General features: G+C 34.5%; 7 protein-coding genes across 14 annotated transcripts; 5 read left to right on the top strand and 2 right to left on the bottom strand.

Annotated features, from left to right (window-relative positions):
- The first annotated feature begins 319 nt into the window (after positions 1 to 319).
- On the top strand, positions 320 to 3,939 carry LOC137822850 (protein transport protein SEC23 D-like). Of its 2 annotated transcripts, none has more exons than XR_016515331.1 (7): positions 320 to 677; positions 781 to 846; positions 1,664 to 1,902; positions 2,022 to 2,151; positions 2,247 to 2,379; positions 3,597 to 3,640; positions 3,728 to 3,939. XR_016515331.1 is itself a non-coding variant. In XM_068627856.2 (7 exons), the coding sequence occupies exons 1-3, from the start codon at positions 644 to 646 to the stop codon at positions 1,819 to 1,821; spliced, it is 258 nt and encodes an 85-aa protein (XP_068483957.1). In that variant the 5' UTR covers positions 320 to 643; the 3' UTR covers positions 1,822 to 1,902; positions 2,022 to 2,151; positions 2,225 to 2,379; positions 3,597 to 3,640; positions 3,728 to 3,939. The 2 variants fall into 2 exon arrangements, 1 of the variants encoding a protein (XP_068483957.1); XM_068627856.2 differs by having other exon boundaries at positions 2,225 to 2,379.
- A 4,430-nt stretch (positions 3,940 to 8,369) lies between these two features.
- On the top strand, positions 8,370 to 11,484 carry LOC137822652 (putative magnesium transporter NIPA6). 3 transcript variants are annotated; one of them, XM_068627596.2, is made up of 9 exons: positions 8,370 to 8,653; positions 8,760 to 8,816; positions 8,928 to 9,018; positions 9,105 to 9,265; positions 9,366 to 9,493; positions 9,582 to 9,719; positions 10,193 to 10,285; positions 10,392 to 10,509; positions 11,179 to 11,484. In XM_068627596.2, the coding sequence occupies exons 1-9, from the start codon at positions 8,416 to 8,418 to the stop codon at positions 11,271 to 11,273; spliced, it is 1,119 nt and encodes a 372-aa protein (XP_068483697.1). In that variant the 5' UTR covers positions 8,370 to 8,415; the 3' UTR covers positions 11,274 to 11,484. The 3 variants fall into 3 exon arrangements, with proteins under 3 accessions (XP_068483697.1, XP_090151017.1, XP_068483696.2); XM_068627595.2 differs by having other exon boundaries at positions 8,418 to 8,653; positions 10,392 to 10,515; XM_090294891.1 differs by lacking the exons at positions 10,193 to 10,285; positions 10,392 to 10,509; positions 11,179 to 11,484 and having other exon boundaries at positions 8,414 to 8,653; positions 9,582 to 9,749.
- A 3,646-nt stretch (positions 11,485 to 15,130) lies between these two features.
- LOC137823207 (Pollen Ole e 1 allergen and extensin family protein) lies at positions 15,131 to 17,299 on the top strand. Its single transcript, XM_068628377.1, has 3 exons — positions 15,131 to 15,376; positions 15,861 to 16,311; positions 16,745 to 17,299. The coding sequence occupies exons 1-3, from the start codon at positions 15,226 to 15,228 to the stop codon at positions 17,094 to 17,096; spliced, it is 954 nt and encodes a 317-aa protein (XP_068484478.1). The 5' UTR covers positions 15,131 to 15,225; the 3' UTR covers positions 17,097 to 17,299.
- On the bottom strand, positions 15,696 to 23,538 carry LOC137823205 (uncharacterized). 5 transcript variants are annotated; one of them, XM_090294887.1, is made up of 7 exons: positions 22,723 to 23,538; positions 22,168 to 22,475; positions 21,794 to 21,981; positions 21,513 to 21,579; positions 21,348 to 21,432; positions 20,016 to 20,102; positions 15,696 to 16,384 (listed from the first exon to the last, which is right to left on the bottom strand). In XM_090294887.1, exons 1-5 carry the CDS (start codon positions 23,456 to 23,458, stop codon positions 21,382 to 21,384), a joined length of 1,350 nt encoding a protein of 449 aa, XP_090151013.1. In that variant the 5' UTR covers positions 23,459 to 23,538; the 3' UTR covers positions 15,696 to 16,384; positions 20,016 to 20,102; positions 21,348 to 21,381. The 5 variants fall into 5 exon arrangements, with proteins under 5 accessions (XP_090151013.1, XP_090151012.1, XP_090151014.1 ...); XM_090294886.1 differs by having other exon boundaries at positions 15,696 to 17,511; positions 19,990 to 20,102; positions 22,723 to 23,512; XM_090294888.1 differs by having other exon boundaries at positions 15,696 to 17,071; positions 22,723 to 23,512.
- Positions 23,539 to 31,268: 7,730 nt separating this feature from the next.
- Positions 31,269 to 32,869, top strand: LOC137820484 (uncharacterized). The gene has a single exon (XM_068624601.2). It carries the CDS (start codon positions 31,648 to 31,650, stop codon positions 32,599 to 32,601), a length of 954 nt encoding a protein of 317 aa, XP_068480702.1. The 5' UTR covers positions 31,269 to 31,647; the 3' UTR covers positions 32,602 to 32,869.
- Positions 32,870 to 50,293: 17,424 nt separating this feature from the next.
- On the bottom strand, positions 50,294 to 51,208 carry LOC137822164 (secreted RxLR effector protein 161-like). Its single transcript, XM_068627067.2, has 2 exons — positions 50,625 to 51,208; positions 50,294 to 50,399 (listed from the first exon to the last, which is right to left on the bottom strand). Exons 1-2 carry the CDS (start codon positions 51,206 to 51,208, stop codon positions 50,294 to 50,296), a joined length of 690 nt encoding a protein of 229 aa, XP_068483168.2.
- Positions 51,209 to 56,774: 5,566 nt separating this feature from the next.
- On the top strand, positions 56,775 to 59,143 carry LOC137821341 (uncharacterized). The gene has a single exon (XM_068625889.2). It carries the CDS (start codon positions 57,018 to 57,020, stop codon positions 58,953 to 58,955), a length of 1,938 nt encoding a protein of 645 aa, XP_068481990.1. The 5' UTR covers positions 56,775 to 57,017; the 3' UTR covers positions 58,956 to 59,143.
- Positions 59,144 to 60,948: the final 1,805 nt, after the last annotated feature.

The raw sequence follows: 60,948 nt of genomic DNA, 5'->3' as shown, positions 1-60,948 counted from the left end.
TCATTTTTGCTCTTCTCTTTGAGTCAAATTTTGAACTTGTTAGATTGTTTTTGTCCTTGCTTTGCTTGTGACCCTTTTAGCTTCAGGGTTAATCTCTGTTAGCTCAAGGTCCTAGTGATATAGTTAGATTTTTTATTAGGACTCTGTGGTGCAGGTTAAGTTACCTTTGAGTTCTTGGTGGTTTTGGAGCTCTTAGTGAATATCTACTAAATTTTAGGTAAGGAAAGTTAGTTTAAATTTCCAATAGAACACTAGGCTAGAAGATCTGGATGTGGGGGTGACGTGGTCACCAGTCTCAAACATTCTTCCAGGATTCACTACAAAAAATCATGTAAAAAGTGGCGGTTTTAATATGGCGGTTATTAATAACCGCCACAAATTTCAGTATAATACGTCATTTGACTAACCGTCACAATTTTCTTTCAAAAATATGTCATTTCCAACTAATTATCCTTCTGAATTAAAACAAGTTTTCCTTTTCTTCATTTCTTCATTACCGCGTTGCGAGAACTGCTGGGCCTACTTCAACACCTACTGCAAGCTCGAGCAGTGGTTATAATCTTGCTCCCTCTGCGGCAACCTCAATGGCCTCTCCTCCGACGCCATCGAACGCTACTTTAGCCCTCAGTCCTGTGCCGAGATTATGTCCTCTTTCGTAGATCTCGCATTGCCTACGCGTAATTATGAAATTTACTTTTCGATTTTGGTTCATCGTTGTTGAATTGGATTGCTCTTGTGCATGTTTTTCATATTTGACTGTTTTGATTGGAACTGTTACAGAGGAATCGGCGAAGGAAGCGGCAATGCTGGCATGTCCGGTATATGTTGTTGCTGTTAACTTGTCCTGTAAGTCTCCTAACATCTCACGGCTTATTGATTTGCTAATTGTGATAATTGGAACTGGATTTTGACAATTGGATGGTTCGGTGAGGTTAATTGATCAGGAGTTTATGGTATGCTACTGATTGTGAGTTTTGCTTTGGGTTCTCTGATTAGGACCTGGTGGAGCCTAAGAATTTTGTGTGTGAGAGCAATATGGCATTTTACTTATAATTCTGTAGGCTATGTTGCTTATGGCGATAATAACTTTTATATGTCTAGTTTCCACATGGTTATGATATTATCTCCTGTTCCCTTATTTAAGAGTTGAGACCGTCGATAAATATTTTTTTCTATATTAATTTTATCTAACCGACTGGAGAATGAGACGCAGATTCAAAACACATGGATCTTGTGTCTGGATATGGTGAATGATTATTAGATTACGTGGCCAATGTTTTTTCAGTGTTACTGGCCATGATTGCTGCAAGTTAGACTTATAGGGTTTGGAACTGTTTCGGTGGCTGTGTTTTCTGGACTAACTTTTGTTTGAATGAGAAGGTTGTGATTGCATAAATGACCTTTGGTTTTGATCCTTTCCCCTTATTAAGTCATTCTACCCATTTCTTCTTATTTCTGGTTCTTTTGATTCTGTATAGAAGGATGTGATGCAATGATTAAGGTGAAGATAGATGTGCCTGATTTGCATGTTTGTTATTCTATTCTGGCATTTGTTTCCTTCATAGTGTTCTTTAAAACTTGATTAATTTCCTAAATATACAGATGTGTCTTCTTCATCACTGTCATTTTGTAATCGAGAAAAATGTTTTCGGTTATACTGCAGCTTCTGAGGAGTTTCTAGAACTTACCAAAAGTGCACTGTTGGCTGCTATGGAAGGTATTATGTTGACCACACCATTGCATCTGCACTTGAAACACTTAGACCAACAACTTCATGGAAGAGAACCACGGCAGCAGGTCAAGGATTGGATGGTGTTCTGATAGGTGGGCGTGGTTTTGGGATAGCAATGGAAGCTCTCTGCAATTTCCTTGCATCTAAATATGGGAATACTTTTGCTTTAGGTTTGAATGGACAAATACAAAACTTGCCATTTATGACTTTTGTTAGTGTGATTCTTTAATGTTTAATCTTCTATATTTAAAACGCTTTAAGAAGATATTATTTCTTCTGAGAACTGCAGCTAGAGTCTTTGTCTTCTTGTCTGATCCCCTGATTATGGACACAAGACGATATGGTGAGCAATATGAAAGCAAAGGAAGGATGCAGATCGTGCTTTACTCCCAGAGCAGACACCCTTCTATAAAGATCTGGTATTTAAGTTATGATGTTGCTATTCCTGTCTCCCATTTTTTAGAAGTAAAAGAATTGACATATGTATTACAGGCTGCTGTTGCTGTTCAAGCAGGTGTATGTGTTGACATATTTGCTGTAACAAATGAGTACACTGATTTGGTCTCCCTAAAGTTTCTAAGTATTGAAATTTGGGGTTCCTTATTTTTGTACACAAGTACTGAGGATTCAACATTGCCCCAGGACATGTAAGTCTCGTGTGTTTACATAATATCCTGAGACTTGCTTTACAGTAAGAGATAGTTGTTTGGTATTTTCCGATTATTGTGTGACTGCCTCCAATACAATCTCAACTTGAGGTGGTTTTATATACCCCTTTTCTCAATTAGCCAATTATGTTTTATGTTAACCATATCAAAATAATGCTTATTATTTTGTTTAACTTCTTATTACTTAAACTAATCAATTGCAATTGAATTTACCACATATTGTTTTATTAATCACTTACTTTAAGTGATAAGCATGAAATCTAATTTGGTAACTGAATCCAAACGTAGTTGAAATCACAAGTGTTAACATTAACACCTTACCATCAATATTTATGTACACACTTTCACACATATCAAGGTATAAACTGCTACTGTTTACAACCATGTCTTTAAAGCTTTAATGCTTATACATTTTTTAATGTGTTTATTTAAGTGAAGTGAATTAAGTTGTAAATGTCATGTTAAACCTTATACTTGTATTATTTAGATTTGATAATTTTTATCATGAGAAATCCGTTCTAGTTCATTAGTTATTCCATCAATTGCATAGTCTTTCATTTGTCGTCTTGTTTATTGTAAACATGGAAACTCTTCATTCTTTGTGCATAAAGCTGTAACTCTAGTTTTTGGTTTCTTCTTTTTTGTGATTCGAGTTTTGAATAAGTATTTTATAAAATATCAAACACAATCTGATCTAGGCAGTTGAAATCATCTTTATATTAATTCATGCACCATTTTCTAGATAGTTATGTGATTTTCATTGCTCGTCATCCAAATTCCTAGAGTATATCATTAGCAAATGCTTAATTAATCCTCTGCTGCTTTGCTCTTCTTTGTGTTGAAGTGCTGAACTTGAATTACATAGTTCTTACTAGTGGAAAATAGACTGCTCTTAGTACTCTATCAAACACATATATTAATATTATCTTTACTAGAATATATGAAAAATATTCAAAACTATCTTATAACTTAGATTTCTTATCATAATTTACTCAATTAATTAGTTACGATTGCGATAGGGTAGAAATAAGGATTAGTTGTTCAGGGTTTATGAATATATAAAAAATATCAACAAAGTACAATACATTTAAATTAATATTATTTTAGTATTTCATTTTGTTTTATATCTCCCTCTTCTCTTAAATGGTAAAATCTCATAAGTCCATTTGACATGCCTTGTCACTAATTCACTGCAGGCTTCCTAAAATTTGGACATGTGCTGGATGGATCCACCAATGAGGTATTAATATATTTAAATATTTATTGGTGTCTTTTATTTTATAATTATAAGCAGACAAATTCATTAACTTAAAATTATTTATTTCAGGCGTTAGATTATGGAAGTGGTGCTCCATCACCTAATCAAGTAATAGGATCAAGTGCTAGAAGCAAAACTGATTAGGGATATATGTTTTAATTTTAAATTTGATTAGGGATGTATGAACTTTCTATGTACTTTAATTTTCAATTACATATAAACTTTTGAACATGATTATGTGTGTTTTAATTTTCAATGAAATGAATGGATGATTACAACTTTATACATTATTTTATTTTATTATGAAAAAGTGGTAGTTAAATTTTATAATTGTATAAAACATATTATAAAAAATATTATAAAAAAATGGTGGTTAAATTTTATTTATTCAGAATTAAAATTACGTCAGTTAAAAACGCCATTACTTACGTATATTATGGCACCAGAATCTTCTTCAATGAATGTAAATTGCGACAGTTATAACTGACACTACTTACGTATATTATGGTGTCAGAATCTTCTTCAATGAATGTAAATTGCGACAGTTATAACTGACACTACTTACATATAAAAACCGCCACTATTTACACTATGTTTAAAGTGGCGGGTGTTGCGGCGGGTAGCGTAAAACCGTCACATTAAACTTTGTGGCGGCCAGTTCTATGGCGGTTTGACAAACCGCCACAAGCGTATATTGTGGCGGTTATAAACGCCAGTTTATACGAAAATAACCGCCACAATATACACTTTTTTTTGTAGTGATTGTTTGTTTTAAGTATATTAGAAATTGAATGAGATTTGAAAGTGAAATTTGATATATGGTTGCTATTATAAAATTATAATGTTGTTGAGTATTGGTTGTTTGATGTTGATTTAGAGTAATTTTTAGCTATATCATGGACTTTGTTATTTATAGGTGCACTCTGGTGTCATTTAGATCAAACTAAAATTTTCGATCAATCCAAAAATTTTGGGTACACTCTGGTGTCATTTAGATCAAACTAAAATATTTTTTATCAATCCAAAATTTATGGGTGCACTCTGGTGAAATTTAGATCAAACTAAACTATTTTCGATCAATCCAAAAATTTTGGGTACACTTTGGTGTCATTTAGACCAAACTAAACTATTTTCGATCAATCCAAAATTTCTGGGTACACTCTGGTGTCATTTATATCAAACTAAACTATTTTCGATCAATCCAAAAATTCTGGGTACACTCTGGTGTAATTTAGATCAAACTAAAATATTTTCGATCAATCCAAAAGTACTGGGTGGACTCTGGTGTTATTTAACTCACACTAAAATATTTTTTATCAATCCAATTATATACATATATATATATATATTACTATTATTATTATTTTAGCATAGTTTGTTTTGGATTATTATTGTTAAATAACTTTTTGGATATATTTGGATTGTTAGAAAGTTTAAATTATATGTTATGATTGTATGGTGTATTGATGTGTTAAACGAAGTGTGAAATGATGTGAAAGTAAGATCAAAACATAGTATTTTCAGGAAAGAAAATACCGTGTTAAGATTGTTTAGGATGTGCATTGACTAGGGATTCGTCTAGAAGGAGATATCCTGACTCTACTGAGATAATGGAATCATATAGATGAAATTATTCAGGTGGTGAGAGTCAAAGGAAGTTCATATGAATGGGTAAGTTGTTTGAAAGATAACTAACTTGACCTGTTATATGAGTTAACCCTATCATACTAGGAGAGAGATGATATTGAGATTATTTATGCGCATAACTGTGTGTGTGGATTTCACAGTGATATAGTATGACAAATGCAGATCTCTGAGTCTAAGTCAACGCACAAGTCTTCCGGAAGTAGAGTCAAATGTCTATGTGATATGAGTCCGTAGAAGTTTGATATATGAAAGATGAATTACGAAGATTTAATAGACATTTGATGGTTGAGAACTTTTATGAGACTTGATGAATGATGTTGATTATTTTGAAATTGAAATTATATAAATTTTGTTTAGCTAGCTTACGCTGTTATTTGTTTGTGTTTGTTTCTTTATCTGTGATGATCGTGTTTTACACGGGAGCATATGAGATTGCAGGTAATAGAGCTCCTCAATGAGCAGCAGAAGGATTAGATAGATTTAAATTGAATGTTTTGTTTTGTTTTTAAACTTTTGATGTATATATTAAATCCCTATGAAGAAGGATATTTTTTTTAATACAAATATGAGAAAACAATATATGTTTATATGTTAATTAAATATTGCATGCATAATATATTAGTAAATATGGGTAAAATTAGGGATGTTATTTTCTTTATTTATTTACAATATATAAGTAAATCATTAATTTTTATATATTTTTTAATTATTGTATTTGTAATAAATTTGTATTTTGTATAAAATACTCAGGTTTAAAATTAATTATTTATACAGAATTTTGCTTTTTTTTAAAAAAAAATTAATTAATTTAAGACAGACCAAATATATTTTCATACAAATTTTATATACATCCGTTCACGTTGTTTCTATTAAAAAAATATGTATTTCTTTTAGTTGTTTTTGTAAGAATCGATGTTTGTTAAGTAATGTTGTTAGAAAAATCATTTTCATCGAAAAGGTTAGAATTTAAACATCATGTTTTTTTTTAAATAAATAAATATTTTAAAAAAATATTAACAAAAGAGAGAAAAAAAAAGTATTTCACTAAGTCAATATATATATATATATATATATATATATATATAAATATAATACCTATAATAACTTCTTTTCATTGATTAGATTTATATTGCATTAGTTTTAAACTATTCGGTTGACTAAAATCATTATAAATTATTAAGAGAATGTATTTTATTGTATGCTAGAGACGTAGACTATATGTATTTTTTTTGTAAATTCTCAGTTTTTAGGCAACAAGGTATTTTAAATTAAATATAAATTGAAACGAATATTTAACTAGTTTTTTAATATGCGTCTTTGAAGTAATTTTCACAAGATACATTATTGCAATATTAAAATGATATTTGCTTTGTTAAGACCTTATCCAGTAAACATAAACTTCTTATTGATAGTTAATTTTGAGATAGTATATGAACTATATTCATGAAAAAAAATTGTTTTTTTTAAAACACAACAATAACGCATACATTATGAAGAAATTACGGTAAGTCTGGGTTAATTTATATTTTAAAGGTGATAGTTTCACTCACTTTATTACTTTAGTTCTATTTTGGGTTTGTAAAATTTGGTTGCATTTAATTCATGAATTCGATAAATATAATCTAATTTAGTTATAATTTTGTGAATTAGATTAGATGATTGAATTTAATTGAGTTTTATTTAGTATATCTAATTATAATTGGATTGAGTAAGGAATTCATTAATATTAATTGAATGAATCCCATTACACAATAAAACTAAGGATGACAAAGTGGGATGGGCTGTGTGGGTTGGTCCGCGGTCCATTAGTAAAAATTGCGAACCAAACTCATCTTTCAACTCGCTAACTCGCATCAACCCGCCCCACATAACACGTGGTCCGTGTGGGTTAGCAGCGAGTCGGAGTGGGCTAACCTGCAAACCAAAAAAATTACAAGGGTCATTGGAGTTATAATTTCCTTAAAACTCCTTTTTAGTCCAACTTTGAGAATGAAAATACAGGATGTTAGATATGATATTTTTTCATGTAATTTGGAATAAATAATAGTGGATATGTTAGGTAGTGGGTAAGCCAAGAATATTGGAAGGTTGATACTTGGATTATGTAACATTCAATTAACGTTTGTTGCTATATTAATCTTAATGCCTTTGTCTTTTGTGATAATTTTTTAAGAGAAAAAGTAAAAAAAAAATCATTCAATTTCTAAAAAAAAATAAAAAAATGAATGCAGACTGGCCCACAAACCTACGGGCCAGCCCTTATACGGGGGGAGACGAAAAATCTAGTCCGCATTCACTTTACAGGGCGGGCCAAGTGCGGCATCCCTACAATGGCAATTTCTTCCTGCACCCTACAATGTTATGCAAAGACCAAACTGTCCCTATTATTTTTTAAAAACCCTAAAATGCACTTGAACTGTATTTATTTCTTTTCATTTTGGATTATAAAATCCAGAAAAATTTCGAATTGGCACTTCCGGTGAAATTTTGGATCCACCAATCCGTAATTCAAAATATGTATTTAAGATTAAAAAATCCATCATTAAAAAAAAACATTCTGGATCCACCAATCTGTAACAAAAATATGCATTCCAGATTCAGAAATCCATAATTAAAAAAAAAAAGTATTCCGGATACACCAATCCGTAACAAAATTAGGCTTCCAGATTCAGCAGTCCAGAAATCAATGATTTATGCAAAATTTGCTTCCAAAACATCCCATCATTCAGGAAAAAAAATGATTCAGTTCTGGATTGATGAATCCGTAGCACATTCTCAGATCCCAATTTCCGGTAACCACGGGTCCTTTTTCAAATAAAAAGTCAAGGTCAATTTCAAGATTTCGAGAATTGTGGGGGTGCAGGAATAAAATCGTAGGGTGCAGGAAGAATAAGCCCCCTACAATAAACGTATAAAAACTTATTTATCTAATTATATATATATATATATTAAGTATTATATATATAATGTTGTAATTATCTTATTATTTAAAAAACATTAGAAATATTTGACAAGTTGTGTACGTAAAAGACATCAAATGAGGAGGTTTCCTTCAGCCTAAAATGAATACTTAACTGTACGTAACATAAGTAAAGAAATAAGGTTGCAGCATGAATGAAGGCATATATTGTCGCGAAGCAGAGTATGACGCAGGAAGCTTCGGAAGAGGAAATGATGAAAAAGTGGTGAGCCCCTTCGGTGAGAAGAGAGTGACAGTGACAGCGATGGGGATTGCAGAGAACTCAAAGGGTTTGGTTCTTGCCGTCGCATCGGGTGTGTTCATAGGGGCAAGCTTCATTTTGAAAAAGAAAGGCCTTAAGCAAGCTGCTACACATGGCACTCGCGCAGGTCTTCATCCCTTTTACAATTTGATTTTTCAGTTTTATTTGCCTCTCTATGCATGCCTCATTCTCACTGTTATCTCTGCATCAAATGAAATTGATTTTACTTACAGGAATTGGCGGCTATTCTTATCTACTACAGCCTTTTTGGTGGGCTGGCATGGTTACAAGTAACTTTTTTCTTCCTCTGCTGTTACCATTCTTATAGCCTTATTATTGTGGGACAGAGTGAGTGTTCATGCTTTTATTTGGATATCCAAACTCATTGTTATCTCTGGCAGTGTTTATTGGGGAGGTTGCAAATTTTGTGGCTTATATATATGCTCCTGCACTTCTCGTTACTCCCCTTGGCGCACTAAGTATTATTGTCAGGTAGGTATCAGTGCCTTAAGACTTTTTCTCATCAATCATAATATGTTATCTGTTCAAACTTGCTCAATCCATGTGTGTTGGGATAGTGCTGTTTTGGCCCACTTCTTGCTGAAGGAAAAGCTTCAGCAGATGGGGATTTTGGGATGTGTGTTCTGCATCGTGGGCTCAGTTCTCATTGTCATCCATGCACCTCAAGAGCACGCTTTGAATTCTGTACAAGAAATATGGGATCTCGCCACTCAACCTTGTTAGTTTGTCTTTCTCTTTTCTTTATTTTTACTACTGTATTAAGTTCATTTCTGGTCTTTAAGTGGCGATTCTCATAATCTCGTTTTTTTTTTCAACAGTATTTCTTGTTTATGTGACGGTAACAGTGTCGGTAATTTTAGCCTTGATTTTGCATTTTGAACCTCGCTATGGTCAGAAAAATATGCTGGTCTACTTGGGAATTTGTTCATTGATGGGCTCACTTACGGTACTTGCGTTTCACCAATCACTCTGATTCAAGCTTTATATTGATATTGTAATGCACAAACTAACTATATGCTAACTAAACTATTCAGGTTATGAGCACAAAAGCCATAGGAATTGCAATCAAGCTTACATTAGAAGGAATAAGTCAAATAACGTATCCTCAAACTTGGTTTTTTCTTACCGTGGCTGTCATATGTATCATTACACAGTTGAACTACCTGAACAAGGTGAGTCTTGGATAGTTAAGAAATTTAGCTCGATGCAACCGGTAATCGAAACATAAATCATTGTGCATGTTATCAACCTCGAACAATTTTAAATTGCTCATGACTACTTGATTATATTTCACCAATCAATCTGACGAATTTTATATTTTTGTGCTTGAAAAGTTGCATTTGATACAAAATTTAAATGTACGGCCAATTGAAATTAATACGTAGAAAGAAGTATGAAATGAAATCTTTTAAACGGCTCTCTGTTAGTCTTTAGGCTCTTTTCCGAAGATTTATTTCTTCATTGCCAAATTACAGACAGGTTAACTGAATTCTAATGTTGTTTTTACTGCCGTAATATTTCTTTGCATGTCAACCATCTATGGTTTCGCTGATTAAAAAAAAAAAAAACCATCTATGGTTTATCTTGGTTTCCTTTATCTGTTGACTAATCTTGAACGTTTTTGCTATATGGAACTGTGTTTCAGGCACTGGATACGTTCAACACAGCTATTGTCTCTCCCCTACATTATGTCATGTTCACAACTCTGACTATTATTGCTAGTGTGATCATGTTTAAGGTATCATGACATATTCATATTCTTTGCTTCCTTTGGTGCTATATCAAACATCTTTGTTGAACTACAGAAAAAGCTTGACTTATTTATTGCTTTGATTTTCGTGCAGGATTGGTCTGGTCAAAGTGCAAGCAGCATAGCCTCTGAGATATGTGGATTTATCATTGTTCTTTCAGGAACAATCTTATTGCACGCGACAAGAGAACGAGAACAATCTAACATGCGAGGTACAAGTATGTTACTTTTCAATCAATTGTTGTCTGTGCATTACAGTTAGTTAATTCAGATATTCGGGCCCAAATCCTGGAACTATAGATTCATGATTGTAGCTTCTATTTGCTACCTAATGACTATCAAATGGTATGAAGCTCGGACACTCCTATGATACCTGTAGAACACGTATTCATGAAATGTCCAATTCAACAAGTATTTGTTAGATTTCTGACAATTCTAGTACAGTTCTAATACAATTTTAAAAAGAAAAAATACATTAATTTTCTCAAAATTCAAACTTTATTGTATAAATTGTTATTATGATTATAAAAATAAGAAATAAATCATTGTGAACCAGTCATGAAAAACATTTTTCTGTTCTAAAAAAATAATCTGGAAGATACTTGTGCACATAAATCTTTATTGTCAATTTATATTCATAATTATATAATATATAGATCCGTGTTGCCGTGTCCTACATTTTAGAGATTTTACGTATCTTCGTATCTGTGTACGTGTCGTATCCGTGTCTGTGCTACATAGATCAAATGTCCCTTTTCTTTTATTTCGTGTAATTATAATAATCCATCCCTGGACTCTCTTGGTATCACAGGCAGAGTGATTTCGTTACAAGGAATAAACCTGATCCAGTGATGTTTACTTTGCATTACTGTTTGATGCAGGATCCTTAACATGGTACATTGGTGAAGACTTGGTGAAGGACATTGAAGATGAACGCCTGAACCTTATTATACACGGTTCAGATTACGGTGAATAGTGAATTTTTGGGAGGTTGATGTAAGAGAACCTGTTCTCCTAGCATCTTTCAACAATGCAAAGATGAACCTAGTGGCTTCATGATTTGGACAACCAATTTCAATTGTGTACCCCTTCTGTTTTGGTAATTTTCCCCCACAAACTAATTTTTCAAATTATACTTCTCATAAATCATAAATATTTTTGTTCTAGATAAAACCTCTTCGATATAATTCCCTTGTGTTTTGGTACCACTATTTTAATATTCTTATTTTTTTTTTGTATATTCCTTAATAGTATCCTCCGATAAGCTTTAATCAATTATTTAGTGACATAAATATATTTGATATTGTCCTCTCTTAATTGTTATAATGGGTGATTTACATGTAATTTCATATATCAAAATTACACAACTTTTCAACCTCAACTTAAAAAAATTGTCATTATTATAAAAAAAAAACAGAAATCACGAACAATGGACTTTCCAGTAGAAAAGAAATTAAATGAAAATAAATACATAATCAACTATCTACTATATTATAAATATTCATAAAATAGTAATGAGATAATTAGTTATGTCAAAAACATGATATCTATAAAAATGTATACAAGACATACTCGTTTTATCATAATTATATAGTTCATTTTCTAAAATAAAGAATAAAATTAGATTATTAAATAAATAATACATAAAAATAGTAACAATAAATATATATAATATTTTTTTGTCAATTTTACTCATTTACTAATGATACAGGTCAAATAAGTGTATCAATTTATGAAACTCGGACACTCCTCTTAAATGGCGTGTTAGTGTCAGATACTCGTATCGGATACTGACACTCGTAGGACACATGTAGGACACGTATCCGTGAAGTGTCTAATTCAAAAAGTATTTGTTAGATTTCTGACAATTATAATATGGTTCTAACACAATTTTAAAAAGGAAAAATACATTACTTTTTTTTAAAATTCAAACTTTATTGTATAAATTGTTATTATGATTATAAAAATAAGAAACAAATCCTTGTGAACCCGTCATGAAAAACATCTTTATGCTCCAAAAAATAATCTGGAACATACTTGTGCACATAAATCTTTATTGTCAATTTATATAATTCATAATTATATAATATATAGATTCGTGTCCCCGTGTCCTGCATTTTAGAGATTTTACATATCTTCGTATCTGTGTTCGTGTCAGTATCTCTGCTACATAGGTATTAACCGACCACTAAATTGATAGACAAGTTGATATGTTGACATGTTATGACTCACCTCCTTCATCTGCCAACCTAACTAGTCAATTTTTTTAAAATTAAAAAATTAAATAAAAATTAGTCTAAAAAATTAAATTTTTTATTTTAATATTTAAATAATACAAATATACAATATTATACTTAAATTATTAACTCTAACAAATTAAATTTCAAATATTAATTACAATGGAGTAAATTTAATTTTTATAGCTAAAAGAAATTGGATATAATCTGTATACATATTATCTTGACTTTTTTAATTAATGAAATTTATATAAAAGGAAGTGAAAGAAATTAAAAAAAAGTATAATAAAGAAGTGATTAAACACGAAAAGAATTGTAGAGATATAATGATGAGTGAAGCAAAAGGTGTTGGTCCTTTTTGGGTATAATGAAGGGATAATGAATCTGAACAGTGGTGTGGAACTAATAAATTCAGGCATTGACATGTGATACTGTGGTTGGAAAGGAGAAAATTTTGCAAAATTTGAAGCATTTCACACTCACAAACACACACTTGCGGACTCTGTTCATTAATTGTGGTGGCTACCTTCACGGCTCACTAAATACTCATCACTGCTATGCCAACGGCTATCACAACTTTTCCCCATCTATCCAACAATAATCCCAACTTTTACTTTATTATAAATAATTTATAACATTTTATTCTAGTAATATATAGCTTTAAATCTAATTAGACATACTTATTTTCAGAGTTTTTTTTTTAATTTTATAATTAAAATGTTGTTTAAGATTTGAAATCTTAAATTTTACATCATGTTAAATACTTTAATAAAAATGTTTTATAAGATTAAAGTTTTAAATTTATAATTCGGCCCCAATATGTCATAAATCTTGCACGTTTCCTTCCATAATTTCCGCTCCTGAAGGAACAGCTAGAAATCTATGAAGATTTGCGTGTTCACTACACTACATCACTTAGAGTTAAATTATTCTGTTAATTTATAAATTACTTCAAAAAATTAAATAAACTTTATACTAATAATAATTCACACATTCTTCATTCAGTTGAGTTATATAATTCTTTTACTTTGAAAACTTGTTTCTAGTCCCACTAACCTAATAAAATAAGATTAAGGATATAATCAATTTAGTTTATAATATTGAATTTATTTTATTTATGTTTTTCTCTCGTAATTAATCTTGTCATCGTTACTCTTTTTTGTCTCCTAAATATTTGTCGATAAATTATATTACTTTATATCACCTTCTATAAATGATAGGGTTATTTTTAGTATAAAAATAATGGATAAAAGGGATAATATGAATTGAGACTTGTAAAAGAATTACACATTACTTACAATTTCTTTAAAGTAAATAATACTTATAATTTTATTCTTATATAAATTTTATAAATTTTTAATTGCTTTTGTTTGAGTCTTCAAGTGAAGATTTTACCAAATCAGTCATAATAGTATCTTTTACATGATCCGCTTGAAAATTTTAAACAATTAAGAAACTAGGTAACCAGGTTAATCATGCGTTGTATATTGTTCATGAATCTTCGAATTGTTTAAAAAAATTCAAATAATTGTCATCTTCCTTCATAATAGGAATCGTCAATATTATGTTTATTTTTTTGAAGTTCTGACCTATAACTTAATTAGAAATTATTGTAAGACCTAAATAAACACTATGAATTTATTTAAAATTTATATATACTTTAAAAAGTATCAAATTAATTTAACGTAATTTAAATAGTTCGATAATAAAAGTTTTGTTCAACAAGTTTTACAATGAATGAAATGTTACTCTTTAAGCATATTGATTTATTACTAAATAACTCTGTAAACACTTTAAAATAATTTTTCAATTTTATTATTGGAATGGACAGATTTTTTTTAAAATTATGAGCAACATGCCACAACTTTAATCTAATGAAAGAGAAATTATGTTATATTATGTTAACACAACTTTAGTATTGAAGTAAAAGTCACATCACCTCAATACAATTTTGATTAATGTTATTTACACTGTAACTTCAATGTAGTTTGATTTCAATTGAAGTAACAAAATGATACAACGCATGTGAGTAATGTTTTAAAAATCAGTCCATTTTGGTAATAATTGTAAAAAAATTATACCAATTTGCAAAAAAAAACAAAAAAAAAACACTATATTTTTAAAATTCACAAACAAACCCATGTATGTTAAATTCAAATCATAACAGATGAGGAAATAACGATAATATCACTCCAATCCAAACTCCTGGTATAATTTAACTTACGAGAAAGAAATAGTTCTCAAGAACAATTTTTGGTAATAAATTCGTAACATTCTTTTCTTAAAGTGAACATTCAAAATGTTGATTTTATTTATTTTTTTTATAAAAAGATTATTTTCTGCAGTAAAAACCCTTGGAAAGTCATCGGAATGGTGAATTATCACGGACATTAGCGTAACATGCTTGCATTTTGTACATGGTTGTATTCCGATACTAGCTAGCGATTTAAAATTAATGAATGTCGTACTCCCCTACATTGTTTCAATCCCATTTGAAAAATGATATTTGGTACAGCATTAAATGTAGCAGTTGATGGTTGAAACTCAGAAATGAGAGATCATTAAGTGCTCATTCGCTTTTTTCATCACATGAATTCAACTATTTAAGTGTTCCTCACACTCTCATCTCACCAATCCATTTCTTTCTTCCTTGCTTTTGCTTTTGCTTAGTGGGCTTCCCTTCCAGCATTCATGGACTTGCAAGAGAAGCTTTTCTTAGCAGCACTTCTCATTCTTGCCGCGGCCATTCAAGAAACGCAGGCAGACACTATGGTGACTGGCACTGTCTTCTGTGATCAATGCAAAGACGGACAGAGATCCCTTCTCGATTATCCTGTTAATGGTAAGTCAGATCTAAGTCCTTCCGCATTTTGTTATGTTTTGAAAGATGTTTTACATCTGACCTTCTCTTACAGAATTCAAATAGTGTTGACAGTTAAATTCGATAAAAAAAACATTATTTTGTCAAACTCTTCTAAGAGATTACTTCTTTTAGACTGATACTCAACCATCATAAATTTGTTAACTTTAGAATAGTTAAAATATATTAAAGGCTACATAAGATTTCATTTGTAATTTACAGTACATTTCTCAACTTTTTATCTCCAGTGCACTCACCTTGTGAGGTGAAATAATGATTGTTTTCTGATTCGGATAAAAAGTATGGACAAATCAACTCCTTTATTCTTTCAATAAATGACGTTTGAAAACATTACAGGTGGCCAGCTGGTAATTTAGATGTTCAATAAATAATGTGATCACCATCAATCTGATTATTTTTAAAGATCCATTCTTAAATTTATTTTGCACCCTGTTGCTTGGTACAGGTGCAAAAGTAACTCTGTCCTGTGCTGACAGTAATGGGCAAATTATAATGTCAAGAGAAGAAACAACCAATTGGTTTGGAAGCTATACGATGAGGTTTGATGGTGCACCCGACTTGAGTGGTTGTTCTGCCCATGTCTCAGGAAGTGGGCAAGGGTCAATGGGTTGTGGTGAAGGGGCTGGTCCTTCCCAAAATCCTAAACTCATGTTTAGGATGTTTGACATGGAGATGTATACGGTGGATTCTCTCCTTGCTCAGCCTTCACAGCCCATGCAGTACTGTTCAAGATCTTCCAACCCAGTGCCAGCACCAGTCACGCCACCCAAGTCTACTCCACCTTTCAAGCTACCTCCAGTGCCAGAACTCCCTCCATTACCATCACTACCACCACTACCATCACTACCACCCTTACCACCAATGATCTTTGCAGAAGCTTCAGCATGTCCATCAGAGTAAGTTTACATTTGACTACACAAGGTTATTCAGCTTCAAGCAGTATACATTCATTAATACTTGTTGAATCACCTGCATACATGTCTATTACATTAAAACATGATTAATTTTACATGTACATATAGGTAGGACTAATGAAAACAACCCTCATCTTTGACCGGAAATTGAAATAGCAATGTCACTATTTAAGTCAAGAAACACTTAATGTGCTAATATACATTTATGTACTAGAAATTGAAATAGCAATGTCACTGTTTAAGTCAAGAAAAACTTAAATGTGCTAATATACATTTTTGTAGTGATTCTAAAAATCATAATCGTATACTAATTTGTGATTAACTAAGTTCGATTAGTCCACCTACAAAATCAGCACTTTTATAAACAATTTTAATTAAAATCTTTAAGGGCATGGATAACTTTCTTAATTGTCAGGAAGTGGACAATGTCAGAATACAAATGCTACTGGAGGGGTGTGAACCGGGACACTAAAGTAGCACTGGCTTTTGGAATGGTTGCGGCAAGGAGGTATGGAACAGACATTACACTGTGGCATGGGTTGCAAGGAAAAGGAGACCCTTACAGGACTCTTCTCCGAGAAGGGATCACTGCCCTTCTTAACTCCTATAACAGCTTGCAATTCTCTTATCACCCTATTGGGGTGGTCGAACACATGAACTTGGCTTTGATGGGTTCAAATAGGAGTGTCCTTCTTACTGCCCTACGCTTCAAGAGGGCCAATTCTGGTGCTGGGAATGTCACCTGCAAATTCACCACTTGCAAATAATTTATAGGCTTTTTCTTTTGGAAAGGATTATTTTTGGGAATAATCAGTTTTATTTCAGAGGTTCTGCTAAAAACTTCTTAATGCACGATAGAAAATTGAATACTCTTCAATAGGTTGTCTTTATTTTTATTATGGAGGCTGGTGCTGTATGGTTTTTATCTACATAGACACTTATAATAGCAAAGCATTTCCTTAGGCTTGTATCTCTGCCGTTCTATAGGATATGGTTACAACTTACAAGAATCTAAAAGCTGAACTGATCTATGAATTTAGCATGCCATTACGGCCACCATTGTTTGAATGAGAAATTCTGTAATCAACAAACGAACATGCAATTACTATTAGTTAGTCAGTCCATTCTCATTCAGCGATTCCACGTTAAAAGCAACTGTTTCTTCTGTCAGTTTCTATCTATCTACATACAAATTAAGGAAATTACCGGAGAAGCATTAATCACATTGACAATGATACAATATTTTAGATACATTAAATATAAAATATTAAACACCTTGCCTAATTAAAATGCACATATTTTTATTGGAATATCAACTTTAGTTGATGATAAAAGTTTCAATCAACTAATCAAAATAAAATGGCTGTCTAATTGTATCTAAAATTTTAAGGAAGTTTTGTTTTAGGATGAGAAAACCAAACACTACAGCCATCTTGTTCTAAAGTGGGCTGGACCGGAATGGTCCGCTATTTAAAAATAGTTCGAAGGCAAATTCTTCCTGCACCATATCAATTTTAACCTCCACCATATCAATTTTTAAAATTTCCAAAACTACCCTCCTTCACCATATCAATTTTTTAAATTTTCAAAACTATCCTTATTCCAAATTAAAAAAATCCAAAATAATAATTATAATTGAGAAATAACAAAATACAAAAATTCTGAACACAAAACTAAAAATACATTCTGGATAAAAAAAATTCAGAATTCAAAAATATGTTCCGAAAATTGAAATCCAAAATATTTCAGATAAAAGTTTCAAAAATAATTTTTCCCATTTTTGTGTAAGGTTATTTTCGTCATTTAGAAGGAATATTTTTGTGCATGGGCTAACCTGACGAAGGATATCCAACTAGAAAGAGAAAAAAAAAGTAAAATAAGGAAAAATATTTACTGACTTATTTATTATAAGAAAACTTAAATAGATAAATTTAATTAATGGATACAAAATTATTAATAATTAAGTTTAAATTTTATTAAAATTAAAAAATATTCATAAAATAAACTAATAATAATTACAAAAATATATTTTATTTTTAAGAGTAATAAAATCTTAAAAAACATGGTAAGAACTTTAAACTTCAACTTTTTAATGTATTTTTTTTTTGTAAAAAAGAAGGGACAGCTTGGCAGACTCAAACATGAAAAAAAAGTTAACCAAATATGAAATTAAATTGGAACTATTAATAAATATTTAAAAAAATGCAATACAATGATATATTTATCATCGTCAAGTATATTACTTAACATATAAAATAAGTTGAAAGGATGTAAATTCATATTTTACTCCCTTTACCGAATTATTACAAGTAAATATGAAATTATATTATTATAACCTAAATCAGAAGTGCACATAACAAAAGGTCACATAAAATAAGAATACGAAATTCACTCATATAGGTGGTTAGTCTATACATCTTTCAAAGATAAATGGTACCTTCGCATTATTCACTACGTATTTTAATATATTGTATATAGACTTAAATAATTTTTTGGTTGACCATAAATTTATAAAATTTGCACATGATTTGATTTGTTTATTTTTTAATATTTTGATCTTCAAACCCTACTATTTATTAATTAAGATACTTAACAACACATCAACTACTGAATAAAATTATCACATCTAATTCTTTTTTACTCTTCATTTTGGCATTTGTTGATTATTAGAATCTTTTAAAAAACCAGTTGTCCATTTGAAAATGTAACCCCACTTAAAAAAAATAAAGCAAGAGAACCCCCTCCCCCAACCTCTTATCCTTTCTCTCTCCCAACTTCTCTTCTCTCCCTTCTCTCTTTATTTTCTCTCTCATATCTCTTCTATTCCAAAATCTGGTCACGGTCATGCTGTGCAACTGAGGAGTCAAGATACATTTCTACCCGATCAGATTTTTAAATAGATAAGTTTATTTTTACTCTAAAAATCTATTATTATCTATTTTTCTCTATGATTTAATCATCAATCTTAGCAAGACCAGTTGAGAAAAATGTTTCTCTTAACTTGATTGAGCTCATACTAAATTTTGATAATGTTTGGATAACTTGTTTTAGATCCCTAGATTTTAGAGTGGTTTTTTTACCTGAATAGAAATTTCCTCAAGATAAGAAATTACAGGTAAGGGAAGTTATTTATGTATTTTGTTTATATAGAACCTCAGGTTGATTTAAATAACAAGTTAATCCAGTAATTGTATGCATGTTAGGTTACAAAGTTAGTTAAACTGAATTTGATTATGAGTTTATATGAGTGTGAATTTGAAATATACATGATTTGAGAAATCTTAAATGATGTATGTATGAGTGAATAATATGTGTTGTATGTGATTGATGAAAGTTGTATGAACTTGATGTCATACATTCGGGGTAATGTATGAGATGTTGTGTTTTGGTACATTAAGTATGAAAAGCCTACGAACAGAGATCCTCTGACTTCATTGATAATCTAAGTCACATAGACTAAAGTTTCAGTTTGTGAGAAGCTGAAGAGGGAGTTCATACACATCGTGACCGCTTGTAGTCACACGATATAGATGTTTGGACTTACCTTGATCCGATTGGAGTAAATTAGATGTTAGTCTCTAGTAGGGGCATACTTAAAGAGACTTCCGGAAGAGAATAAATTCATATGTTATCACTGATTGAAATGAAATAAAAGGATACTGAGAATTGAAAGGAAATCAAGGTACCGTGAAACAAACGGACTTATGTGGCCACAATTTGATTAATGATTCTTCCGGAAGACAATAGATTCATATGCAATCACTATGATTGGCCTGAAATCAAAGGTAACAAGGGTTGAAAGGAAATCAAAGTACTATGAGGCAAATAAATCTATGTCAAGTCAGTATGATTGAAATGAAATCAAAGTAATGTGGATTAGAATGAAATTGAATTATTGTGATTGATATTTGGATTTTGTATGACTGTGTTTGAGAAAAAATGAAACTAAATTAATTATGAATTACTAATCAAATTAGTTATTTTACTTATATTTTCGTGTTTCAAAACTTCATTTTGATAGCTTACCCTTGCATGTGTTTGTGTATGAACTGCGATGATTGTACCATGTACCCAGACATACCGGTGAAGGAAGCCTAGAAGGCTTTAGAGTTTTGTTTTGAGCTATGAATTTATAAATATTTGTTTTTTTTATAACTGCTAATCATGTATTAGGAATGTTTTGAAAAACTATATATAAATATGTAGAATTTGTATTGTAATAGTTAGTTAGATGTATTTTTTAGGACGTTACTACATGTGGGAAAAAAACTTATTAAGGAGGAAAGTAGATATAGGTGTCATGAAACATTAAAGATCAAAACACAAAAAAACAATCAAAAGTAAAAAAAAATGTAAAAATTCCCAAATTTATGAGACAAAAAGTTATTGAAGACGTTCATATAAGTTTTAAACTTAACATAAATTTTAAACTTAACGTAATTTGCATATTATGCATCTTTCATACACAAAGCACTAATTTATTTTTTAAGGAAATGAATTCCACTTTAACAAGCTTCCTAAGTAAACTGTAATACAAGGCACCTTTTTTTCTTTTTCAAAAAAATGAATGTTATATTGTGAAATTACAATGGCCTAAATTTTCATTCCTAAGTTTTTGTCAAGTCACCAAGGCTAATTTAAGAAATTATTTAAATTATTTTCAATCTGAAAGGTTTTTTCTTTAAAATATATCCTGAAAGCTTTTCTTTAAGCTATTCATTAAAAAAAATAGATGAAATTTTAATTAGGTGCAACCGTGCAAGTGATACCCTTGTACAGCCAATGAAAAAAATAATTATTATTGCTCTTTAAGGAGGCTTAAACTCCACAATCTTCTTAGTTTTTACTAACTACACTTCCTTCTACAAAAGCTAATAATCCTAAAATCTATTGACTAATTTCCCAAGATTTTGTCCTTTCTAGTTACCATTCAGCTTTAATCATAATAAACTAAACCTCTACTGTTAACACAGTCAATATAATCTCAAGCAACAACTACAAATAAAGCAAGGAAATACCTCTGAAATATCCAAAGAGGTATGCATATTCGATTCATTTGCACCCATACCGCGTCATATTTCTCCACTTGTCCTTCAAATCAACCTGAGAAAAATAAATATATCAGTATCAAAAGCATGAATTCAAAAAGAAAATATATATCAGTAACTTTTTAGTAAGCCTACTTCAGTTCTCTCTTCAAATATATCTTTGTGAGAATTTAGGATTAACTTCCAATTTCCCCTGCCAAACCTGTATATGTAAAAACAAATTTAATAACAATAGGAAATCGTATTGAAATGGTAATTAATTGTATTTATATTCTCAAATGAAGTAGAAAGAGTATCACAGTTGCAGCAAGCAACTCAAAACACTTGCAGTGGTAAAACAGCAGAACAAGCAAACACTTGTATGATCAAAATTCACAAGAAAACTATGATCTGACTACTTTAGAACAAGCACGTACTTTTCTACGGCAGTCCTAAGCGTCTCCTCTTCTAACTGACTCCATTTATTTACTTTTCTCCTCTTTGTAATGCGTGCTGGTTTATACATCTTCAATGGAGAAAGTGTTCTCCTCTTTGGAGTAGGCAAATTAAATCTACTTGCATAGTTTGATGTTCCACCGTCCACGTCGTCTATTGAATCATCCCACTGCAAAAAAGAACCAGTAACTGATACATTAATTTGAACACACATTCAAATAAAGAATGAACAGCACAAAATTATGAAAATGAAATGTTGGATTGTCATCCCTATAAGTAAACACCCAGTCTCTTCTAAAGAGTCAAAAGGAATCGGTCACCGCAAAAATAAATTATAATTAAAAAACACAATTACCTCGTAAACACGAGCGGTAATATTTTTTTCCATCAAACTAGGCCTTCGGTCACAATTCTGAGGGATAGAAGTTCGATCCTTTTCCATGGGATCAGCCTCATTATTATTAATGTCATGTGAGCAAGATACATCTGCCTCTCCACTCTGCTTTTCAGTAGGTGCCTCCTCATTCCCTTCAAAAGAATTAAGCAGAGAATCCTTAGCCAACATTTGCAACTCCCCAGAAATGCAATCCCCAACCTTTTCAACTTCATTAGTTGTTGTTAAATGCAAATTCTCAGCAGCAGCACTGCTACACATCTGAATTTCTGTTGGACACAACGAAAATATCATGAGATTAAATTCTATCTACTATGATCATAAAAACAAACCAATAATAGTTAGTATGGGTTTAAATGCGCGGAACAATCTTATTGATCATATGACAAGTATCATTCTGATTGAATGACAATATGAAAACGGCACGTACTATTTGCTCAAAACATTAAACGGAAAAAAAAATGAAATCCAGATGATAAAAATGATGTGGGATGATCACAATTTAACTAAACAGACCTCCCTCTTGGTGTTGTGGGGCCCTGCTCGCGTGCAATGACGCCGCTAATTGAAGAAAAGAAGGGCCCAAATCGGCCCAGGCTTCCGCCAGAAAAGCCTCGAGCTTCATGATGGAATCCTTTCTGGCATCGATGGAGGCCAACCTCTCCCTCACTTGCGAATCCGAAAGGGAAGCTTCGAAGTCGCTACTCCACCGCTCCAACTCCGCCGAGAACAGAAGGCTTCCCTCTCTGGAATCGGAGCCGTTCATGCGCGGAACCCTAGCTCGCCATATCCTGTTGACGGCGCGGAGGTAAGCAGAGTTGTGATGGTGGAGATTCACTTGCAGGAACTTGAGCGTGCAATCGACCGCAACGGCGCAGTAGGCAGCGGTCATGGTGGCGGTGACAGGAGAGGCGTCGCGGCGAAGGAGTTCCTCGAGGTGTTCGAGGGTATTGAGAAGGGAATCATTGATGGAGAGAGTGGAGAGGTGGTCACGAAGAGATCTGAGGAGAATGGTCTTCTTGATGAGGGAATTGGCGTCAGAAACGGAGATTCTCCGAAACACATTTTTAATTAGGTTATTGCCTGCGAGTGCCGGCGGGTTCCGAAGAAGGAACTCTAACACCCAACGCCCTATATCATCCTCACCCTCCATCCGCTTCCACTTCCAATCTTCTTCTTTAACCAAAACTTTTCTTTCACAATTCTGTTCAAATTCACACAATACAAATAGAACCGTCACCTTAAAATCCATCAAAGTATTAATATTTAATTTAATAAGTAACGGAAGGAAAGCTTATTTCATCCTACTAGATATATTAGTTACTTATTTCTAATTATAGAGAAGAGAAAACACATCTATATATTTTATAATTATAAATTATTTAAATTAATAATAAAAAACAGTTTTATATATTATATAATTATAGATTATTTAAATTGATAATAAAGATTTATGTGTATAAGTATGGATTTACATAAATTTATTTTTTAATTTTATAATTATAATAAAATTTTATACAATAAATTTAAATTTTTAAAAAATTAATATATTTTTTTTAAATTATATTAGAATCGTACTAAAATTATCATAAGTCCAATAAATATTTTTTGAATTATTTTTTGAATTGGACACTTTACACGCACCACTATAAAGAAATATGTCAGCTTCATATATATAGTTCTCCCAACATTATCTAATCTTTATAAAATGCTATTAAACATGTTAAAATAATTTCAAACTGAGAAGTATTAAAAGCGGAAAAAACATTGAGAAACTAAAATTAAATTTACATAATTCAAAGTTACAGGAAACATGTTTCATATAGGAAAGAAAACATGATGTTGTTGACAGGAAGTAAGGATCACTTTTCTACAGCCTCCCATTTGGACCAGATTCAAACTTTCTTTGGATATTGGATCACATCAATATGTAAGGGGGTGCATGAAGAAAATATGTAAGAATGCAGGAAACATCTTTTAAACTCTCACTTGGGTGGGGCTTCTTTGCAGAATTTCCCGGCTGCTTCTTCCTGCACCCTATCAAAATTCTTTCTGTACCCATCAATTTGCAGAAATAATATTTTACCCTTTTTTAATGACTTTTAAATTATCTTTTATGGAAGTTTAGTTTAGTGAAAAGACAAATCAAAAATACTAATTGACACAATTAGTGACTAAATTACTTGAAATTTAATCTAATAGATCAATTTCATACTCTGACAATTTTAATTCTGTAATAAAAATCAAAATAATTGTATATATGTCACTAAGACAGTTTGAGCCATTTTTACCTCTTTTGAACACGGTAGAGTTAGGAGAGGTTTGGTAGCAATAAAATACTGTTTCTCAAACTTCTAGAAGAAAAAATAATAAGAAAAAGAAATGAAATAAATTTTACATGCAAATTAAAATTATTTAATTTGTAGAAAATTTATTTTTTATAATTTTTTCTATTTTTTCAGTGTAAATTAACTTTATTTAATAAAGAACTTGTTTTTACTTTTTTTATTTTTTCTGAAAATTGGCAGGAACAAATATTGTTTAAAAATAGAAAGTTTTGATTAGGTAGGAATTGCTTTCATCTACACAAATGAAGTGTAAGTGAATTGTGAACCATGTTCTTCCTTTTGGTGGGTACGCAAGACTGAATGTGCCAGCAAGATATAATTATGGAGGGGCTTCCATTTGTATTAATTCTGGTGGGTCATAATTGTGACTTCTTAAATAAAGACAATGAAAAAGTTGACCACCATATAAAAACTATTCACAAATTTATTATTTTAAAATCATTTTTAGTTTGAGATAATATCAAATTTATTATATAAAAAATTACCCATCATTCAATAAACCAAATATCCTGGAAAACTACTTTCATTGAGATTTGTTTTATTTACTACCAAATCTCTTATTTGATCAACTAATCACTCTTAAGGTCTTTGATATCATATTATGTTTTGTTTCATTTTACTTTCAAAGTCAGTTTGATGCTACTGTGTCAAGCTCTCAGCTTCAAAGCTTTCCCTTTATAAATTTTGTTTGTCATGTCTGATTTCTTAATTGTTATTTATCTATAAATAAATAGCACATACTTTTAAGATTTTCATAATCTGTCGTTGCAAATATATATATTTTTTTGATATTTCAATGATCAACAGAATCAACTTCTCTTTTGAATTGTTTCTGAGATTTAGAGAATCTAAAATTATTGTAAAACAAATACACGAAAATTAACAAAATATCATAACGAAATTTAGGTGGAGGGGATCCAGGGACTTCACTATCAATAGGAAATCAAACAAATTGGAGAGGGACCACAAAAAATACACAACCAAAAGAAAAGAAAAAAAAGAAAGAGTTTACAATCTTAAAGTGACAACAATAGTAGTTTCTTTTAGAGTGATTCATACCTTAAGTATCTTGTGTTAATTAGTCTTAATCGTCCTTAATAATTCAATGAAGGCAAAATCGGAAAGTCAATATATATTAGAGGGAACATCAACAAGTGAGATCTATCTTTTACACATTGGTAGGTACAAGATATACTTATCCTTGACCACTTAGAGATGTTCTAGGTCAGGGTCACCCATACTCTTGTCTAGAACATTTGGCGTCCATCGCGGGACAAACAAAATTGCTCCTCCACCACTGGATCAAAACACAAATTTAAAATGAGAAGAACGAGGAGAACAACAACAGAAGAAGAGACAAATAGGGCTGCAAATGGAGGATCCCTACCAGAAGCAACGCGTATGTTAATGGAGATGATGGAAGCAATGAGGAGGCAAAATGATGAACGTGCGGAGGAATTTAGAAGGGCACAGGAGGAAGCGAGGTTGCGGATGGAAGAGGCATTAAGGGGATAGGAGCAACTTCAAAGACTAAATGAGGAGCTTTATAGGCATGTGATGGGTCAGATGTCAGGAAGGCAAGAGTTGAAGGAAGTTGAACCAGATTTCCAACCATTTTCAGAGGAAATTTTGAATGAACCGATTCAACAAACTATGTGTTTCCTAAAATTGGTTCCTTCACAGGGAAGCAGGATCTGAATGCCCACATAAAAACGTTTAGGGCACAAATGTTGATTCATGAATGTTCGAATGTTGTCCGATGTAAAATGTTGGCAGGATCGTTGGTGGGAATGGATTGGTTCAACAATCTTCCAAAAGGTTCGGTAACATCATTGGAGGTTTTTGTTCAGTTGGTTGTCGCTCATTTTGAGGAAAATAAAACAAAACCTCCAGAAACAGGGGATTTATTTGAGGTGAAACAATCCAGGGGGGAATCGCTGAAGAAATATTTGCATCATTTTAATAAGGTGGTGGTGCAAATTCCTCAGCCTAATGAGGGGATGTGTGTGGAAGCTTTTATTAGAGGGATAAGGTCTGGGGGGTTTGGAGAGTCATTGCTGAAAAGGAGACTGAAGGATATGACAACTATTAATCTTAGAGCTACGTCATATATTAAAGTAGAGGAGTTTGCCAGGAGAAAGAAAGAGGAAGAAAGAAGGGGATAAGAGGGAACACGGTCTAGAGGAGATATTGCAACCGTTTTAACCATCCCCTCTACCATACAAGCCAAGACTCTTCATCCACAATTGTGTAGAAACACTATCAGTTAGAGCGTTTAACCAAAGCATGCAGTACCTTGGTAAACTATGAAACAAACATATTATGATGAAAAAGCCTTGAAATAGTGGATGGAACTGAGGTAGGTCTGGAGGGCGTATGAAATGGTACAGTTTCTTCCATGGATAGTTAATGGTACTGAACACATCATAGATGAAAGACAAAAATTTATTCAATATAGACGATCTGATATGGTTAGCTATTTGGGGATCGTCTAAGGGTAGTGGTCTAAGGCTAGACAGTCTAGTTAGGGTAGACAATCTAGTTAGGGTGGGAGATGGAATGAAATGTAAGTTAGGAGGTGGTGGTGGCTGGTAGAGGGTGCTTTCAAATGTTCCAATTATGATAGAAGGTGTAGCCAATGGAGATGATGGAATGATATGGGCTTCGCCTTAAATAGTGGAGGTTGTATTCTTTGAAGCTTCAAGGATGGAAGAATAATATCATTTTCTTCTCCACTAGCAGTGTCTACTTGAAATATGGTTAACATTTTCTCTTCCTCTTCCTCTTCCTCTTCTCGTAGTACCTCTAAAACCCAGTTAGAGCCATCTATTAGTAGTGTGCAATATTTTTCAGTAGATTATGCAAGTAAAGCAACATCGACAACTTCTGGGTGAAGATTTACATCACAAGACTTAGTGCCTTCTAGGAACTCATCTATCTCAGCCTCTGTACATTCCATTTGAGTGGAAAAGTTAAAATCTTCTAGAAACTCAAGCACATTTTCATCCTCAGTGTTTATATGATGCACAAAATGATTTTTATCAGCATGTGTCACAGTGACTAATGTCTCTCGATTAAGCAATGATTTCTCCTCTATCAGTAGAGGTTGGATAGTAGCAATCAATGGCACAACAATCTCAAGTTCAAATGGCTCAGCTTTTTGCAAATCACTCGAGTTAACTTTAGAAACAATTGATATGCTCCACTGCTTTTCGAGAGTGTCTATGGCAGAGGTAGGTGCTTCGAGGTTAGACAATCTATTAGTGCCTTGATCAAGAGTTATATCTGGATCATGAGGTGATTTCATGTCTCGAACATAATCTGCAATCTCTTTAATCGTTTGATTAGTTTTTCTCTCTTCTTGATATAACATCAACATCCTCTTGGATTGGAATTTTGTTAGCCTCCCTTTCTTGATCATATTTTATGCTCATCTTCTTCATTTGCCTCGTCAACTCCTCTAAAGTTGGTTCTTCCTTTTGAATTGCAATTTTGTTAGCCTCCCATTCTTGATCATATTTTATGCTCATCTCCTTCATTTGACTCATCAACTCCTCTAATGTTGGTTATTCAATATTATGAGGAATATTATCAATTTTGCAAAAATGGTTGAAAAGTTGTTTGACTTTCATCATAATAGTATTGTTGATAATATGGTTGTTGTTGAGGTTGTTTATAAGACAGTTGACAATATGGATTATAATGTCGAGGTTGCTGAAAATATGGCTCATAATGAATATCATAATTGTAAATTTCTTCAGCTAATTTTCGTTCCATTTTGGAATTGCAAACATGGGAGATGTGTAATGGACACCAACACCTACTAGACGCCTTAGAGCAAACTCTTTTTTTTAATTGAAAAGCAAACCAAGTAAACTCACAGGAAAGAGAGGTGAGTCACATCACTACAAGAAAATTATCAAATAGAAACCAATTTTTAGAGACCAAAATAATTAGTTGCAATAGTAACTAAATTAGAGACCATTTTAGAAACTAAAAAAAATGGTTTCTAAATTAGTTTCTATGATTGTTAAATAGTTTCTAAATTGATATCTAGTTAGCTACCAATGTTTTAATTACCAATTATTTAGATTCTAAATTTGGTAGCAAAAACTATCTCAAAGACGCCACTAACAGAGACCTATGAGGTACGTTTAGAGATTTTATATTCGAAAAAATAGAAAAACATGTTCGAGCTCGGAACAATGCCGAGTTGGCCACACAAAATGTGAAAGGCTCGAAAAAAGGCTCAACTGTTTGGATGCAGTTGGGCAAGGACTACATTCATGGTTAGCATAATTTCTTTTTCGAAAGGGTGTGAGGGTAGTTGGATATCGAGCTTACTAAATAAGGTTTCTTAGAAAAAACAAAAGGGCGGTTCATCTACACAATCTTTACAAACGAGTTATTTTGGTTTACAAGGAATTATAATCACATCTTTTTCAGAGCTAGTACGACTCAAGGATTGAGCGTGGCGGAGTTTTCAAATTCTTTTGATAGAAGTAAAAACATAAACTTCATGGATAATGTTAAGTTTTGCCCAAGGATACATAGAATAATAATCCATGAACAACTCACACACAATATATGCAATGAACACGAACAACAAACAATGATAATACACAAACAAGGCTATGAGACAATCGAAGGTGTTATATGGGGGGATGGAGTTGGAACAAGAGAGGGGATGAGAATGGATGTAGAAGAAAGAACGTGAGGTATGGTGGATGATTGTAGAAGAATGCAAGAGGTAGGGATTGAAGGCAGAGTTGGAGCGTGAGCGAGGAATGAGTGTGAGGGTGAGTGAAGAATGAAGAGAAGGGGAAAGGTTGAGAACAGAAGATGAAGAGGTACCGCTTGGGGGGGGGGAGAAAATGCTTAAGTTATTCTCACACACCCTCAATAGTTTGCGCTAGAGGCTGGGGGCATGTAAAGTAATGGACCTGGACCCGATTTAATGGATGATTGATCGCTACCCGAACTTTGACTGGTCATGACGATGGCAGCCTTAATAGCCTGTGCTAGAGGCTGAGGACATGTAGAGTTATGGGCCTGGACCCGAGTGTATGATAAATGGATTGTGATCCAATCTTTAATGGCAGAGGATGTTCATACGTTAAGTATTCCATCTTAATTAGACTTAATCACCCTTAATGGCTCAATGAATGCAAAATCGAAAACGATACGTAGGATACATCAATATATATCAGAGGGAACATCAACAAGTGAGATTTATCTTTTACACACTAGTACAGGGTACACTTATCCTTAACCACTTGGAGATATTCTAGGTCAGGATCGTCCATACTCTTGTCTAGAACAGTTTTTGATCATATTCCTTGTTTAATATTCCCTGAATAATTATTTTTTTTCTTGATATTTTAACATATTTTTAATAATAATTATTTTTCTTTAATAGTGTGCAGTAAATTTAAACCATATTTTAATATGGAAAAGCTGTTAAAAACATAGAAACTGATCCATGTGGTGCCTAGAGACGAAGGAAAAGAGATTATTTGTTTGTGTTTTCTGATTTAAATTTTGTCCTTGAATTTAAAGCAACAAAAATGATAAATGCGTTAATTAAGGTAGAGAAAGGAATTATTGGCATCTTTGTCATTTGGATGTGAAGTTTGTGGTTTGAGTTGAGTGTTGTAGCAAGCCTTGAAGATGATTTGTAGGTTATCCATGTGTCTAATTGATTTATGGACAGATGGTCTCTTTCAATTGCTCCTTAATGTTTTGCCACAAACTTCACAAGTAAACCAAAACACAAAGATGAAGACAGGTTTGGACAGAACAGCCATTACAAGTGGACCAATGAGGGCAATGACCCCTCACCTAATCATCACTCACTCTCACTCCTCTCCACATTCTAATTTCTAAATGCCCATTTAGTAATACATTAACCATTTCAATCCCAAATCATATCCTCAAGTCATCATTGAGTATTTGAGTGAACAAACCACCCAAGTCATCATATCATCATTTCACAACCCTTTTGGTTAATAACTCATTAAAAAAAATCCATTCTCTCTTCTCCATCCTTCATTCACGGTTTGTTTTGTTTTCTGAGCCTTAAAATAACACCAAAACAAATGAAAAGAATCAATGCTAAAAATTCAATGTTTCTTACTTGTATACTATTTAATAGATTCAGTAAACTATTGTTTTGTAAATTAATATTAAAAAAACTCATTATATTTTGTTGGGATGCGAACTAATCCGTTTAATTTTTAGATTTTGTTGGACAAATGCAATTTAAAAGTGTTAAAGTAAATTTAAAATACGTACTATATGGACAAAAAAGTAGTGCAATGTTAATGTGGATTTAACCAGGCCAACGTATATGCATACTCAATTCTATTTCTAACTCTGAGAATGTCTACTTCACAAATAAGGAGAAAACATGTTCTAGCATTTTTCTCCACAAATAATATTTATTATTATTCGTGTAAAAAATATTTTTGTAATTTTTTAGATATTAAAATAATATATTTGTTTGATTTTTTTAAATATAAGTTGCATATCCCTTGTTAAGCTATATAATCTTATCATAAATAAAGAAAATCCTGTCCCGCTATATTTAAGGGTTTTGATATTGTAACAAAATCTGAATTGGGAAATTGATAACCCAACTGTTTAATTAATTAATTAATTAAAAGTTACCAAAAAAAACCGTTAAATTAATTACTGCCCAAAAGCAGTTGCATCCAAATCTTTAGCTAAAAAAAAAAAGTACACAGTTCAGAACTCTTATGATGGTATCAGCTCTTATTTCTGAATGACAAATGATTCAGAACTAACTGGTAACAAAAAACATTAAACTAAACATTTTTGTTAGAAAAAACTAGTAACCAAAGACAAGGTGCATGTAATAAGAAAAGAGTATGAAAAACAACAAAAACTTATCCTTACTAGTATGACAAACAAACAACCCTGTTTGTAGTTTTGTTTTGAAGAGTATATATATGGATACGGTCATCACCTAACGTGATTAGTTGAGGTTAGTGGCGAAGAGGTGCGACAAGAAGAGAGGAAAAAAGTCCTCTGGTTGGTGTTGTGGTGGGTGGTGGGTGTCAGGTCAGTGAAGATGGGTTCTCAAGTGTCTAAACAGATGGAACGGAGGAAGACGATTCACACCGAGAAGAAAGTTCTCTCCGATCTGAAAACGTCCGGAGAAGAGTACCCTGGCTCCGAGTACCGCCCTGAAGACAGGAAAAACTGGATGTCCGGTCTGAACCCAGAGAAACTCCGCATCAACCAGATCGTGTGGCCTGGAACGCACGACTCGGCCACCAACAAAATCGGCATCCCCCTGGTCACTCGCCCTTTCGCCCAGTGCCAATCCCTCTCCATATACCGCCAGCTGGTCCTTGGCACCCGCGTCGTTGACATTCGAGTCCAAGAAAACCGTCGCATCTGCCACGGCATCCTGGCCACCTACAGCGTCGACGTGGTCCTGAACGACTTGAAGAAGTTCCTGTCCGAGACAGAGTCGGAGATCATCATCCTGGAGATCAGGACAGAGTACGGGCACGAGGACCCACCGGAATTCGACAAGTACTTGGAGGAGCAGTTGGGAGAGTTTCTGATCCCTCAGGACGAGGGCGTTTTCGGGAAGAGCATCGCGGAGTTGTTGCCGAAGAGAGTTATCTGCGTTTGGAAGCCCAGAAAATCGGCGCAGCCCAAAGCAGGGAGTCCTCTGTGGAGTGCGGGGTTTCTGAAGGACAATTGGGTGAACACGGATCTCCCTTCCACCAAGTTCGACGCCAATTTAAAGCACTTGAGCGAGCACCCACCCGTTACGTCGCGCAAGTACTTCTACAGGGTGGAGAACACCGTGACGCCCGTTGCCGATAACCCCGTTCTCTGCGTGAAACCCGTTACACGACGCATTCATGGGTACGCCAGGCTCTTCATCGCACAGTGCTTCGCTAAAGCCATCGCGGATAGGCTTCAGGTTCTCTCCACGGATTTCATCGACCAAGATTTTGTTGATGCCTGCGTCGGACTCACTCATGCAAGGGTCGAAGGCAGAGCCTGATCTCACCTCCTTCAACCTCTCTCTGTATCTATCTATCTATTGTTTCAAACTCTTTCATGCTTCTCACTCGTGCTTTTCTTCCTCAATTTCTTTCTTTCTTTTTTATTTTATTTATCTGTACATTATACATAGTTTCATGAATCCCCGCTCTTGTACTCTTCACTTCTTCCTCTCTAAACTTGTATAGATTTCATTCTGAATTGTGATTTGTGAATTGTGAGGGAATTTCCCGGACATGTGTGCAAAATAAATCGCTGTTATAAGCTAAGAACACTTTCTTAAACACTTTCTTAAAGCTCTCTGTAATCCAATTATCAAATACGTTATATAAGAGGAATGGGTACACCTCCTCTAAAATCTTTTTCATTTTCATTTTTTTTCTGAAATGGAGTTGGAATTAAAAAAAAAACGATTACATTCTTCTCTCGGTTATTCATTCGAACGATGTGCTCCTCCTTGTCTCCGTTAATTTCGGACTCAGATGATATCTGCAAAAGGCACTCCGACACTGTTATTAGTATTAGATGATGACACACCTGATTCTTAGAATCTGTGTCTATTTATATGATTATCATAAACTCTTTGTTATTGGTCGAGTTAAGGATTTGGATTACAATTAAAAATATATTACCTAGTGTTTGATCATTGATTATCTCGATAATCCTTTTTGGGTGTGATGGTTTCGGTTGTGTCGGTCAGTTTTGACCGGGTGCCAGACCTCCAAGTGTTGTATGTATCGACCGGTACAATTTTCATGAAGTATATGAAGAAAACAAAACTTTTGTACATTTTTTAAAATTATTTTTTGAAATTGTAAGTTTTGAGGGTGAGTTTTGGGGGTATTTGAATGAATTTGTGTGTGACTCATGGAGTATTAGTCTCTTTGTTTGATTCTGATATCTCGTCCAGGATGATGATTTTTTTTTCTTTTTAAACATAGAGATTGTTCTAGTTTAAGGTTTAAGCAATACCAAATTTAGAGCATTTGGAAATATGAGTCGATCCTCGTTAGAAATTGTTTTCCTTGTACCCTCTTTGGTTTCTTAACAATTTAATTTCAAAAAGTTTTTGATGTTGGAGATTCACCAATTGTAATAAGGGTAAAGTGAATGACGTTTGTCTTCTTGATCTCTTAAATATAAATAATTGTAATTAGATTATCAATTATAATTTTTGTCAATAATAAGTGTTTAATTCATTTCAAGACTTTTAACAACAAAAATGTTAATTTTAGGAGGAACAAATGTGGTATGAGAAGCAAAATATTTATTAGGATTCTATTGGATACTATATTGATTTAGCATGTTACCAAATAGATGCTTCTTGTTCTTCTCAAAATTTTCTCACATCTTATTCATTTTGTTCATTGTCAACAAGATCAAACCTTCAATAATGGATGATCTATTTAACATAAAACAACAATATGTTCCAACATATGATTGTGATGAGAAAAAAATATATTGAAAAAGAGTGTTGTACATTCAATGTGGAAGGAGTTGAAGAGATTCATATGAAAGAAAAAAAAAAAAACACTCAAATAAGTAATAACTCTAACAAAAAAAAGTGAGTACTTCTACACCTTCTTAATTGTGTATTGAAGAATTTGTTTGATACATCCAATAATTTCACATTACTTAATAAAACTATTATACTTCAAAATGAATAATGTTACCTTATAATATACATACATGAGTACAAGATAATTTTTCTTATAACTATTAATATTATAGAAACAAACTACTTTCTAAAAATACTAAAAGAATGTAACATCACAAAAAAGGTCTTACAAAATATTTTAGAGCAATAAAATTGATGTATATTTGTTAAACTACAAGGTGTAAATAACAATTGTCAAGATCTGACCCAACTTGAACTGAACGTATAATGAGTGAACTTTTAAAGTTGGACATGGACTATTGATTATAACTAAATTGCGGAATTTTTTTCTTGCACCCTGTAAAAGAACTGTATACCTTTAAATATTAAATTCTGAATTATATAATTTATAAGATATTATATTAGATATATGTTAGTAAATATAATTATTTCTGATTCTACCATTTAGAATATACCTTATAATTACTACGGAAACACAGGCGCTAAATCCGATTTTTTTTATTATTACTATATTGTATATTATTGTGTGTATTCATATCTTTTAAATATCAAATATCACTAAGTAAAAAGAAGATAAAAACATTTTCACTCATCATTTATGAGTTTTAACCTACTATTTTAATAATTAAATTGCAGTAAAAAATATATTAAACAAATTTAAATTTATAACACAATAAACATTACCAATTTTGATTTGTTGTTACTAACATAAAACTAAAAAAGAAAAATATAATAATGAAAAGAAAAAAAAAGAATAATAAGATAAGAAACTCTGTAACAAAATTTATTTTCCAATTTCTTTCCTCTTCTCTGCAAGAATGTTCAGAAAACATTCATCCTCCCATGTCCACAAGTTAACTTTGTACCTTAAAGAAATTAAGTCATCATTATTGTGAATCACTAATTTTGATTTGTTGTTACTAACCTAAAACTAAAAAAAGAGAAATATAATAATGAAAAGAAAAAAAGAAGAAGAATAAGATGAGAAACTCCATAACAAACCTTAAGAAAATATTTATTTTTTAACCCCTTTCATCTCTCCACAAGAATGTCATATTCAGAACGCATTCATCCTCTACGTCGATGCCCACATCAACAATGGTATCAAAGATAACTCTGTACCTGTGCAGTATTCCGCCTTTGGTGTACGAAAATGAAAATAAAAATGAGTAACATGAACAATTAAACAACCAAGAAAAGAAAATTCACTTACATATACTGTACCTGTTTGGAGAAATGGGGCCCAGGCACGGTCGGTTGACGTAATGAGATTGCTGACGTGTCGATCTTTTTCTCCTTCGGTCGGTGGTTCCTTTTTGGTGTCTCCTTCAGTTGGTCGTTCCTTCTTGGTGTCTCCTTCGGTCGGGCGGGGGAGGGTACCTGCGAAGGCACTCCGACGCTCAAGTAAGTATGAGATTCTAAGCGCAGTTTCGTAAGTGAATGAAAACGTACCTTTCTCTGGCTTGAGCACAGTATTTATAGGATTGCCTAATGGGCCTTCTGTCCCTTGGGCTCAGGGTGGTTATGGATATGTCTTGCTAGTCGTGCTCCGGAATACCCGGGGAACATATCTTCTTTAAACGCATATTCCTTATTCTTCGGAGGTGTATCTTAACCAACTTAGCTTGTCACATAAATGCCCTTACATTTATTGTGCGTTCGGTCGGTCGGTCGGTGCCTACCGGTACACTTGCCCCCCAGGCTCGAGGTGAATAAAAGCCGAAGAGTCGTAATGATTGTTGTGCCTTTCGAGGTGTCAGACATTAAATTTAACGGAATGACGGGACGTTCGCATTAGCGAAGAATATTTTCGGTTAGGCATCAGACAAGCGGCCTTCCTTCATGGAGCACCCCTAGAGGACAACCGATACGACATAGAAAAAATAGTAGTTGATGGAAAGTTGGTGCCGGCCAACCCCGATGATAATTTAGATGAGGAGGCCGAGGCGGAGACCCCTGGCCCACAGCCGGACGCCTCTTTTGAAGAGTTAATGAACAATGTGCCATAGAAAATTGTTGGGCCCGACATGTGAGCAATACACACTTGCATTTTGAATATTTTATAATTTTAGCTAATATTTGTAGTGCGTAGGCCGAACGATAATTTCTAAACGTGGTTTGATTTATATAAGTAATGATTTACGAATTCGGGTGCCGAACGAGGCATAGGTAATTTCGATTTTCGAAAGAATAAGGTAATGTGGATGCCGAACGAGGCACAAATAATTCCAATTATGGTATAATAAGATAATTCGGGTGCCGAACGAGGCATAGATAATTCTGATTACATTAAAGTAATAAGATAATTCTGATGCCGGACAAGGCATAAATAATTCTGATTACGTTAAAGTAATAAGATAATTCGGGTGCCGAACGATGCATAGATAATTCTGATTACATTTAAGTAATAAGATAATTCTGATGCCGAACGAGGCATAAATAATTCCGATTACATTTAAGTAATAAGATAATTCTGATGCCGAACGAGGCATTTTACATTAAAGTAATAAGATAATTCTGATGCCGAACGAGGCATAGATAATTCTGATTACATTTAAGTAATAAGATAATTCTGATGCCGAACGAGGCATAAATAATTCCGATTACATTTAAGTAATAAGATAATTCTGATGCCGAACGAGGCATAAATAATTCTGATTACATTTAAGTAATAAGATAATTCTGATGCCGAACGAGGCATAAATAATTCCGATTACATTTAAGTAATAAGATAATTCTGATGCCGAACGAGGCATAAATAATTCTGATTACATTAAAGTAATAAGGTGATTCTGATGCCGAACGAGGCATAAATAATTCTGATTACATTACATTAAAGTAATAAGATAATTCTGATGCCGAACGAGGCATAGATAATTCTGATGCCGAACGAGGCATAGATAATTCTGATTACATTACATTAAAGTAATAAGATAATTCTGATGCCGAACGAGATATGAATTGAGTAAAGGACTAGGAGATTTAGATTTTAATTTAGTGCCTCGTTAAAACCTTCTCGGTCGTAAACCCTCCTTAGGGAAAAACCGACCGAGCGAGGAAAGAGTGCACTTTTATTATTAAAGTTCAACTATAATAAAATTTGAGATGCGTGGCATTCCACGTTCTCGGTATTTCCTTCCCAGATAAATGTTCTAAATAATAGGCTCCACCGGCTGCCGTATCTGCTATGCGAAAAGGTCCTTCCCAATTGCTGGAGAACTTGCCTCCTTCCTTCCGAGCGCTGCTCCGCATTCGCCATACTAAGTCGCCTTTGTGGAACAATCTTGGTTTAACTTTGGAGTTGTATCGTCTGGCTGCCCGAATTTTGCATGCTTCTTCTCTAATTCTACACTTGTCCCGGAGTTCGTTGATGAGATCGAGGCCGACCGAGAGGCTTTCCTTGTTTAGATCAAGATCAAGGGTTTGCCGACGGAGAGAGGGTTCGCCAATCTCGACGGGGATCATAGCTTCGGTGCCATACGTTAGGCTGTACGACGTTTCTTGTGTAGTCGTCTGAGGAGTACAGCGATATGCCCATAAGACTTCTAAGAGTTCTTCAGTCCAGTTGCCCTTTGCTGGGCCGAGACGTTTCTTTAGTTCGTTCAAAATGACTTTGTTTGCAGCTTCTGCTTGTCCGTTTGTTTGCGGATGTTCGACTGAACTAGCGATGTGTTTGATGTGGAGCTTCTCGTAAAATTCAGCTAATGTTCGGTCGGTGAATTGCCGACCGTTATCGGTGATGATGATTTGTGGAAGCCCGAAGCGGCAAACGATATTTTTCCATACGAAATTTTGAACATTGCGGGCGGTGATTGCAGTCAGGGGCTCGGCTTCGATCCACTTGGTGAAGTAATCAATGCCGACTAGTAAGAATTTACACTGGCCTTTTCCGGGGGCGAAAGGACCAATGATGTCCATACCCCATTGGACGAACGGCCAAGGTGATAACATAAAATGGAGTTCCTCAGGCTTTTGATGGGACAAAGTGCCAAACTCTTGGCATTTAAGACATTTTTGGACGAAATTGGTGCAGTCACCCTGGACGGTCGGCCAGTAGTATCCGGCCCGGAATACTTTGGCAGCCATTGTCCGTGCGCCGGAGTGAGTTCCGCAAATTCCTTCGTGCAATTCTTGGATGACATAGGAAGCTTGGTCTGGTGTCAAACATTTAAGGAGTGGTTGGGTATAACCTCGGCGATAAAGGTCGTCGCCGATTAAGACAAAACGGGCGGCCTGCAGCTTCATGGTTTTTTCGCCGAGAGGACTACATGTGCCGTCGAGTAAATATTGCTTGATTGGGGTAATCCAAGTAGATTCCGTGTCGGTCGTCAGGCATTCCTGTGGGTCGATGCTTGGGCGTGCAAGCGTAACATGGATGACCGACCGATGCATTCCTTTACACTTCGTGGTTGCTAACCGGGACAAGGCGTCTGCGCGGGTATTGTGATCACGTCGAACGTGCTGCATAGAAATTTCAGAAAAGGTGCTCATCGACTGTTTGACTAAGTGATAGTATCGCTGTAAAAAGCTTTCTCGGACTTCATATTCGTCGTTAAGCCGACCGATGACAAGCCGGGAATCACTTTTGCAAATTAACTTAGTGATTTCTAATTCTTGAGCGAGACGTAGACCGGCTAATATGGCTTCATATTCGGCCTGATTGTTTGAAGCTTTGAAGTCGAATTTGAGGGCTTGCTCGATGACAATCTCGCCGGGGCCTTCCAAAACGACTCCAGCGCCGCACGACCTCTCGTTGGAGGAGCCGTCAACATATAAGATCCATGATGAATGTTCGGTCTCGGCTGAAGAAGTAGTGAGTTCAGCTGCGAAATCGGCGAGAGCTTGCGACTTGATCGCTCCTCGTGGTTGGTACTGAATATGGAATTCAGATAGTTCGATCGTCCAACCGATCATTCGTCCGGCTAAATCTGGCTTAGTGAGGATCTTTACAATAGGGTAATTTGTCCGAACAATAATCCGGTGATTCTGAAAATACATACGCATTCGTCGGGCGGTAATGATGAGGGCCATGGCTACCTTTTCGATCGTCTGGTATCGGATTTCGGCGCCATGAAGGGCGCGGCTGACGAAGTAAACCGGCCGTTCTTCAAAATTAATTTCTTGCACTAAGACTGAGCTGACGGCTTCGTGTGAAACGGCGAGGTAGACTATGATGGGTTCTCGTGCGTCCGGTTTCTGGATGACCGGCGGGGTTGATAAAAAAGTTTTCAAATCGAGGAAAATTTCCTCACATTCGGTCGACCACTCGAAGCGGGATGCTTTTTTCAGCTGTCGGACGATGGGTCTCGTTCGTTCGGCGAGTTTAGGAACAAATCTGGATAGTGCGGTAAGTCGGCCGATAAGTCTCTGAATTTCCTGAATGGAGTTGGGACTTCGCATTTCGGAGATAGCTCTGCACTTCTCGGGGTTAGCTTCTATGCCTCTATGAGTTAGCATAAAACCTAAGAACTTACCCCCCTCGACGCCGAACGCACATTTGTCAGGATTGAGTCGCATCTGGTGTTGGCGGAGGGCCTGAAAAACTTCTTTTAGGTCGGCAATATGTTGTTTGCATGAGTCGGACTTGACGACGATGTCATCGACATAGACTTCAACATTCCTACCAATCATGTCGTGGAATACGTGGTCCATTAGCCTTTGATAAGTGGCTCCGGCATTTTTGAGTCCGAAGGGCATAACTTCATAGTAGAAATTGCCGGAATCAGTCATGAAGGCCGTCTTCTTTCGGTCGGCCGGGTGCATTTGGATTTGATTATAGCCAGAGTAGGCATCAAGGAAGCTGAGGATGTGATGTCCGGCTGCACCGTCAACGAGACGATCAATGGTAGGCAGAGGATACGAGTCTTTTGGGCAAGCTTTATTGAGGTCTGTGTAGTCAACACACATACGCCATTTTCCGTTCGCTTTCTTCACCATAACCACGTTGGCTAGCCATGTGGTGTAATGGGCCTTCCGAATGAATCCAGCCTGTAACAATTTGTCGGCTTCCTCACGTGCGGCTTGACGTCGTTCCTCGCCTAGATTTCTTTTCTTTTGAGCTATTGGCTTAGCTTCTCTATACAGTGATAATCGGTGAGTGATAACCTGTGGGTCTATGCCAGGCATATCAGCGGCCGTCCAGGCGAAAAGATCGGAATTTTTAACAAGTGTCGTCCCGATGGCCATTCGGTCGTCCGGTTTCAGCGAAGTACCGATGTGCGTAGTGTGGCGATTATCACGAAGTGGGAATGGATGCAAGTCTTCTCCTGCTTCCATACGGGGATCGTCTATGCGAGGGTTGAGGTCAACAAGGGCTATCATCTGACGACGGGACATGTGTCGTCCGGAATGCCGTGTGGGGGAACGCCCTCGTTTTTGCGAGATTCGGTCGTCCGGATTGGTTGTATAGAGTCGTCGAGTTGGCTCACTTTTCAAACTTGCGACATAGCATTCTCTAGCAGTTTTTTGATCGACATGGATGGTTGCAATGTCGTTAGTGGCCGAAGGGAATTTCATGGCTAAGTGTGGGGTGGAGACAATGGCTTTTAATCTGTTGATAGACGGCCGGCCGAGCAGGATGTTGTAAGAAGTCTGGGCGTTAACCAGCAGATATCGTACGTTTATTGTTTTGTGGAGACCGTCTTCCTCACCGAAGGTTGTATACAAGTCTATATACCCCTTAGTGTCGACCCGTTCACCTGAGAACCCTACAATTTGTTCGTTATAGGGTTGAATTTCTGATTCTGGAATGCGCATTTTCTTGAAGATTTCCCAGTATAATATGTCGACTGAGCTACCTTGGTCGACCAAGGTCTTGGCAATTGCGAACTTGTCAATTTCGACAGTGATTACCATGGGGTCGTCCTGGGCTGGATCTATAGCTGTAAAGTCATCGTCAGTGAAGGTGATCGGAGGTATGTGTGGACGCCTCCTTGTGGTAACATGAGCGGACTGGATGTCTCGGAGATGTTTCTTTCGGGCGGAATTTGAGCACCCGCCACCGGCAAAGCCTCCAGCTATATAATTAGCTTCGTGGTTCGGTTCGCCCAAATTAACGGGTCCAGCAATCATGTTGATGACTTCGCGGACTCGTTTGCGAGGGCGGGTGTTTCGGTCGGGACTTATGCTGCGGGCGCGTGTACGCCGAACGGGGCTTTCACTGCGTTTCCGCGAAGCCTGATTATGGTCGGTTCGACGTTTATAATCGTTACGGTACGACCGGTCGACACCACGAGATGTACGGTCGGTACTCCGTGGTGGGGATCTTGAATTTCTTGTCCTCTTAACGAACTGCCTCAAATGACCAGCCTGAATGAGCTCTTCGATTTAGTCCTTCAACGCCTGACATCCTTCGGTCGTATGGCCGAAGTTTCGATGGTATTGACAATGCTTAGCGGTGTCTGCATTCGGTGGCGTTTGATATTGCTTCAATATCGGAATTAAGTCTGTTTGTAGTGTTTCATCTAGGGCTCGTCCCCTCGGCACAGTTAAGGGGGTATAACTGTTAAACCTGGGGATTTGGCCTCCTCTGCTCCGGTCGGATCTTGGAGTGATTCGGGCAGTGCGTTCGGTCTCGACTTCTCTTTCTTTGTTCGGGGTTTGATCTTTGAGGACTTCAGATCCGACGGTTTTGAACCGTTGGTGGTAATCGATGTGTTCTTCGATTTGCATGAATTTGGTTGCTCGAGTTCGAAGGTCTTCCATGTCTTGAGGCGATTTCTTGATGAGACTTTCAGTAAAACGGCTCGGCCGGATGGCCGAGACCAAATGGTGCAATGCAACTTCCTGCTTGAGTCCTCGGATGTGCATGCATGCTTTGTTGAACCTATCTAGAAAAGTTCTGAGAGATTCACCTTTTTCTTGTTGTACCGCTAGGAGAGACATGGAGGACATGTGATGTGGTCGGCTGGTGGCATATTGAGTGGAGAATTTTACAGCTAAGATGTCAAAGTCGTCAATGGAGTTCGGAGGCAGCTCTGTAAACCAAGTAAGGGGTTCTCCCTGAAGGGACGTGGGGAATACTTTACACCACACATTATTATCTGTGGTATACAAAGTCATTTGCGTCTTGTACACATTTAAATGCTCGTCCGGGTCGGTCGAGCCGTCATAGAGTTTAATAGCGAGACCTCTCCATTTGTCAGGAAGTGGTGTAGTGATAATTTCGTCTGTAAAAGGATGACCCCTTTTACTGGACTTTCGTTCGACTGTTTCAGCTCTGAAAGCAGGATTGGTATTAGTCGGTGTAGGTATGAGAGAGGCGGTTCGGTCGGCCATATGGGATTGGCCTTCTCGTTCGGGATTATTGACCTGTTGCTGGAGCCGTGCATTCTGCTCTCTTAATAAGGCGATTTCTTCTTCTTGGCGGCGTCTATCTTCTTCATGTTGGCGATGGTCTTCCATCCCCTTTTGTCGCAGTTCCTCCATCTGAGATTGGAGGGTTTGAATCATAGTCATCTGTTCTGCCATAGCGTCGTTGTTGTTTCTTGTCGCAACCATTATATCTTCAAAAAGTTGAAGATTTGCCTCGGCCCCACGGTGGGCGCCAATTGTACCTGTTTGGAGAAATGGGGCCCAGGCACGGTCGGTTGACGTAATGAGATTGCTGACGTGTCGATCTTTTTCTCCTTCGGTCGGTGGTTCCTTTTTGGTGTCTCCTTCAGTTGGTCGTTCCTTCTTGGTGTCTCCTTCGGTCGGGCGGGGGAGGGTACCTGCGAAGGCACTCCGACGCTCAAGTAAGTATGAGATTCTAAGCGCAGTTTCGTAAGTGAATGAAAACGTACCTTTCTCTGGCTTGAGCACAGTATTTATAGGATTGCCTAATGGGCCTTCTGTCCCTTGGGCTCAGGGTGGTTATGGATATGTCTTGCTAGTCGTGCTCCGGAATACCCGGGGAACATATCTTCTTTAAACGCATATTCCTTATTCTTCGGAGGTGTATCTTAACCAACTTAGCTTGTCACATAAATGCCCTTACATTTATTGTGCGTTCGGTCGGTCGGTCGGTGCCTACCGGTACATATACTAATGTGGGATGCGTGCTCTTCTTCTTACTTTGATCTTGAAGAATGAATCTTTTTATGTAATGGAAGTGATATGATTAGAAGATATAAAATGAGGAAGAGGGAGGAGAGAAAAATGATCATAAAAATTTTAAATATAAATTCAAATTGAAAAAAAAGTGAGTGAAAACTGAAGAAATAAAAATATATTAAAAAAAACTAAATTCAAAATTGTTTTACGTTAAAAAAACTCTATCTTGATAACTGTTTTAATATTTACAAAATTACAAAATAACTAAAAATAATATATAAAAAACAATTATATATATCAAAAACAGTTATGAAAGCATAGATGTGTATAAGAAATAGTTATGGGAAAATTCCCATTATATATAGGTATAGATACATTCTGTATTGTAAAACATAAAAAAATATTTGTACATACTTTCCGCATTCTATAATTTGTCAAAAGAAGTTTCTTAAAAAAATTACATACACACCCACAGAAGCTAAGAAGAAGGAACACACCGATGCTAATTTGATGAGCGGTGTCGAGAATCTCAACACCAAAGTTGTCCTCTCTTGCCGTCGTCGCATAAACATTCTTTCGGTGCTGATATATTAGCACCCTTAACGTTAAGTAAAATCATAAACTTCATATTTTAATAAATTAAAATTTTATTTTAAAAATATTACTATATTAATATAAATGATATTAAATGTATGTTATTTACTATTCACAAGCTTAATAAAACTTTTGTCATCATTCTTCACTACCAACGTAAATCTCTTAAATTTATAATTAAAGAAATAAATCTAAATCTAATTTTTTCTTATAGTTGCATTGGTAGTAGTTATTAAAAATGTCCTTATCTAAAACAATGAGGGTACCATTTTTTACGTTATGTGTTTTGGAAAAAAAATTACATTCTAAATTATAGAAGGCATAAGGAATTTCAGTATCTTCCACATTTTATAATTTAAAATGTACTTTAAAAAAGACATTTCAAAATATAGAATTTGAAAAATATTTTTAATATGGACACAGTTTTAAGATGTTATAATCTTATAATGTATTTAAAAAAAAAATATAATTTACATTGTAGAATTCAGAAGATATTTTTAACATCAATATTTTCTGGAATCTAAAATGTGTTTATAAAAACAAATAAATTCCAAATTGTATAATGCTAAATGTTTCTATAATCTATTTTGAAATGAGAATAAATATTTAGTATTTTAAGAAGTATTGAGTGTTGAAAAAAAAAGTGCTCGAAGAAATTCTTAAAATTTGGACTAAAATAGTTTTGATTGGGGTCACTCGTGAAAAAGAATAAATTAAAATGATGGTAATTTTAACTATAAGACGGTAATTTTCTAATCATTTTTATAAGCGCGTAGTCTTATGTTTCATAGAAAATAAGGCAACTATTTAGCCGCATTCTAAGATGCAGGCAAAGAGGGCGATTATGGTAAGAGCCGAACGTATGCATTAAAAAAAAAGGGCAACACTTTGTTTTCACACCATCTATCTCACACACATGTACCCCTTTACTTGCGTTGTTAAGACACCACACTTCACCTTCTTCCTCTCAAAGAAAGTTGTCCCTGTAACTGTGTCACTGTTGCACACTGATTCCGCGCCAGCACCATCCACCACGTCGCACATGCCTGTGTCCCTACTCTCGTATGGTCGTCGTTCTCCATTCCCTACTAAATTGAACTAATTTCTTTTTAAATTATAAACTTTTGGTAAGTATATTATAAACCAGTATGTATGCATATATAATGATTTTATGCACCTTGTGACTATGTAATATTATTTCATTTTAGTAATTATCAAAATCTTCATTGCTTTTAAATTTATACACTGAAGAGTGTAGTTTACAAATTTCAGCATCTAAAGACAATTTTTTTAATTTTCTTATTTTTGGCTTTGAAATAAGTTTGAAATATATAAGTTAACCTGATTTAAAATAAATATTCACTTGTTTCATTAATTAGAAACTGATTATTAATTTAAAATCTATTTTATTCCAAAAAAAAATATGTTAAGTGACTTTTGCGTTATTAGTTCAAAACTTTTATCTGAAAGAGATATCTTAAAAAAAAGTATACTTATACTTCGATATATCGATCTCTTGGTTCAAACTTTTATCCAAAGACATAATTCATCCGGTCAAACTACTTTACAACCCTCTGGTCTCTCAACATGGATCATCGACAAACATATCTGGTAGATACCACTATCTTATATTTACTTTAAGAATAAATCATCAAATAATACAGTAATATGGGTAAACAAAAATATCCACATTCAAACAAATGTCTAATACTATTTATAATCCATTACGAAACTCACCACAAATTGGTATAAATAGAAGTCTAAAAGAAAAGTAACAATTAAGTAAAATAACATTTATAAATTGTCTAACCATTCAAAAATTGAAGTGTTGGAATATCTTTATAATTATGAAAAAAAGAAAATTGAACTGATAATAGCAGGAAGTATAGAAAGTGTAGCAGATTAAGTGAAACCTTATATCAGTCTGTCCTTGCAAGAAGAATAATGAATCTCAGTAAAAAGTCAGCGTGGATCCAAACATAAACTTCTTCCTTTTAAAGTAAAATTAGTGGAAATTCAAGTCACTCAGTTAATGAACACAAATGTGCACATCTTTATCCTTGCACAAAAGAGAACATTTAACTAAGGAAGTGCAATTTCAAGTTCTTAATATAAGAATTGATGGCTTAAACAAGAGAGATGATGAATTATTTATCAAAGATTTTCACAAAGATTGAATAAGAATGAACCTTTATCAAACAATCACAAATAAGCAATTAAGGAAAACAATCAAACAATGATTCAAAAATTGTTTACAGAATTTTAACCGATTAAAAATACGTTTTAATCGGTTGTTTATATCAGCAGCAAAAACAAAATTAAAACAAACAGTTATAAGGAGTTAGAGATCTTTGCAACCACACACCTCAAGTCAAAACACCCTCTGACTTTGCAGGATTTCACACACACTTACAAGTTTATGAAAGTACAATTACAAGAATCATTAAAGGAATAGAAAACACCTGAGATTACAGAAATCAGGAAGTCCTATGATGAGATCTTGTACTAGTGCAAAGCTAAACAACAATCTTGCAAACTTTGAAAAACTTCTTTCAAAACTAATCTCAATCTCACTTTGTTTGATTTCAAACTGTGTACAAAACTTGTGTATTTTGTTTTGAAAGAAAGACTATATTTATAGCACTTAAAAAGTGGTCGTTCAAAGCAACATTTATGAGCCAAAGCGGTTTTGATCACACCCAAAACATATTAATAGGTTTTCAAAAATCTGGTAGGAATGGTTGAAAAGTTGTTTTAACTTTCTCTTTACTTAGAAAAACTTTTCTTTTTAAAAAAAGATTGGACAAACTTTGTGGAAGGGTTTACATAGATTCTAAACCAAAAGCAACACAACTTCAAATTTTATCATGGATTTAAAACTTCAAAACTCTCATGCTTTACAAATTATACACGAAAATTTGAAAAGTAAGATTATTAATGAATAATGTAAGACTAAAAACAAATGTTTTGAGAGAAAGTTGTGGTTTTGGATTCTTGAAGTGCCATAAATATATTTGGGTGATGCAATGATTACTTGAATATGATGTAATTTGATGAAGTGATCCAGCACGTGCTCTCAAATCATGATAGACAACCCTAGTTGATTCATCCTTAAGTTATAGATTAGTTGGTTCCAACCAAACGAAAAGAAACAAAAAAAGAACAACAATATCCATATAAAAAGAGGATTTTATACGGAAAAGAGAGAATGGACTTACCCAATTTAATTAAAACCATTGATGTTTTATCCACTTCAATATCACATGCAAGCTTAAATTGACGAATCAGTACTTTAGAGGGTATACTATTTCAACATCACAATGTTTTATGCACATATAACTTATAAGATAAAATATTAATTTATTGAGAAAATGGACGAGTGAGAGTTTACTATTTAAATTTAATCAATTCAAATTTATAATATGTAATTCAATGAATTTATATCAAATGCATGTTTTACACGTCATTATAAATTATGTTTGGAGCAAGATACTACATAATGTAATCAAAACATTAAATTAATTATCCAAAAGAAATAATTTCTACAATATAAAATAAATAATTCAATAAAATATATACTTAAACAATGGTAATGGTGAAATAATTCATTTTACTGCAATGTCAGAAGTTTATGAGGTTACAAGAAATAAAGGCATGAATGAATTAGTTTCAAAGTTTAAATTTGAGTAAAACAAAGTTGTATTTTGTGAAGATTTGGGCAAAGATAAGCTTTTTAAAATTCTTGTATTTTTAAAATAGTAGAAAACTCACCCACATAAATCTAGAAAATATACGAGATGTCAATTCTTTGTTAGTTTTACGAGACAATCAAGTCAATTCGTTGTTAGTTTTACGAGATAATCAAGTCAGTAGAGCTTACTAAAATAAGATAAGTATTCAGTTTCTAGTACTAAAAAACAACATTCATTTACCTGAAGTCTTAATCCCTTTTATAGTTTACTTGTTTAATAACTTTCACTCATGAAAATATAATCTCTACTAAAAGCATTAAATAATAACAGAAAATCACTTATCTTCAGGTGTTAACAGAATAAGAACATTATGTTCAACATATGCACCATTATTCTCAGATGCTCCTCTTTTATTCTCAACAACTATTAACTAACATGTATAAATTAATATATAAATAACTTGCATATTATCACAAGAGATAAAATATCTCTTTATCTTTAGAATAATATGATAACAAATTTAAATAATAATAATTATATCTTTGATCTTCAAATAATAACACAATAGATAAAATATTTCTTTATCTTTTATCTTAATTACCTTTCCTGGATCGATCCCTACCTGGATCGAGGTCTCGAGCATTCTTGTCCAATAGACTTTCAAATTTAATTAATATTTTTCTTGAATTAATATTATGTTTTTATAGTAAATACCGTTGTGATATAATCAAAATCAATTTTAAAAACTTAAATGAGTTTTATTTTGAAATCTTTAAAAATACTTTTCCTTTATAATTGAAAATCACTATTTTTAATTCCTAGTATAATATGCGATATTAATTAACTACTTAATATATATATATATATATATATATATATATATATAAAACAAAGATAAATAATAATTTTAAGTGATACATATTCTATTGTACAATATCGATATGTTCTAGGTGAGTTGAGAACCTTTTAGATTTCTGGATCGAACGATACTCCAACCCCCTAACCAAGTATACCTTGACAATTTAGGATTAAAATAACTTAAGCAAGAGGTTAACAAAGAATTTATATTTTATGTCAGACTAATACAAATATCAATTTTGATATTCGCGCTAATCTAGTCCCACCACCATGAAGACTTAACTCATTTATAAATAGATTGACCAATGTCAACTAAGGTACACATTACTACTATTTATTATTTTAACAAACAAATTTTAAGTACTTGAGAGTCGGAGAATCTTTTATAGATACTCCCTCCAACTTTGATCAAACACTAAATATCAAAAAATGTTAAGAGGCAACATCAATAAATTTGAGGAATAGGTATAACGTTGGAGAAATAACCTTCTTGACCCATACAAAAAATAATGTTAACATTGAAATATAATATTAAGATGTACATCTTAAAAAAAATCCTAAACTCAGTAAAATAATTATATGTTTCTATAATAAAAAAAATATTATACATTAAAATTAATGATTTGAAATTTTTGAGAGGCGAAAATCAGAACTTTTTCAACAAAAAATTGGAACTTTTAAAGATTACAAACAATGATTTTAAATTATAGAAATAAAAAAAAATGTAAAGTGTAAACTTAAAAGTCGGTAATTTTACATAGACTATAAGATATTTAAGTCAAACTTAAATAGCAAAGTTGATTATTAGAAAATGTAGTTGAACAATCTTTTCAATTCATAGTAGTATTAAACTGGTATAACCAATATATGTGTATAAAGGGAGGTAAACGCGTGTGACTTACTAGGGCAAGAAAAAATTGATAATATTCTTTTCATGGGTTTTAACAGACGATCTAAAAGTTTTAAAATTAGAAAAAATAATACATTTATTTTTAGGATACAAAATATTGATATCAGTAAACTATATTTAACCAATTTTATAGGAATTAAATTAATACTTTTATAGGTAAACATGTATACATTGTATAGGTAAATATTTTGATTGAATGTGGATTAATTTTACATATCAGTGTATTAATATTTATGCATATTCAATCTTTACTTCTCACTAAAATAAAATATTATATATAGATAATTTTTTTTTAAAAAAAAAACACTTTTCTTTCTTATATCTTATTTTTGCCTTTTCGTTTCTATTTTTCAGATTTACAACAGTTTCATTCGAAGTTTCTTCCATTATTTTTCTAAATCTATAGACAATTATACACTCTTTTGATTTGGATAGTAATTTTAAAGATTAAAATGCTAATATTAGCATTATATATATATATATATATCAAGTTTCGCTTCTAATCTCTCTTCTCCTGTTGCACTGGAATAATTAGGGACTCTACCTGTTGATCACACTCTGACGATCAAGTCAGTGAGAGCATGCAAAATAATAATCAATTTCAGTTTCTAGTACTCAGAAACAACATACCTTTACTAGGGTCTCAAGCCCCTTTTGTAGTTATCATTTTAACAGTTTTCTCTCATGAGAATATAATCTCAACCGAAAGCACAATAGAAACAATATTTTGCCTATGTAGAAACTAATTGAAGAAAATAACAGAAGACAAAAAGTTGTAGAAACTGATTGAACGTAATTGCACGAAATTGCAAAACTGTTGAAGTGATACCTCCATTTTGATTTACTTCAATAATATATATAATAAAATTACAATTACTGGAAGTTATAAAATAGGAATACAACAACTCTGTAAACCGACCACTAATGCAATACTAACGATAAATAATTTAAGACTAATAAAATCCGAATTAATAACCAACATCCTCCCTTAATTCTGATTTGGAACAACCTTCATGCCCAATAGATCTCTTAACTTGATGAAAGCATCGATCTTTAATGGCTTATTGAGAATATCTGCAATCTGATCTTCTAATCTGGAGTATTCCAATTTGATCATGTTCTTCCCAACTTGGTCTTGCAGGAAGTGATATCGAATATCAATGTGTTTACTTCTTTGATGAAAAACCGAATTCTTTGCAAGATTAATTGTAGAAACATTGTCAACATAAATCTTGATTGGAACATCTAGATTAAAACCAATTTGAGTCATGATATTGCTGAGCCAAACTAATTGACAAACACTTGTTATTGCTACATACTCAGCTTCACAAGTAGATAATGCAACAATTGACTGTTTCTTTGATGACCACAAGCAAACAGTCTTTCTGATCATAAAACAATTACCACTTTTGCTTTTCCTCTTGCCTGAATCTCCACCCCAATCACTGTCTAAGTATCCGACAATCTCAATCTTCTTAGATGAAGAGTAAAATAGATCAAAAGTTGTAGTACTTTTGATGTAGCGCATAATTCTCTCTACAGCTTGTAAATGAACTTGTCGAGGTGACTCCATGTATTGACTGACCAATCCCACAACATAACATATGTCGGGTCTAGTACATGTGAGATATCTAAGGCTCCCAAAAATCTGCTTAAAGTATGTTACATCTACAGTTTGCCCATCACCTTCCTTCATAAGCTTAATTCCAGTTTCAATTTGAGTCTTAACTGAGTTTGAATCCTCCATCTTAAACTTCTTTAAAAACTCACCAGCAAATTTCCACTGATGAATGAAGATTTCATCGTCTCCTTGGATGACTTTAATGCCCAAAAGGTAGGACATAAGACCGAGATCAGTCATCTCAAATTCCTTCATCATGATATGCTTGAAGTCACTAATCATTTTGATATTACTTCTTGTAAAAATCACATCATCAACATAAAGACATAAAATTAGCAAATCTCCATAATCATTAGTCTTTACATAAAAGACCATGATTTGAGGCACATTTTTTGAATCCAATGGCATGAAGAGCTAAATCAATCCTTTTGTTCCAAGCTCTTGGTGCCTGTTTAAAAACATATAAGGCCTTAGTTAGTCCGTACACCTTCTCCTCTTTGTCAGATTGTATGAAATCCGACGAATGCTTTACATAAACCTCTTCATCAAGTGGGCCGTTTAGAAACGCAGACTTGATGTCTATTTGGTGAATTTTCCATTTCCTTTGTGCAGCTAAAGCAATGATTAATCTCATTATTTCCATTCGAGCTACAGGAGAAAATATTTCTTCGTAATCATAGACTTCTCTTTGCTCAAATCCGTTTGCCACCAACTTTGTCTTGTATTTATCAATCTCACCATTTGCTTTCACTATAATCTTGTACACCCACTTCACATCAATTGCTTTGTGTCCTTTTGGAAGATCAATGAGCTGCCATGTATTGTTTTTCTCAATCACCATCAATTCTTCATTCATAGTCTCTTGCCATTTGGGTGTTGAATGGAATATGCAAGTCTCACGGGTTCTGAATCTGTAATAAAAGCAAAGTGAACCAATTCTCCATTGTCATCAACTTCATCATCAAGATTTACTTCGTAATCTTGAAAGTCTACAAGTTGTCGTTGCGGCCTTCTTGGTCGCTCCATCATAGTTGCAATTGGAGTTGCAACTTCAGGTTGAATTACAACTTCAGGTTAAAATGCAGGTGCTTCAAGAGTGACTCCATCTTCCACATTATCGTTCAAAATGTAAATATATCATTTTTTCGAATCCATTTCAGTTGTTGCATTCCATTGTTATTCCTCATCTTCGACAAATGTAACATCACGACTGACAATCACTACCTTATCATCCAACTTCCATTTTGCTGCCTTGGGTACATGAGCTTAAGTAATTGACCCAAATACCTTCAAGTGTTGCACATTGGGTTTGAATCTGCTCCATGCCTCAATCGGAGTTGTGTTAGGAACACTTCGAGTGGGTGATCTGTTTATCAATTATACCGCACATGTTACAGCCTCAGCCCAAAAATAATTTGGCATACCTTTTGCTTTAAGCATACTCCTTGCCATGTCCATGATTGTTCTATTCTTTCTCTCGGCAACTCCATTGTCTTTAGGTGTGTAGGGACAAGTTATGTTATGTTGCAACCCAAGTTCTTCACAGTGCCTCTTGAACTCATTAAACTTGTACTCACCCCCTCCATCACTACGCACCATCTTAATTAGTTTGTCACTTTGTCTTTCAACAAATGCTTTAAATATTTTAAAGCAGTGAAATATATCATCCTTGCTTTTCAATAGATAAATCCAGGTTTTCCTTGAAAAATTATCAATAAAGGTTAAAAAATACTTATTACCTCCAATTGACGATATGTTCATCGAGCCATAAACATCTGTATGAACAAACTCCAAAGGAAATTTCGCACGCCAAGACTCCTTAACAAATGGTATCTTGTGATTCTTTCCAAAAATGCAAGCCTCACACAATTGATCAAGGTGATGAATATGGGGTAAATCATTCACTAAATTTTGTTTAGAGAGATTTTCTAAACTCTGAAAATTTAAGTGTCCAAAGCGTAAATGTCATAACCACGATTCATTATTCACTATTGCATTCAAGCTCTTGAAATCACCCATATGAAAATCTACTGGAAACATGCGGTTTTTTTATAAAAAGGTTTTAAGAATCAAACTACCTTTTTTATAAAAAAATGATAATTGACTTTCGACTATGTGCATCACGTAACCCTTTTCGACCAGTTGTCGCATACTCAACAGATTACTTTTCATATGAGGTACATAGAAAACATCATAGATGTACCTGTGATCACCATTCTTCAATGTGATAAGAATTTGCCCTTTTCTAGTCACTGGAACGAACCTGCCATCATCGAATTTCACTTTTGTGCGAAATGAGTAATCCAAATCTGCAAACAGCTCCTTCTGACAACACATACGATTCGTGCAACTTGTATCCAAATACCAAGTCTGATTGTTTGGAGTTTCATTAGATGTGGCTGCCATTAGTACTGCATGATCCTCTTCATTTCGTTCGTGATTGCTATCTTCTTGAGCACAATTGGCAGCAAGATTATCACCTTTTGATCTGCATTCATTTGCATAATGGTCGTTTTTATGACAGTTATAACACTCCACATTTGATTTATTATACATGCTTCCTCATCCTCCACAACCACGTCCTCCGTGCCAAGAGTTATTTGAACTTGGATTGTGATTGGAACCAATGTTGTTTTGCTCAACGCCTCCATGATTCTAGCCACCACGACCTTTGCTGGAATAGCTATCACCACGTCCCCGTCTTCTGCCTCATGAACTACCATGTTTATAATAAGAGCTACCAATTGAGGCTTGTGCTTGTAAAGCCTATTCAATTGGTTTTTCAATCTTATTGTCATCCATCCGCTGTTCATGCACTCGTAGGGAACTTGACAATAAACTTATTGTCATTGTTGAAATGTCATTGGCCTTTTCAATTGCGGCAACAACATGTTCAAATCTGGGAGTTAAAGACCTCAAAATCTTGTCCTCATTTGCCTGCTCTGAATGTGTTTCACCATTGGTCTTCATCTTATTTGTCAAGGCAAGAACTTTATTTATATAACATCAACAGTCTCTGTGGTTTCCATCTATAGCATTTCATATTGGCATCTTAGGGTTTGAAGACGAACCCTCTTGATCTTGTCATCACCTTTATAATTGGTGGTTGACAAAATGGTTCAGGCCTCACTTGTAGTCGTTGCTCCTTCTATCTGCTCAAACGTCTCGTCATTCATCCCTTGATGGATGAGATACAAAACCTTTTTGTCCTTCCTCTTCTGGTCATAATGCGCTACTCGTTGGGCCTCAGTTGCATTATAGCTAATGCAAACACTCCACTCTCAACAACATACCATAACTCATGATAATCAAACAAAACTCTCATCACACCACCGATAGTAATTTTTTCCATCAAGGATGGAGACCGATAATTGGGTTGAGTTCATGATAACAAACTGACTCTGATACCAGTTGTAGAAACTAATTGAAGGAAATAACAAAAGGCAAAAAGTTGTAAAAACTTATTGAACGTAATTGCACAAAATTGCAAAACTGTTGAATTGATACATCCATTTTGATTTACTTCAATAATATATATAATAAAATTACACAATTACTGAAAGCTATAAAATAGAAATACTAACAACCCTGTAAACTGACCATTAATGCAATATTAACGATAAATAATTTAAGACTAATAAAATCTGAATTAATAACCAATAGTCTATGAGCACCTTTACTCACAAATCACGGTGCTAACGACAAAAGAAAATTTCATGCATCTTTATTCTCGAGTGCTCGTCACTTAATTGACAGAGCTTTGTATATTCAACTAAAAACTTTATGCATATATTTATTTAACTAACCGCTCTTTGTATATTCACATATATTATATTATAACAACTTAATATATATATAACAACTTTATATATTAACATATCACCAAACTTATTATTTTTTCTATTTTAATTATTATTCATCGGATTTACCAATGAAATTGGACCGAAGATTCGTCTTTTGAACCCAAAAACCGAGCTTACCATAACGAGATATCAACACACGAATACTCTTGTTCAGTTTATTTATATATATATATATATGTTTCGTCCGGTTGACATGGGACGTCTTCGTGCGCGACCTCAACCGTCAGCTAGGGACTCCTTCCCACTGGTTACCCGTGGATTCCTGCAAAGAAGGACAAAAGGGCGCCCTAGCGGCCGTTTGCACTCCGACGCTCAAGTCAGCCAGCAAGAAACACCAAAAACTATGCACCTCCGTATCGGAGCACCGCGTATGGCACTCTGAAGGTGGTAAAAAGGAAACTGTATCTAGTGTGTATTTCTCCCTCTAGCAAAGATCTTTCCCTAGTCCCTTGTGCGTAACCCCAAGGCTCGAGCAAGCAACTAGAGAGTTTCTGGGAAATTTGCCAAAAGTTCGAACCCTGCTCTCAACATTCTCGGTGCTATTTAAACTACCCTAGCATTTAAAATGCCTTAAAGCGCTTTTAATCATAAAACGTAACGTACTTAATTAGCGCGTCTAATTAGAAAACGTAGCGCATTTAAGACGTTGAAACGCTTGGGAGCTTTTATAGTACCTTAAACGCTTAAAACAGAAACTGTATTAAATGACTTTAATTACCTGGTACCTAACTAAATGGTGTTTCTATTCCGACCTGGTTGTCGTACACGTGGAGGGTCTCACAGCGCCATGACCCCATCTGGGGATGTCTCTTCGTGTGAGTCCTCCTGCTTGGGAGTGCTACTGCGCAAGGGGTGACCTTTTGGGTGCCAACTCATGCCCCCAATCCTCTAGTCACTCACTTTGAGGGCGTATCTGCCTTCCTCTCGTACCCTGCGCCTGGCTACCCTGGGCGTGACCCTCCTCTTGAGTCGTATCTGTCCCAAAGGCGTCTCTGGGGCGGCAGGGGTACTTCACAAGTCAGGCTACCCTACATTGGCGCTGCCACTATGGCCTTGAAGCCACCTTTCTCTTCTCTTTATCACTATCCCGGATCATCGGGACCTGAGGCCTTCCCACGGCGTTGCTCCCTCCATGGTCTTTCCTACCCATGGGTATCGGGGAACCACACTGTGATTGCCTCACCTTAATGATATTTGATCTTGGCGACGCCCTGGTGGGACGACGCCTTCACCTAGGCGACGCCTCGCCTTGGCGACGCTTCCTCTTAACGACGCTGGTACTTGGCGTCTCTTCACCTAGGCGACACCTTGTGTTGACTTTGACTCCAGGCGTTGACTTTGACCTTGACTTTGTCAACGCCCAGATACAGGACGGTACAATATATATATATATATATATATATATATATATATATATATATATATATATATATATATATATATATATATATATATATATATCAGCAATATAGCAGTATATATAATACTATGTTTTAATTTCCGACTAATATCATCTCCCTTTCTGTCCCTTGTAAATATAAAATATAAATACATTAAATTTTGATTGACTTAATAAATTGAACGGTTTTTTCGAAATATGGAAAGATGATTTGTACCAAAAAGTATAAAGTAATGTAGAGAGTTTTTGTTTTATATTAATTATCAATAACAAGTTATTTTTTTTACATTAACGAAATGCATTAAAGTTAAATTCTTAGAATATTGATCTACGCAATTAGTTAATTTAATTTAATTGACTGCAATGGCGCTTTCTCTTTCTTCCTGGCAGCGTGTAAGCCGTACACACGTGGCTCGTGTAACTAGTTTCCCTACATGACGTAGATTTAAGAAAGGAAGAAGGCGTAGGATGAGAGCGTGGTTTACAATCGCTGATCCATAAGGTGTGGGAAGAGGAGAAGTTGTCCTCCCCAGTACTTGAAAGGTTTGGACCAACCATTTGCTCTAACTATATGTATCCAGACCTGTTATGGCAGTTTTTAACACACACCCAGGGAGAAAAAACCGTTGAACCATTCCCATTATAATTTCCCTCCCTCAGTCACTCACCCCCGGCGGCGCCACCGTCACCGCCACCCCTTCATGACCCAAACATCAGCCCAACCTTACCATAACCTCTGAGACAGGAATCTCGTACAGGCAAATAAATTTATTGATCAATCCCAAATATTGTTTGGTCTCTAGCGAGCGCGTGAGGGTCCGCTGCAACCATGTCGAGCATCGTCAAGGAGATCCTGGCGAGCCCGATACAAATGGCGGACCAGGTATCCAAGATGGCGGAGGAGGCCCAGAATTTCCGACAGGAATGTCTCGAGGTCAAATCCAAAACGGAGAAACTCGCAGGGCTCCTCCGTCAGGCCGCGAGGAACAGCAACGACCTATACGAGCGTCCCACGCGCCGCATTATCGACGACACCGAACAAGTCTTGGACAAGGCCCTCGTACTAATCACCAAATGCCGCGCCAACGGTCTCATCAAAAGACTCTTCACCATCATCCCCGCCACCGCCTTTCGCAAGACCAGTATGCAGCTTGAGAATTCGGTCGGCGACGTCCAGTGGCTCCTACGCGTATCCGCGTCCGCCGACGAGCGTGACGACGAGTACCTCGGGCTCCCCCCCATCGCCGCCAACGAACCCATCCTCTGCCTAATATGGGAACAGGTCGCCATTCTCCTCTCTGGCGCCTCCTTGGATGATCGCTCCGACGCCGCCGCTTCCTTGGTTTCGCTCGCTCGCGACAATGACCGGTACGGGAAACTGATCATCGAAGAAGGTGGTGTGCCCCCGCTGTTGAAGCTTCTCAAGGAAGGACAAATGGAAGGGCAGGAGAACGCTGCCAGAGCCATTGGGCTTCTCGGGAAAGACCCTGAAAGCGTGGAACACATTGTGAATGCCGGTGTTTGTTCCGTGTTTGCCAAAATCCTGAAAGACGGTCACATGAAGGTTCAAACGGTGGTGGCCTGGGCTATTTCCGAACTCTGCGCCAATCATCCGAAATGCCAGGATCATTTCTCCCAGAACAATGCCATACGCTTGCTCGTTAGCCATCTCGCCTTCGAGACAATCCAAGAGCATAGCAAGTACGCTATTGCGAACAAGCACAAGTCCCTTCACACGTTAGTTTTGGAGAGTAATGCACAGAACGTGCATGACGAGGATGATGATCATAAGCACATTGGCATTAATCAGCTGGGGGCTACGACAGGCACTCAGATGCAAAACGTGGTCTCCAACACCATGGCCATGAAGGCCATTGCCCAAGGAAATAATGCCACTGCCACTGCCATTGGTAACCCCAACAGCACCGCTACAAACGCCAAAAAACAACAGCAGAGTGGGGCCCCGCACGTGTCAATCGCTGGGACGAGTATCAAGGGGAGGGAATTCGAAGACCCGTTGACAAAGGCAGAGATGAAGGCGATGGCAGCTAGAGCCTTATGGCAACTGGCGAGGGGGAACTTGACTGTGTGTAGGAGCATAACCGAGTCAAGGGCTCTTTTGTGTTTCGCGGTTTTGCTCGAAAAGGGTCCTGAAGACGTGCAATCTTATTCCGCAATGGCGTTGATGGAAATAACTGCCGTGTCGGAGCAACATTCAGAGCTGAGACGCTCTGCTTTCAAACCCACCTCCCCCGCTGCAAAGGCTGTTCTGGAGCAGCTTCTTAAAGTGATAGAAAATGAACAAATTGACCTGCTCATACCTTGCATCAGATCCGTTGGTAATTTGGCGAGAACTTTCAGAGCTACGGAAACAAGACTGATTGCGCCATTGGTGAAGCTCCTTGACGAAAGAGAAGCCCATGTATGCATGGAAGCGGCCATTGCGCTCAACAAGTTTGCTTGCACGGACAACTACCTCCACGAGAATCACTGCAACGCCATCATAGATGCTGGTGGCGCCAAGCACTTGATTCAACTGGTTTACTTTGGGGAGCAAATGGTTCAGATGCCTTCTGTCACTCTCCTTTGTTACATAGCGCTTCACGTTCCGAAGAGCGAGACGCTGGCGCAAGAAGAGGTTCTGATAGTTCTGGAGTGGTGCACGAAGCAGGCACATCTGGTGGATGATCACAACATTGAACAACTGCTACCAGAAGCCAAGAGTAGGCTCGAACTGTATCAATCAAGAGGAAGAGGATTCCGCTGAATTAAGAAACATATATATACCTACCTGCACAACCATGAAATCTGTAACTCTCTTCCGTCTTCTTTTATTTTTACGGATTGCATGAGTGTATGTATATATTCCAGGGTGCTTGCCCCTCAAATTAATCTAGGCACGTCGTCTTTTTGTATCCAATAGAATATATCTATAGAAAACCTTTTTCTATATTCTTTTCAAAAATAACTCTTTTATCGTCTCTTCTTTCCTCCACCAACTTTATTTTCCTGCATCACCTCTTTTCCTGTTTATTCTCGATCATGAAAATGGGACTAGGATCAATTTTCAGATTTCTAGTTCTTTCATTTTTGGTCCATCCAGATAAAATTAAAGATTTCTTCCTAAGTTTTCTATAAAATGTTTTTTTAACCTTCTAGTGAAAAGTTCATTCTGTGTCGTGTGGAATTTTTTAATAAAAATTTAGATAATCAGAATTGAAATATCTAATCTAAATTGTTTTTTTCATTACTACTATATATGTAGCATATATGTAGCACGGGTAAACTGTATGTAACGTACTCTTGGACAAACTATCTTGAAGAGTAATCATCTATTTAACACATCTATGTAACATAGATACTCGTACAACACATATACATATACGTATAATTCCTAAAATGTAGGATACAGGAATACGAATTATATAATTTATTAATAAAGATTTATGTGCACAAATATGTTCCAAATTATTTTTTGGAGCAGAAAGATGTTTTTTATGACTGGTTCACAATGATTTGTTTCTTATTTTTATAATCATAATAAAATTTATACAATAAGTTTAAGTGTTTAGAAAATTAATGTATTTTTCCTTTTTAAAATTGTGTTAGAATTGTACTAGAATTGTCAAAAATCCAACAAATACTTTTGGAATTGGACACTTCACGGATACGTGTCCTACAAGTGTCATAGGAGTGTCGATGTCCGATACGAGTATCTGACACCGACACGCCATTTAAGAGGAGTGTCTGAGCTTCATAGGTAATCATACTTCAACATTTTCACTTAAAAAAAGAAGTTATAATATTTTGACATCCTTCCACTACAAGAAAAATTGGAATTACATACAGTCAAAATCCGTATGTAATTTTATCCGTATGTAATGTAAAAAAAAAAATTAATTTTTTCATTATTATTTATCACCATCTATAGAACCCAAGCCCCAAATAATTACAAGCAAGTTGCAGCAACCAGGATTTGAACCCAAGTCATTCCAGTGACCCAGGAAAGCATTGACCACTAGACCAGACATGTTCTTTGATCATATTATCATTTTTATTATACTTATACATATTAATATAATTTATACATGTTAATATAATTTATACATATTAATATAATTATTAATAATAATAATAAAATAAATTATATTTATATTATTATTATTAATATTATTCATATTATTAATATTTATTAATGTTATAATTAATATTATTATTAACATTATATTCATATTATTAATATTTATTAATATTATTATTAATATTATTATTAACATTATTATTAATATTAATATTATTAATATTATTATTATTAGTATTAATATTCATATTATTAATATTATATTCATATTATCAATATTATATTCATATTATTAATATTAATTTTGATATAAATATACATTTAGATATTTATTGTGTGTGTATAGTAGTTTTATTTGACTTGAGTAATATTACTTTTATCCGGATATAGATAGATAGAGAGAAAAATGAAAAAATTATATAATATTAATATAACTTTAATACTATAAATACATATATATATTGATTAATATATTTCTTTATTTAATCATTAATTTTTTAAAACTCATGGTTAAATTTAAATTTACTTTCATATTATATATATATATATATATATATATATTAATATAAAATTATTTGATATCTTATTTTCAAATATAGGTTATTATAGGTAGTTGTGAAGTTTTTGTTAGATGGCTATATAGGTGCTTGTATCTTACACTTCTTTTTCTGATTTGAGA

This window comes from Phaseolus vulgaris, chromosome 9 (genome assembly GCF_051622355.1).
Source record: "Phaseolus vulgaris cultivar YP4 chromosome 9, ASM5162235v1, whole genome shotgun sequence".
Lineage (NCBI taxonomy): Eukaryota > Viridiplantae > Streptophyta > Magnoliopsida > Fabales > Fabaceae > Phaseolus > Phaseolus vulgaris.
Note: the sequence above shows the minus strand (reverse complement) of the source record. Positions and strands in the feature narration are given on the sequence as shown.

Coding starts and splice junctions, on each gene's coding strand:
- LOC137822652 (XM_068627596.2), top strand. CDS start 8,416: ATGAATGAAGGCATATATTGTCGCGAAGCAGAGTATGACGCAGGAAGC. Junction 9,720..10,192: donor AGTTGAACTACCTGAACAAG/GTGAGTCTTGGA, acceptor ACTGTGTTTCAG/GCACTGGATACGTTCAACAC. Junction 10,510..11,178: donor AGAACAATCTAACATGCGAG/GTACAAGTATGT, acceptor TGTTTGATGCAG/GATCCTTAACATGGTACATT.
- LOC137820484 (XM_068624601.2), top strand. CDS start 31,648: ATGGGTTCTCAAGTGTCTAAACAGATGGAACGGAGGAAGACGATTCAC.
- LOC137823205 (XM_090294887.1), bottom strand. CDS start 23,458: ATGGATTTTAAGGTGACGGTTCTATTTGTATTGTGTGAATTTGAACAG. Junction 22,476..22,722: donor CCCACAACACCAAGAGGGAG/GTCTGTTTAGTT, acceptor TGTGTCCAACAG/AAATTCAGATGTGTAGCAGT. Junction 21,580..21,793: donor CTTAGGACTGCCGTAGAAAA/GTACGTGCTTGT, acceptor TTACATATACAG/GTTTGGCAGGGGAAATTGGA.
- LOC137823207 (XM_068628377.1), top strand. CDS start 15,226: ATGGACTTGCAAGAGAAGCTTTTCTTAGCAGCACTTCTCATTCTTGCC. Junction 15,377..15,860: donor TCTCGATTATCCTGTTAATG/GTAAGTCAGATC, acceptor TGCTTGGTACAG/GTGCAAAAGTAACTCTGTCC. Junction 16,312..16,744: donor GCTTCAGCATGTCCATCAGA/GTAAGTTTACAT, acceptor CTTAATTGTCAG/GAAGTGGACAATGTCAGAAT.
- LOC137822850 (XM_068627856.2), top strand. CDS start 644: ATGTCCTCTTTCGTAGATCTCGCATTGCCTACGC. Junction 678..780: donor AGATCTCGCATTGCCTACGC/GTAATTATGAAA, acceptor GAACTGTTACAG/AGGAATCGGCGAAGGAAGCG. Junction 847..1,663: donor TGTTGCTGTTAACTTGTCCT/GTAAGTCTCCTA, acceptor GTTATACTGCAG/CTTCTGAGGAGTTTCTAGAA.
- LOC137821341 (XM_068625889.2), top strand. CDS start 57,018: ATGTCGAGCATCGTCAAGGAGATCCTGGCGAGCCCGATACAAATGGCG.
- LOC137822164 (XM_068627067.2), bottom strand. CDS start 51,208: ATGATTAGTGACTTCAAGCATATCATGATGAAGGAATTTGAGATGACT. Junction 50,400..50,624: donor TTATCTACTTGTGAAGCTGA/GTATGTAGCAAT, acceptor GGAATACTCCAG/ATTAGAAGATCAGATTGCAG.